Here is a 72089-nt window from a genome sequence, read left to right as displayed (position 1 = left end):
CTAAATTGTAGCCTATTTAGTACTTGTGGTTTAGGAGGGTAATGTGGCTCAATTGTTGTAAAATATTCTTGTTTTGTGTATAAATTGCATATTAAGGACATGACATATCATATGTTATTTAGATTTGAATTCTATGACATGAATTGTGTGGATTCAACCTTACTTGTGCATGGAATGTGGAAATTTGCATTTGATTTTGTATAAGTTTTGAACTTATTGTTTTTGGAAAGCTTGTGAGGGCATAATTTATATGATGGCTAGGGTTTGACTCTAGTACAGAGGTAAGAGTCTTCTAAGTCATAAGTGCATACTAGGTGGTACCGTGTGGGTCGTAATTACCCAAAAATACTTGCTTGGTCTAGCAACCGCATGTCCTAGTCTTTCCACTATTTGATTTCGCATTTAATTTCAAGTTGTTAATCATGGATTACTTGTAACTTGAGAATTAATGATTGCCTTGGATATTTGAATCCTATTTAGTATACTTGGACTTGTATACTTATTCCATAAGTTTCAGTTTCATTTGGTATATTTGTGCCATGTATACTTGTTTTGGGCGTATCTCTTTTAGCTTAATATACTTGTGTTCGTATACTTGATTTACGAGATTTTCATATAAAATGTATACTTGTGTACATATGCTTAGGCATTGCAAGACTTGTCTTAATATGGTTTAGTATACTTAGAAATGTATGCTTGTATGTTGTATAACATGTTTTAACATTGCATAGTATACTTTAGCATGTATACTTGTATGCCGTTGTTCACTTTAAATTACATGAGTAACTTAGGATGATCCCTGAGTCTCACTTTGACATAGACGTTAGGTGGCATGAGTCCCTTTAACATGTTTCACTTTAAGGTGATATAATTATAAAATGTTAGGTTGATGCATGCTCATCTCATACGAGTAGCTTTATCTTACTCACCCACGTAGTGGGGACATTTTTCAGGTACAGGGACCTTGATTTGGGATGCACACTACTCCATGGAAGTTTCATAGACTTGGAGTATCATTCTCATAAAAATGTTAGCATGAAATCCTATTTATAGCTTTGTATGATAAAACTTGTAATTTTGTTCCAAATATGTAATGTGTACATAAGTACACTTTTTGTAACGTGTTTGACGTGTATGACATATGGCCAAGGGCCATAAACTTTAAAGTTCAAGTGTATGTATGTAAATTCTAAGTTTTGCCTTTGAAATGTATTTTTATCATCTATGGAGGTTTGGCATGTCAAATTTTGTAAATGATATGTAATGAGGCCATGGACCATTGTATCACACTTCAATATACAAAGGACACTTGTTAGCATGCTTACATAGTTTTAAAGTTTGTTTTTAAACCATTCCATGATGGGGTTTGAGGCTTGGGTGAAGCCTTATCAATTCAAGTGCATAACAAGTGTTTTTGCACCTCTTCAAGTCATTTCGGTCGTTCGAAACTCTATTTTGGTCAACCGATGGCTTTTGGTATTTGTTTGAACATCAAAAGCACTCATTCCAGTAGCCAAAATTGTCATTCAGGGCATTTCGGTCGACCGATGGCTTATTTCGGTCGACCGATGGTTTGTTTCAGTCTACCGAACCAACCAACCCTCAAAAACATGTTTTCCGAAAAAATTTTGCCTAGTTCGATCTACCGAAACTCTATTTCGGTCGACCGAAATAGCTTGCTTGCACACAGTCTCTCTGGTATGTTTCAGTACTGAAGTTCCAAATTAAACGGTCATATATCCTTCATTTCTAATCCAAATGGGGTGATTATTTAGCCTAAACTCATTGATTTTGAGTCAGCTTTCCAATGGTACCAATTCCATTTTCAGATTCCAATAACAGTGAGAGTTATTCATGTTTTAATGAGAGGATGCCTGTTTCCGCTTAAAACGGGAAAGGGTGTTTTGTGAGATTCTTGTCCAAAGTTCTTAGAATCTCTTGAAATGTCGTGAAATGATTAGTATAGGTTGTGGTTGGAGTCAAATTTCCCTTCTTAGTTGTAAATTGACCATTTTGCCCTTGATTAATGGGTTTTACTCGTTTTTCTTCATCTTATCATTTTTCCTTCGTTCGGACTCCGAATCATGCAATTCTTTAGTCCATCTTGATTAATTTTTTGTTGTCTATTCAGTAGTGTGCACGATGGCACCCATTTCGGGGTAAAATAACCTTTTTACCCTTGGTCCATTTCTTGTAGAGTTTTGAAACCCTTGTTTCATTCTTGCTTCTGTTGAGTCATGGGACTCCTCGAGAAGCCATTTTTTTTGTGTCTTAGGGATGATGTACATCTCTAGAGGCCATGGTTCTTTTTAGCTTTCACATTTTTTTTTGGATCCATCTCGGGTCATCACAGGACACACTAGGTTTGTAAAATTCAGGGTCATTACAGTAACTCCCGCAACGAGGGCGTTGCGAGTTCGGGGTGGGGAATAATGATTGATGGCAATGGTCATCTGATGTATATATTTGCACAAGATTCTGAATATTATTCGTTCCACTGTATAGCTTTTCAATGCATGACCATGTCCTCTCAGATTTTATTATGTTCTTCGGTTCTTCCACAACATTGCCATTCTGATTTACATTGCCATTTGCTCACAAAAAACTGAGTATAAGCTTACATGAACAATAAATAAAACACACGCACATATATATATATATATATATATGATAGGACCTAAATTAATTGAACTGTATATGAGTTTGGGTATGGAGGAACGAAAACTTCAACAGCTTCTTCTAGCACCTATGTGACTTTCTTCATTGAATCAATTTATTATGAATGAACTAACACCTATAAGCACATCATCATAACATTTTCACACTGCAAAAAATAATAATAATAAATAAATAAATAAATAAAAAATAAAACCTGATCACAAGCATATATAAACAAGCATGGCAATGTGATAGGATTTAAATTGATGAACTAATATGTGAGGATGGGTTTGGAGGAACAGAAACTTCAATAGCTCCTTCAAGCATCTGTGTGACTTTCTTCATGGTTGGCCTTAGTGACGGATCTTCCTGAATGCACCAAATCGCGATCATGACAAACTTCTCGAACCTCTTCATGTCATCCTTAGCCTCCTCATCATTTTCCACTAACAATCGAAGTTTCCCTTCTGTGTAGCAATCACTTGCCCAGTCAGACAATATCATTTCATCTTCACACTCCCCGTTTGGTTCAACATTCCTCCGGCAGCAGATGAGCTCTAGCAGCAAGATACCAAAGCTGTAGACATCTACCTTGATTGTAATAGGCATGTTCCTGAACCATTCAGGGGCCACATACCCTTTTGTTCCCCTTATTCCAGTTGTGGTTCGAGACTGATCAATCTTCAGAAGCTTGGATAATCCAAAATCAGATATTTTCGCTGTGAAAGACTCGTCCAGAAGAACATTTTGAGGCTTAATGTCACAGTGTATGATTTGGGTGCTACACTCGTCGTGCATGTAACACAGCCCTCTTGCAGTTCCAAAGGCAATCTGTATTCTTCTGTACCAATTAGGCCTTGAATTTTGGAACAGAAAGCTTGCCAAAGATCCATTGCTCATGAACTCATACACCAATAGCCGGTGTTCCCCATCGTTGCAGTATCCAAGAAGTTGGACTAAATTCTTGTGATTAGTCCGGCTAATTGTGCTCATTTCGGTTTTGAATTCGTCCTCTCCTTCACTCACCATCTTGTCTAACTTCTTGACAGCAACTATCTTCCCATTTTCATTCTTCAGGAACCCTTTGTACACTGTCCCTGAAGCACCACTACCAAGTTCTTCATTGAATTTATTGGTAGCTTCTTCTAGCTCATTGTAAGTGAAACTTCTCAGATTCAGGCCTGGCACTACAGAGTATGGTTGAAGCATCTTTGTTTTTCTTCTATTGAAGCCGAGCAAGACCAAACGGGTTGACACAAGTAAAACAAAGTTCAGCAACACAGAGCTGCCCAATAGCACTGATCCAGAGATGATAAGAGTTGATTGATCTTTCTTCTTTTCTGGCCTTGCACCTGGAGATGTTCCTGTTGAATTCTGTTTCCTGATTTTTATCAACGCTTTTCCACCAACACTGGGATCAATCCTCCCGTTTGAGAGAGGATTCTTCTTCTTCCAACAACTACCACCTCTAAAAATAGCAACAGCACAAAAACAATCTCTCAAGCACTCTTCTCTGCACCAATCTTCAGTCACTGATTGAAAATATTCATAATCAGAATCCGGCCAGTCTGTGTTGGTCATGTCCTCGAAGCCAAAAAGATCTGTTTCTGGTGATACTTCAGCATCACAATTTTGGGGAATGAAGTTTTGCTTGCATCCACTCACTACATCATTTGGATTCATTAGGATGTATTCGGGCGGGCAGTTGCATATTGGTCTCCGATCAGCTCCTAATGTGCAGTAGCTGTTGAACCCGCAAGCCCCACCACCAGTATCTTGCCTGATGCTCATGCATATGTCTTCAGGTAAAGTAGAAGAAGGCGACCATTCCATACGCCTTCCACCAGTTGAGCCAGCAGATTTTGGGTAGACGTAATAGACGAGAACTCCATCAAATTCAAGAACAGCTCGCTGGTAAAATTGGCTTGGTGAAATTGAATTTTCGAATACATATTGTAGTACGCTTCCATTACTTGCGGTGAGGTAGACGTAGCCAGATTGGTTGAAGATCACCTCAAAGCCACTGCCCGCAGTTGTGGTTGACCAATAAGCTTTATTGGTTGTATCCAGAGGAAAATTTAAGGTGGAAAGCACCAGATCTCCACTGGTTTGCAGCTCAAACTTGAATCTTCCACTTGAAAGATTTTTGTTAGAGAAGCTAGAGACGAGCTTTTTGCCTCGACTCAATCTTTGTGTTGGTAACATTGTGTCTGTTGGATTATCAAAACTCTGCCACAAAAAGGCAGAAGTATTGGCAGAATTGTTGCTTTCTAGCACGAAGTTTCCACTGTCAAGCATAGCTCCATAGGCTGCTCCGCTGCCCAAATTTGCAGACCATATATTATTGCCATTTGGGTCTTCGAGAACAAACCTGCCATCTGTAGTGAGTTGAATTTTGGATCCTTCTTGTGCTAGATTGTCGCGTTTGGCTGACCAAACTATGGTTTTTTCAGGTATTTTGTTGAACCAGATGGCCAGATGGAAACCTCCAGTTCCGTTCATCCGCCGGAAACCAAAAGCAAAGTCGCCCGATGGTGATACCCATGAAGAGTTATCGTCAGTGGCAGTGAGTGATTCACCCAAAGTTACATTGCTGGTACGGGCAATTGTTAAGTATGGCAGTGAAAGAAGGATGAAATATATAGATACTGCGAAGGCCATGGTTTATAGAAATTGTTTAAGTATGGCAGCAATTAAATACTTGCATGCTAGAATGAAACTTCAATATCATCTTCATGTATGGATTTATTAAAGGAGTGACTTTTCTTCATCGGAGTATTACGCAGAAGTTTCTTTATTAAAGGAGTGACTTTTCTTCATCGGACTATTACGCAGATGCTTACTTTATGTTAACATGACTACCGTACGTGTTAAATACTATCTGATATATTCAAAGTAAAAGTACGTGTGGAAAGTTTTGATATATCAATGGCGCGCATTTTCCATATAGGCGTCTAGAACTAGAGACACATATTGGTACTACACATTAAAAGCAGAAGTGTCTAACACTTGGAACAAAAAACCTTGTATGGTGATATAAGTTTAAACCATATGGGCAGTATTAATATAAATTCCATTTGTTTTTAACTTAATTGAGTTGTATTCGCTCTTATGCGATTTACAATTTGTTTTTGACACAACGAACTTTTTTTGGTTTGTAACTGAAAATAATTATCAAGAACTCTGAAAATAAAAAATTATTTTTAAAAACTATAAAAGATTTTTATTTAAAAACAAGTTTTTTTATAATTGTGTTTTCAGAATTTATTTTGAACAGAGTTTGGCTAAAAATTTGAGTGCCTCTGGATTTTTTAATTTAGTAAATAATCTAAACAACATCTTGGTAGAAAGGGTAGAATGAAAGTTCAACATCATAAAAGGGTGACTTTTCTTCATGGACTGTATTATTAGCACGCCAGCTATCGCGGAAGTTTCAATTCTCAGTTTTATTCTGATTTGGTAGTATTGTTGATGCTTACTTAATGTTAATTGAATCATCTTTGACTTGTTCACGCACAGCATAAAACTATTTAACTGATCAACGACTACGTCAACAGTAACAGCTAAATGTCTCTGTCTGATATATTCAAAGTAAAAGTATGAGTGGAAACCTTTGATATATCAGAGGCGCGCATTTTTCATGCAGGTGTCTAGAAACACACATATTGGTACTAGGATGTTACCTTCTATAATGTTTCCGATTATTTTTCTAATATTTATTTTTAAAATTTTTGAGAGTATTTTTATTTTTTTTTCGTTTTACGTGCCGAACACCGTGGGGTGTGCCGGATTTCCCGAGAGTTGGTTAGGAGTATTTCCTTGAGTTCAGGACCCTTGAAAATGTACTGGTTTTCATTTTGACATTTTTCTGTTTTTTGGACCGAAAAATCTCGAGTGAGACCCACCATTGGATTTGTTGTGTGCTGGAATTATGTCATGGATCCATTACATAAAATGTATTATTATTTTATGTATAATATTATTTGGTTGTGTGTTTAATTATATAGTTGTTATATATATATATATATATAAAAGTCAAAAAGGCCATATTTATTTTCTGATGGGCCCCACTTGAACTTTAGTTATCTCAATGACCATTTGGTCATTCACAGCCAGACCACTTTCTTCTCTGCAGCTTCGTCTTTTCCTCTCTATTTAGTTTTCTTTTCCTTTTTACAACTACAAGCATTGATCTAAGCTTTGCTCTTTGGGAAATTGAGTACACCCTTAAGCAAAGTCGGAGTGCTTGTCGGGACTATCGTTTTGATAAGAGTCAAGCACCATTTGGCCAAGTTTTGGGATTTCAAAATTAGTGTTTGAATTTGGAGATTTTAGAATTTTTCTACAATTAAGAGGTACGACTTTTTAATTCACATTTTTCTTAGATTTTTGTGAATTATTCTTCATGAATTATTGTATAGTATGCTTAATTCGTGTAGATCCTTACAAAAATAATTTATTTGTTGTATATGTGATATGTGATTATGTGTTGGTTGTCATTTTGTGAAAAAACATGTCTTAAATGATTATATTCCATGCCTTATGTATTTGAGTTGCACGAAAAATAGTAAGAAGCATGATATGTGTATTATATAATTTTTCTCCCAATTGTGTTTATGATTAAGAATTCAAATGTACAAAGAATTATGATGTTTAAGAGGCATAGTCCATTTATGCATTTTCATTGAGCATGGAATGGGGGAAAAGTTGTTTTAAAAGGCAATGGAATTGTTTTGGGAAAACGTTTTTGGAAAGTGTTTGTGAAAACAGGACGTCTAGGAGGCGTCTAATGGTCCGTGGTATTAATATGACTTAGAGGGAAATAGAGAGAGACTCTAGTGTGGTTGAGCTACCTAGGCCCAAACGACTCCATGAAGATGCCATATGGTCGGGGAAAGCTAGCCAACCCTTCCCTCGTGACGCCATAAAGGTGCTATGGGTCGGTTTGCATTAACGGTTTGGAAAGGTGAAAATGAATTGTTTTGAAAAATAGGGAGCGACATTGGCATGATATTACACTTCATTTGCATATTTTGTGTATTTGTGTTACAATGATTGATGAAGATTAGTCGGCAATGATCCAAAACGATAACATTTTTCCTTGACACCGGTGTGGTGCCTGCCAAACAAGCTCCGATGGCTAAGTCAATTTCCAGAATAAAATAAACAATTCATGAATTGGAGTTCAATATTGCCGAATTCTAGGTTGCGGATAGTCGGGATCGTGTTATAAATTCTCATCACTTTCTAATATGTAAATGTTATGAGCAAAAAAGAAAAATTATTTCTTTATGTTAGTTTCTAAAGAAAAATTATTTCTTTATGTTAGTTTCATGACCAAGTTGCTTTACCTTACTAAATAGCTCCCTAATAAATAATGATTAACAAATGAATTTATTCAAAGCAACAACACAAAACTAACTCAGTAGTTGAGTTCATGACAACTAAATTCTTAAAATAGAGACACAGTCACCATTAATGTGGCCAAACATCTGCCTTTCCTAGTGTGAACCCATTTGCAGTAGACCCCTTTTGTTCTCAAAGGAGTTATAACTTATGACCACTGATATCTGGGTGAGAGATGAGTGATGAAGGGGCAGAGCAAATCAAGGTCAAAAATCGAGCCTAGCCCTCGCTGCATCAGTTCGGTTTCGGTGGCGCCCGGATGAAAGAGGAAGGTGAGTTCTAATCCAATTGCAAGTGAATTGGTTATGCTAGAAATAAAAAAAAAAAATTAAAATAAGTGATCTACTGCAAATTGCAAGCAGTGGTCGCCCTCTTTGGTGAGTGGGTGTGTTTCGGCTTCAACCTCTTTCTATAGATATATATATATATATAATTGGAACTATAAAGGGAAAAAAATAAAAAATAAAAAAACTCCTCTAAACAAGAATGTGATTATGTAGAATTTCTGCTCAGTGGTGCCTAATCCAATTCTAGAACAATTAGAACTCCAATGCAACATATATATATATATATATATATATATATATATATATATATATATATAAAATTTATTTTTTCCTTTTTTGAATTCTAAAACAATTAGAATTCTTGTGTAGCAAGAGACTGAATTTCAATCCTACTTTGCAATTCTTTATAAATCGTACCTGAATAAGGTCTCAGAATAATTCTGTCATTACTGTCTGGTGAAGAAACTTTAGTAGACTTGCAAATTTATTTATTTATTTATTTATTTATTTATTTATTTATTTTTTTTAGAAGAACTTCTTCACATATATATATAATTTATATATACATATATATATACTGGATTCTTTGAATCGCCAATCTTTCTTTCTTTTTACTCATCTCCTATATTTTAGTCAAATTTGAAAACACATATAATACATGTACTAAGTCCGCAACAACTACATGACAAATATCGGATCTTCAGTGTGCGATTCGTTACACGCTATAATAATATATTTCAACATTAAAAACATAAACTCGTGAATCTAATACTAGTCCAAAATCATGATTTAAACATATAACCAATGTAAAACACAAGATTAAATCATTAACGCTATAGAAACGGAATTAATTTCTTTGAGTTTCAAATTTCAATCAAATGACCCCCTAATTAACACATGTTAAACAATATTGCATGGTCATTACATACATCCATTCAAAATCTTAATTAGACCAATAGAATAACAAAGTAGAATTTAATTAAATCATGATAATTAAATTTCTAACTTCTAAAGTAACTTCAAATGGTCTCAAATTAATATATGCTAGTATACATGTCCTAGTCATCACCAATATCAAGTTAAAAACTTAATTAAACCAATGGAACCTTTAAATAGATTTTAATTAATCATTTTAATAAAAATCTCTAAATTTTCATACTCATCCAAATGCTCCAAAATTAAAGTATGTTAAAAAGCATGACAAGACTTAATTTAATAGCATATCACAAGTTAATTTCATGCAAGGTACGACCATAATAATTAAACTTTCACAAAAGAAAATTATTAAATAAAAGTTGCAATCTTTATTCAAATAATCTCAATTTAATATATGTTAACAAACATACCAAAACCTAATTTACTAGCATACCACAATTTAATTTTAAGTTGAATACATCATGAGAATTAAATCTTAAATATAGAAAATAATTAAATTAAATTCTAGATTATGAACAAAGCATACATATAAGTTGTATAAGCATCAATAGCATGCAAAACAATAAAAATAATAACCTATAACATTCTCTACCTCAATTTGAGATGAAAATCTCAAAAGCCACCAAAATAAAATCGCTCTGAATCTGACGAAACTTCGGGGTTTTGTCGGGGCAACATAGTGAACGATAAACTCCAAAGAGGACATACTAAAATCCTAACTTAACCTCAAACCCAAACTCAAAAAATGGCCAAAAACGGATTCTAATAAGGGGAAAAGATGCGCATAGTAAAGACAAGCATTAAACACAAAGGCACTACGACTTTTTATACGAAGGAAGAAGGTTTAATTGTGAGAAGAAGGATGACAACCCCCTTTGGGCTACCATGGATGCTGATGGATGTCCATGAAGAGAGGGGAAGTTGACTTTTTCAGTTTATAACACCCTATTTATAGTAAAACCCTAAAAGTGCCTCGAAAGGGTCCCGCCGAGTCCGGAAAAGTAGAATTTGAGCAGATGCACTCAAATGACAAAACTTCGTGAACAAAAAAGAACAAAAATGAGAAAAGATGAACAACAAAATAAACGGTATCAAAAATCGAGTCCCGAGCAGAGAAATATGCTCCGAACAAGTTCGGCGGCAACCGGGGCTAGAAATTCTGAAACTGGAGGAAAACGACCAGAAGGCAATTCTAAGAGTACACAATTTGACGAAAAGTGAAAATGAATCGCATACGAAGATTCAGACTCAAAACGAGACATTTTTGCAATAACTTTCATTAATTGTACAATGACCCCTCCAAAAAGTGAAAACTACACTAATGACCCAAAATTAAAATATTTTCAAAAAATATTTTCTTAAAAATCCCTTGAATAAAATATCTTCAAAAGATAATTACAAAAAACACCCCAAGAAAAGAAATAGATTATGAAGAACTATGCATCCATGACCCTATAGACACTAGGAGCAACCAGAGTACTTTTCTACAAAAGTAAAGATACGTATTTCATAGAAACTACTTAGAATGAAGATACGTAAAGTCAAAAACTAACTCCGAACACAGAAAGAGAGGTTATGCCAACAAAGTAACAAACAGGGAAAAGACAAAATAGGGAAAGAGACGAAAAGTGAATAGTGTCCAAAAAGTAAAAATACAGAAATGACTCGGTTCTTAAAGAAAGTTGTCAATCCAAACGAAAAAGTCTCGGAAACCATTTCCAAGCACTTGAGACGACACCTAATGACGAGAAACAGAATTCGAAAAAGAAAATTAAATGGAAAAAATTTATACGTAAAATTTGAGGAAAAAGGGAAAGGAAAGAAAATGACCGGATCATTACACTTTGGATTGGTTAAAATTGGGGGGGGGGGGGGGGGAATACTATTACTAATTTTTTCTTTTTTAAAACATTAGGCTAAATATACCTATACAAAATTTATTTTATTTATTTATTTTTTTTTGGGCTCTAGCCCACCCAAGCCCCTCTAGGTCCGCCACTGGTGGGGGACTGATGGTTATGGATTTGATGTGTTATTTGGTTACGGATTTGGAATGGGGTGATAGGTGGTGGTGGTTATGGGTTTGCAGAGATGGGTGGCGGTGGTGTTGAGGCAACGGGATTGAGGTGGAGGAAGGGATGGGTGGAAGGGCATTATTGTCCAAAAAATTCAATTTATCTATTGCGTGAGAATCACGTGCTCATTTTTGGACGGCCGGTGGCCGGATGGAGTGATCTATAACAAATTTGGATAGTTCAAGGGTTTTATGCAATTTTGATAGTTTAGGGAGTTAGTTGCAAGTTTTGCAATAGTACATGAGGTTTTTTTTTCACTTTTCTCCAAAATAAATCAAAATTGTTAAGAAATACCCCATACTTTTAGAATACTCTCTCTCTCTATATATATATATATAGAGAGAGAGAGAGAGAGATATATGTGGAGGGAAAAAACTCCCTCCAATAAAAAGCGCACACGTCACCACTACCCATATCTACATTCTAAGGACATATAAGGCCCATCATGCTCAAGCCCAAGATGAGGGTATTTATAGCCCAAGACCATTGTTATTTGTCCTCCAACTTCCATCAAGGCCGAATCAAGAAGTCATCAGCCCAGCTTATGAGTATTTAACATCCGGCCTGTTACTCAAGCCCAGCCGGATCAAAATATATTCGGCCCAAGAATGCACAAGTCCTACCATTTGAAGGATTTACTGTAGAAGGAAAATTTTAATAGGAAGTTCTGTACAAGGCAAGTTCTATGTATAGAAAATTCGACAATGGAAAAAACTCTATTAGAAAAGAATGGTTATATAGAAAGAATTGGAGAGCAAGCAACGCGAGTCCTACCATAATCTTGCAATCTTTTGTATATAAATAGAGGCTAAGACCTCCAATAAAGGATCAAACAATTCTACGCTTCTCTACACACTGTTCTTATTTATTTTTATTGTTTTTGAGTGAGTTGTTTTATTTTTCTCAATCATTATTGGTTGGGCGAAATTTTGCACCTACATTTTGGCGCCGTCTGTGGGAAGCGTATAGAAATATACTCTCACTTGTTCTTCAAATTAAATCCTTTAATCGTGTCTGGAATGTCAAACGGAGAGTCAGCAATGAATCAACAGATAGAATTGATGCAAAAGATGCGAGAAGAGTTCTTGCACCAATTTGAGACACTCCGGCAAGCAAACGATACGAGTGTCGCCCAGATAGTTGCGCTTCAGCAGCAGACTCATACGCTGCACACGGCCATGGCCAGGCTAACGCCACAACCACCACCAGGCGATGCTGCGGCACCACCCCCCACCCGGAATTTACCTCCGGTTCACGAGCCTCCAGCCAACGAGACACGGTACAGCAAGACAGAAAAGGTAATCCTGGCGTTAATTTATGCCAAGAGGAAACTTCGACATTACTTCGAGTCTCACAGCATAGTGGTACTTACAAATCACCCTATACGGGCTATCCTAGCTAAACCAGACCTGTCTGGTCGAATTACAAAATGGGCTATTGAACTTAGCTCTTTTGACATCACCTATGCACCGAAGGTATCTCACAAGGGGCAGTCGGTAGCGGATTTCCTACTAGAGTACGAGGATCAACCTGAGGAACCGACACTTCAAGAGCCATACTGGGAGTTACGAGTTGATGGCTCTTCCAACCGGAAAAGGGCCGGGGTCGGGATTGACATCACAACACCCGAGGGTACCAAGCTGCAGCAGTCAATTTTGCTAGATTTCCCATCTACTAATAACGAGGCCGAGTATGAGGCGATGCTCGCCGGACTTCGGCTAGCTAAACAGCTACAGGTACGATGTTTAAAAGTTTTTAGTGACTCACAGCTTGTGATCAATCAAGTGACAGGGCAATATTCTCCCAAGGAGAAACGTATGAAGTCGTACAAAGATGCTGTAGAGAGTGCTATCCGGGAGTTCGATCAAATCGAGTTCCATCAGGTACCATGAGATGAAAATACCGAAGCAGATCGATTGGCTGCAGCCGCATCATCTTCAGATGAAGAGTTGATTCGGCTTGTTCCAATCGATGTTCTCGAAGAGCCCAGCATTAATCCCCAGCAAGAGGTGATGGTGATCCCGGAAGTACCACGCGAGCCCTGCTGGATTGATCCAATCGAGGCCTACCTCAAGGAAGGGGTTCTCCCGAATCAGAAAGCTGAGGCAAGGAAGCTCAGGCTTACCGCGGCTAAGTACGCAATCATCAATAACCAGTTGTACCGAAGGTCATTCTCCGGTCCCTATCTCAAGTGTTTAACCCCTACTGAGGCTCTCACAATTCTAAAACAAGTTCATGAAGGAGATTGTGGAAACCACTCCGGAGGAAGATCCTTTGCACACAAAATTCTAACCCAGGGGTATTTTTGGCCATACTTGGCTCGGAATGCCGAGGAATACTCAAGAAGATGTGACAAGTGTCAGCGCCATGGTCCAATAAAGCATCAACCTGCCGAAGGTTTGCACGCCATGGCTAATCCATGGCCGTTCGCCCAATGGGGGATTGATATAGTAGGACCGTTACCTAAAACCATGGAAAAAAAAGAGCATGTGCTTCTGGCCACGGATTACTTCACCAAGTGGGTGGAAGCTGAAGCCTTCTCTAGCGTTACCCACGAAGAAGTAAAGCATTTCATTTGGAGCAACATTATTTGCCGGTTTGGGGTACCAAAAGTCATCGTAATGGACAATGGTAAGAACCTCGATAACAGAAGTACAAGAAAGTTCTTTAGTGAACATGGAATCCTGCAAAAATTGGCTGCAGTTAGTCATCCACAAGGCAATGGGCAAGCTGAAATAACTAACCGCATGATATTCGGGTGCTTAAAGAAAAAATTGGAGAAATTGAAGACAAAGTGGTACGAGAATCTCCCTCAAGTGCTTTGGGCCTATCGAACCACTCCAAGACGACCCACGGGAGAAAGCCCATTTGCTATGGCATATGGATCCGAAGCTGTCATTCCTACCGAGTCCATAATCCCAACCCTTCGGACATCCTTGGTACTGGAGGGGAACAATGAGCAACAACTCGAACATAGCTTTGATTTGGTGGACGAAAGGAGAGATGCAGCAGCAATTCGTCTCGCGGCATACCAACAGCAGGTGTGTAACAGTTATAACAAACGCGTCAGATTCAGGAGCTTTGTGGTAGGCGATTGGGTTTTGAAGCAGGAGATAGCTCATGTAAAGAAACTAGAACCTAATTGGACCGGACCCTACAGGGTTACCGAAGTAGTGGGGAAAGGAGCATATCGTTTGGCCGAAGCTGGCGGACGTCCCATTGCGCGTCCTTGGAACGCAATACACCTGAAAAGGTATTTCCATTAGTTAAGTTTGTCCATTTTGCTACAACTTCTTCACAAATAAAGCTGCGTATGTCCACAGTCAGACAAGCTTTTCTTTATTTTGCTATTTTTGTTTCTTTTTATAAAAATGGGGGGCCATACTATGCATGGCATTTCGTCTGATTTTTTTCAGTCTGATTTTTTCACAAAAAAAAAAAAAAAAAAAAAAAACAAAAAGCAAAAAGCAACAAAACATGAGTTATGGCCTGTGCTTAAACCTTTCTATCCCACATCGACAAAAAGGTATGTGCCATATTCTGTTATATATGGAAATATTCAAATAGTTAATCACCGTGTAAGGAGGGCCCACTGGTATTTAAGGCTGTCAAGCTCAATACCAGAGGCATTCCTTACACCGACTTTTTTGACAAAATTTAGTCTATGTCCCACATCGGATAGAAATAGAAAAGAAATGCGGTTCATATATGCGTGGTCCACAACATTTGGCTGCCAAGAAGGGAGTATCAGTGGAGGCAGGTCTCTAAAGTCAACAAATGGAAAACTTCACAGCCACTGTTACTCGCTTTCTTGGCCTCCTATCATTTTTGAGTCCTCGGCCTCATGATAAGTGGAAAAATATAAAACAAACCTCCCCTCAGGCTCAGCGCGGGGGAGTAATTCATTCGCCTCGGACCTTAAGTGTCCGGTTCGGCACAACCTCCCCTCAGGCTCAGCGCCGGGGAGTAGTTCATTCGCTTCGGACCCTAGGTATCTGGCTCGGCAAAAATCTCGCCTCGGACCCTAAGTGTTCGGCTCGGCGAAAATCTCACCTCGGACCCTAAGTGTTCGGCTCGGCGAAACCCCCCTCCGGCTCCACGCCAGGGAATGTATAATTCGCCTCGGATCCTAAGTATCCGAGACAGCTTCAGACCCTAAGTGTCCTATTCAGCATTAGTCCTCCACGACTTAGTACCGAGGGATAATTCGCCTCGAATCCTAAGTATCCGAGACAGAATTAGACCCTAAGTGTCCTATTCAGCAATATCCCTCCACACTCAGTGCCGAGGAGTAATTCGCTTTAGACCTCTGGTACCCGGATCATAACTCTTTCCACCAGACTCCAAGTGTTTAATACCCTGTGGATGCGGATATATCATAAGTTCATCATACTCCACCTCACATCAGGAACACATGAGAAGGAAAGAGTATGTATACGTCTACTACAGGCAAATAAAAGGCAAGGAGGGTTCATTTAACAGTTAAATCATTGTCCATATGAATCATCCTGCGATATCAACTAAACTGTTAAAAGGATCTCCAACTTCCCACAATCCTTGCGTTTTCACGGATAGCATAAATCCGAAGCATAAAGACAATGTTTAGTGTTTAAACACATTACCAGATAGAGAAATATGAACAGTATCAAGAGCATGCAGCAAAAACAAGTCAGGCAAGCCTAAAACGAAAAATTATATTCATTATCCCAAAACAGGCTGTTCATAAAAACAAAATACATGGCTCTACTTCCTCTTCGGATCGAAGGGAGTAAATTCAAAAGCATCCACTACATTAGGACTTGAGGTAGGAGGAGTTGAAGCCGCAGGAGCAGGGGAGCTAGGAGTACCCTTCAGGTGTGCCTTCACCATCTCGGCAAAGCGGATTTCAGCTTCCAAAGCCTCTGGCCCTTCATCGTATGGGAAGTGCACCCCTACTTTCTTGTCAAAGGCGTCCGGATCCATCGTCTTAGGGCCTGAGCCCTGATTATAGCCAAACCGGAACGCTTTAGCACTAGCCAGGTGCGCCAGACAAGAGTAGCGCCCCTGCATTTGCTTCCCCGCCTTGAAGCAAGTAGTAAGAGCCTCGGTCAGGCGTTGAACCTCGGCCTGAAGAGAATCCACCTTAGCCTCAGAGGCTGACAACTGCCTCTTATACGCATCCTTGGCTTCAGAAGCTATCTTCAAATTGGTAGAGGCAGTAGTGGCTCTCTTCTTTGCATTGTCAAGATCCTTTTCCAACTTCTTGATGGAGAGGGATTGAGCTTCAGCAGTGGCGCAGAGGGCCATGGTGTGGTATAGACTCTGTGTAATAGGGAAGCAAATATAAGCATAAATAGAAACATAAGCAAGTAAGAGTAACTTAATTCTGAAGGAGCAATGCGAACCTCTATGGCCTGGACTGGGGCAGAAGGGAGTAGTTGCTCCAACCCCATTTGGCTGATGGCTTCCTCGTCCTTTGGGAGCCACATTCCTCGAGCCACCGCCAGTGTAGCTGAAGGGTCTGTAATCACAGAATCCCCTGAGTGCAGAACCGACCTGTCAGCCCTGGTGAAGGAATGAGTCCAAGGAGCCCCAGTCTCAACTAGAACAAAGGCCCTGACTTCATCTTCAGGTTCGGCCTCTCCAGCCTTTTTCCCTCTGCTTTTAGAAGGGACCTTGCCCTTGCCAGAGGATGAGGGGTTGAGGCGAGATTTCTTCAATGGTGGTTCCTCAATCTCCACTTCATCCTCAGTTGATCCAATGATGACCAAGGGTTGGGCATCTTCGGCTTTCTTTTTTAAAGCCTCAGCCCTCTATATCTCCTCCTCAGTCATGGGGAAACTGTCAAAGGATGGTAGAGACAGATCTATGAGGTCTGCAGCAACGGCACTGGAGGCAATGTCCTTGAGGTTTGAAGAAGTTAGCAGGTCCTCGATAGGCGAGGGGTCACTCCAGACTTGTTCCTCAAGAAAAGAAAGTCTGTTCCTTACTGCGGAGGATGGGAATGTAGCTGAAAAAACACCAAGAAACTCATAAATACGGCGAAATATTAAGACTTGGCAAGGAAAACAGCCAGAACACTTGGTATGAAGGGAGGTTAAATATTCTATACCTAATTTCCCGAATTTGCGCGGGATAGGGAGCGCAATTGATTGGGACACGAACCATTTTCCTTTAACTACAACCATCCTTTCTTTCCATTTCTTTTCGGATGAAGGGAGGTTCGTGCATATCCTCTGATGAAGGGGAGAAGTAAAAAAGAAGCGACCAGGCTCGGTCCCATGCTTAGATATATTGTAAGTAAGCAGAAGGTCGGCAAGGGTCAAATCCAGAGCCTCTAATTTTCGGCGCACCAACAGTGCCGAAAGGATGCGAAAGAAATTAGGATTTACCTGAAGGGGGGCAAGACCTAGCTTATTGAAAACTAAATGATAGAAGGGATGAAGAGGGAATCAGAGGGCGTTAAGGTGCCCTACCGAAAGAAGTAACTCATCCTCCTCAATTCCCTCGCCGGAGGTGAAATCGGCACTCTCAGGATATTCTGCAATTTCTACTCCCTCAGGAATATCAAATTCTTCCATTACCGAAGCAATAGAGAACTTGATGTGGCGAATAGAGATGATTGCTTTCTTCTCTTCATGGGTAAGAACATAATCAGAGCCTGAGGTGGATGTTTCGGTTGGAAGAGGGGAAGTACCTAATGGATTCAACGAAGGGCGATCTGTAGAAACCCTAGGAGGGGGAGCTCTAATGCGAACGGGGGAAGATGAAGGTGTGGATTCAGAATCCCCAAGGTCTACACGTTCGGGAGTAGATGAAGTACTCATAATGAAAGATTAAAGAGAAAGATGCGAAATTAACCTGACAAAGCGAAGGAAGCGATGGAATGAAGGACGCAGAAGTGCAGCAAGGGCAAATGTAACTCTTGCAAAATCTTGTGTGACGGAGTAATAATGAAAGACCACGAACCGTTTCTGAAGCAAAGTAAAAACCGGTTTCAATTCCCTCTTTAATAGGAGCCGTCACTCAATTAAAAATGGAATTTGGGGCAAAGTGTGGAGGGAAAAAACTCCCTCCAATAAAAAGCGCACACGTCACCACTACCCATATCTACATTCCAAGGACATATAAGGCCCATCATGCTCAAGCCCAAGATGAGGGTATTTACAGCCCAAGACCATTGTTATTTGTCCTCCAACTTCCATCAAGGCCGAATCAAGAAGTCATCAGCCCAGCTTATGAGTATTTAACATCCGGCCTGTTACTCAAGCCCAGCCGGATCAAAATATATTCGGCCCAAGAATGCACAAGTCCTACCATTTGAAGGATTTACTGTAGAAGGAAAATTCTGATAGGAAGTTCTGTATAAGGCAAGTTCTATGTATGGAAAATTCGACAATGGAAAAAACTCTATTAGAAAAGAATGGTTATATAGAAAGAATTGGAGGGCAAGCAACGCGAGTCCTACCATAATCTTGCAATCTTTTGTATATAAATAGAGGCTAAGACCTCCAATAAAGGATCAAGCAATTCTACGCTTCTCTACACACTGTTCTTATTTATTTTTATTGTTTTTGAGTGAGTTGTTTTATTTTTCTCAATCATTATTGGTTGGGCGAAATTTTGCACCTACAATAGAGAGAGAGAGAGAGAGAAAGAGAGAGAGAGAGAGAGATATATAAATAGAGATAGACAGGGATATGGATATACAATTCCATTTCCCAAAAAATCATGATACTGTAATTAGCAGCAGAAAATGTAGAGAAAAAAACCTTCCTTTAGCCGTTGGATGCACTGACAATCTGATTTGAACCCACGTGAATGCATCGGACGGCTAGAATTCATTGGATCTATAATTTCCATTGTTCACTTTCCACTATAAAGGAACCACCAAACTTAGCACTGTGCGCTCCTAAAAACTGAAACCAAACAAATCCAAGCAAACTTTATTTCGCAGCTTCTCTCAATTCTGATAGAGAGAGAAAGTGTTCTAGAGAGAGAGAGAGAGATGGAAGCACAAGACAGTGAGTGTGACTGTGTGAATGGCATAAACATGCACGTAGCAGAAATGGGCCAAGGCCCAGTGGTCCTTTTCCTCCATGGCTTCCCTGAACTCTGGTACACATGGAGACACCAGATCCTCTACATGGCGGCCCACGGTTACCAGGCAGTGGCTACGGACCTTCGCGGCTACGGCCACACCACCGGGGCCACCACCACCTCCGCCGCCGCCTACACCACCCTACAAATCGTCGGGATTTCATTGCCCTCCTCGACGCCGTGGCACCGGACCAAAGCCAAGTGTTCGTGGTGGGCCATGACTGGGGTGCAATCATAGCTTGGTGGTTGTGTTTGTACAGACCTGACAGAGTGAAGGCATTGGTGAATATGAGTGTTGTGTTCACGAATCACACCTAGAAGCCCCAAGAGGAAGCCCCTTGAGTCCTTGCGTGCCTACTATGGCAATGACTACTACATCTGCAGATTTCAGGTTCTCTCTCTATCTCATGCATATATGACAATCTTTGTTAGTATATCAAATATATTTGTAGATCTATTTTTGTTATCAATTGATATGGCAATTATTGGCAAAAATCTTATTGAATATTATTTATTAAAATTGCAGAAAAATAAATGGATCGTTACTCTTAATATTAGTGACGTGTGAATATAATTTTCGTTTTTCTCTAAATTTATTTAAGTTTGAATTGTTGGAATTCATGAAACTTTAATTTTGCAGAAGTAAGGATCTTAGTGAAGTAAGATTAAATTATTTCTGCAACTATGGAACTATATATGTATATATATATATTTTAATGTAATTTGTCTGTGTATTGTAGCTATCTTCTACATGGCCATGTACCAAATCAAATGATTCATTAATATATATATATATATATATATATATATATATATATATTTTATGTAATTTGTCTGTGTATTGTAGTTATTTATAAGTGTCACATGGCATGGATTGTCCCGTGCACCAAATTCCCACCTTATTCTGTTGCTTCTTTTATGCATTCAATCAATTATTTTTGGGGATTGTACTATGATCTATTCAATATCTTCACATCACAAGTTGTCTAAGATTGCCAAGTGGAAGATCTAGTATTTACTCTCATAGTCTCATCAGACCAAAAATTCGTTAAAACATGGATTTGATTTAATGTTGACTTCAAATTTCAAAATAGTTTTTTTTTTTTTTTTTGTTACCTAAATTTCAAAATTGTAGTGGTACTCAGACGAATGACTTGCCGTGAATAGACTAACCAAATGATTTTTGATTAATTATTTATACTACATATAAGTAAAATACAAGTAAGTGGAGGACTCACCCACTTATTTCTTGCGTAAATGACCAATTAAAAACGGTAAAAAAATGATTCTTGTACCGAATAGTTGCATTGAATTGTTAAACCTATTATTTTTAATTGGTCATTTATGCAACAAATAAGGAAGTGTGACTTTCCACTTACTTGTATTTAGTATAAATAACTAATCAAAAACCATTAGGTTAGACTATTCACTTGTGAGTATTACTTCTGGAAATGAAAAATGATTCATAGCTGCATTGAATTGCTAGACTTAATGTTTTTAATTGGTCATTTATGCAACAAATAAGAAAGTGAGAGTACTCCAGTTACTTGTATTTAATATAAATAATCAATCAAAAACCATCCGGTTAGACCACTCACACTACAAACAATTTATACATCTAATTCGTATATTTCAGCAAATGCGCTTGAAAAAACGCTTCTAGATAGCAAAAATAAATGCACTCGGAGACATTCTACATGGCTAACTGCATGCATGGTGTGCTCATTATTAATTGAGTAATAATATAAAGAGAATCTCATGACAAAAGCCACGAGCTCTTCTTATTAATAGATCTCAAAAGCTGTCTCGATTCAGTGGTTAGTCAACAAACAACTTTTGCCATGAGAGAGCTCTTTTAATAGCATCACTCTTTCAAATATGTTCTTATGAGACTAGTTTAAAATGGATTTAGAGAATCTTGTGATACTTAAAGAAGGATTTAGAGCTGCAAATTCTTAATTCTGATGCTCAAGTGTGAACTTCGGTTTTTATAGAAATGCTGATCACATATTTGGGTGAATTTGCAACTACCCTGTTGTTTACTTGTTTCAGGACTGAATGGAGTCTTCTCATAACTTGTACCATCTTTACAGATTTATAAAATCAAAGTATAGTTCAACTGTTTTTATGATTTTTATTTATTTTTTTGTAAATATCTGGTGATCAAACTGTGAACGATGTAAAAAGTCCATATGAAACATAGACAGATTGGTTAATTAGCCAATAATGTTTCAGGAACCAGGAGAAATAGAATCACAGTTTGCCCAGATTGGTACAAAAAGAGTTCTGGAGAATTTTCTGACATACCGCAGTACCGGCCCGCTTTATATACCTAAAGGTAAAGGGTTTGGAGATTCATCTAATGCTCCAATTGTATTGCCCTCTTGGTTGTCAAAAGAAGATGTTGATTATTATGCTTGCAAATATGAAAAGAGTGGCTTCACAGGAGGAGTGAATTACTACAGGGCTCTGGACCTGTAAGTTATTAGCTTCCAAACTTTTATTTCATTTGAGTGTAGTGATAGCTGAATCATGATGATATTAATATTAAGAAAAAAAGTTAAAAAAATATTCCATCACCATTCTGTGGCTTTGGCCTGTGTACAGCACCGTGCTGTAGAATTTTTAGACACAATTAAATCTGTTTTCAACACGTTAAATGTACCTATTTCAGCTAGATTTTATTTGTTGAAAAATAGAAATAATTTGTGTTTAAACATAATAAATGTGTTGAAAAGTAGAAGTAAATGTGTTGAAAACCATAATTACTGTGTTGACAAATTACAGCACCACTGCAACAGTAAATGTTCGAAATGAGAATGTGAATTGGCTTTGGCCCGTGTACAACACCGTGCTGTAGGATTTTTAGACACAATTAAAACTGTTTTCAACACGTTAAATGTACCTATTTCAGCCAAATTTTATGTGTTGAAAAACATAAATAATTTGTGTTTAAACACAATAAATGTGTTGAAAAGTAGAAGTAAATGTGTTGAAAACCATAATTACTATGTTGACAAATTACAGCACCACTACAACAGTAAATCTGGGAGCCTGAAATTGAACTTGCTAAGGACAGTTTTTCTGGTTCTTGTCCAGTCCCATGTTGTTGATTTCTCAGTACTTGAAACATTCAAAAAAGTACCTTAATGAGAACCACTAACTTTATTTTTTTTCTTTGTTGTAGAAACTGGGAACTAAATGCACCATGGACTGGGGCTCAAGTAAAAGTACAAGTCATGTTTGTTGTGGGTGACCTTGACATGACCTATAATTCCCCAGGCACAAAGGACTATATACACAAAGGTCAGTTCAAGAAAGACGTTCTCTTTTTGCAGGATGTAGTTGTAATGGAAGGGGTGGGACATTTTATCCCAGAAGAAATGCCTGAAGAGATCAACAAACACATCTATGATTTCGTCCGCAAATTTTCCTAGACACTACGTACTGTGTGTTAGTTTATGCATAGCTATTACGTGTGAGGGACGTGTGCGATTCTTGGACAAGTTTTTTTAAGTGACAGTAATATTAATAAAAGTATTCTATCATTTTCTCTGATTGCATTCATATACTTGTATGATGGGGTCATGAGTAGAAATATCGAATTTGTTTTTGTATTGACTCATTTTTGTCATTGATAACTTTCTTCGCCTTCTTGTGTATCATGGAATTTGCATTGGACTAGCTGAAGGAGATGCAAGCTAGATGTGGACTTGATGATTAAAATGTAAGTCAGCATCCTGTCAAAGGTCTTGATGATTAAAATGTATGACAGAACAGAACTGTATGAGGAGTGTCTATAAATCTGTCTTTTGATAAATGTCACCCTGATCATTTCATTTTATTTTCATTTTCCTTCATCTCTTTCCTTGGAAACAATCAGGTATTATTTGTGCGCCATAAAAACAGAAATTGACAAGTCTAAGCAACCAAATTCTTGGTTCACACCCCACGTACTATTTGCTTGAGAGAGAGAGAGAGAGAGAGAGGTGTATGAGATAGAGCACCAGATGGTAACTGTGTAGGGAAACGTGCTAGTTTAAAAACTTTTCGAGGAAGTTTAATTCATAAATCTTGATTCATCACATAGAGACAAGTTTTATGTAAAAATAAAACATGATGTATCATTCAATTAAAAGATTGAATACTTACATCAAGGTTTGAGTAAACCTTAGATCTCTCCTCTAAAGTGAATGTTCTCACTTATTGTAAATCCCTTTTACTAGACACCTTTTCCATGGATCTCCATCTTCTTTGTAATGGTCTTACCTTTAGGAATCACTCATAAGCCTCCATGAATGACCTTGGAAAATTAGGCTTGTGGGAGCCTCTATTAGATGAGAACACTAACTCTAATTTTCTAGAGAGAGAAAATTTATTCCTTTTTCCTTCTTTCCAAAAATCACCCCCAAAATATACATAGACTATGTATATTTATAGGCAACATAAAAATAAAGAAAAGGAAACAACAAATCCTTCTCAATCTCTAATTCATATGTCTCAAATCTAATATGATTCCAATATCAAGTTAGGCTATGAGTGAGAATCCATTGGGCCTATTATTTTATTGGCTACAATGAATTAATAATTGGCCCAGTCTATGGACCCAATTCAATTAATTCATAAATTAATTTCTACTCCACTAAAAGAAATTAATTGAACTCCAATTAAATAATAAATATCCTCTAAGTCAATATTGCACTTTGACCCCTCTATTCTTAATTAGTTATCAGATAAATAAAGCCATCAATCCGACTACTTAATTAATATATTTATTTTGGTACCATTGATTATTTCTGGCTCGATCACAATAAAACATTTGTTTGACAAAAATAATAATTTAAATAAATAAATATATAATAAATCATTTTGTCTAAAAACACACGAAGGCTTTCGAATTTACTTTGTGATCAACCATAATCAATACAAAATAAATACAAGTAGCAATGATGCAAATATTGAAAATATAACCCTCTAACTATTAATTACATAACTACCCAAAGTGTCGGTCTAATGATCCCGAAGAATCCGCCGAACAAATCAAAGTAATTATTAATTAATAAAAGAGTTTATACTTTTCTCATGCTTAAGAGTCAAATGCCATGACGGTGATAAGGAGTAATTGCATACGACGGCTCTCGCAATATATCTCAACCTAACGCGAATCCAGTTCAAGTCTTAATTAATTATGAGTCCATCCATAATTACTGATTATGAACAATTTGTGATTACTATTTATATATCATGCATTGATTGCCATCACATACATATATATAAATATCTCTTGTAATCAAATGGACACTATCAATTCTATAATGAATCGAAATATAATACATTGAATTCACCAATTGTATAAAACATAAATATTTCAGAAACGTCAGGAACATATGTCACTTTAATCCAAATAAGAATTTGTTATGCTAGGACATATAAATCCCAACAGCTCCCACTTGCCCTCATAGCTAATTCAAATTGCACCTAACTCCAATGTTATCCAGATGATAATCAATAATTATTGATCAATGACACCTTTGATAATGGATCAACAAAGTTGTGTTCTAATGCAATGTTCTAGCTACAAGTACATTTTCTTGCCGGACAATATCATGTAGAACATGATACTTCCTCTCAGTGTATCTTGTTCCTCTATAGAACCTTGGGACATTGGTTTGGACTACTTCTACACTATTGTCGCAATATAGCTTGATAGGCAGGCTAGCATGCTCCACAACCTCTAAATCAGTGAGATCAAACCAAAAGGCTTCCTTTGCCGCCTTTAAGGCTACAATATATTCCACCTGCAGGTTTGAGTCAGCAGTTGAAATCTGCTTAACAATCTACCAACTGATTTCCCTTTCATTAAGTGAACATACACTAAGTCATGAACCTCATAGTATCTACTTCTGATTAAAAATCAGAATTAGCATACCTGACTAGGACCATATCAACACATCCATAAATGAGTATGATATCATTGGTTCTCCTTAGGTACTTAATGATATTTTTCACAACAGACCAGTTATCAAGTCCAGAATTGGACTGATATCTACTGACTATCCCTACTATGTAGTGGATGTCCTGTTTAGTATAGACCATGACATATATGAGACTCCCATATGCCAAAGCATATAGTTCCAGTCTCATTTGCTCAATCTCCTCTGCTAGTCTTGGAAAACTACTTACTAGAGAGAGCAATCCGTATTAATAAAGCAAAAACTCATTCTTTGAGTTATACATACCAAACCTGGTCAAAACTTTATCAATGTAGGATTATTAAGATAAGCCTATTTTCCTTTTAACCCGATCTTGCAAAAGCTTGATCCTAGGAATATAGCTTATATCTTGAAAAATCCTTCATTTAAAAGTAATTGAACAACTACCTCTTTATTGATGACAAACCTTCCACATCATTCTATATGAGTAGGATGTCATCAATATATATAGAATCAGAAAAATAATAACATTCCCTTGTACACTCATAATTTATTCATTAAGAAATCTTCTGGTATCTTTTTGTAGATTAACTTGCATTCCATAGGAATCACCCTACTAGAAAGTTTTACAAAATCCCAGAATTTATTAGAATACATAGATTCTAACTCTGATTTCATAGTAACTCGCCAAAACGATCTGTATCCATATCGGTTCACGCTTCCGTGTAGCTTACTGGGTCCAACTCATATTTAACAGGGATGTCCATAACGGTCTCACCTAAAAACATGATTATGTCAGATTAGATAATTATCCTCCCACTACATCAATGTACCGATGAAGGAATCTGTGTACTAGACGATGCTGACGCATCAATAGGGAATTCATCTATAATTCTAAATCTCTATACAAAGTGTGTTCATATGTGGTACATCTGGTAGTCATACCATATTCTCTAACACTATGCTACTAGGTATGTGATTCATAATATGATTCTCCTATAGATAAACAGTGAGTGTAAACAATTAACTTTTATCATTGAGATCATAAAATAATCCGTCCTAGTGACTTTTAGAGTAGTTATCAAATCTATCATGCGTATAATCTGTTTCCAACTTACTTATCCATATCAAGCGCACATGTGCAAGACTACCCCATATGCGCATGTGATTCAAACTAAGATTTAGTCAAAAACACAGCTCAACGGTATCCTTGAGACAGACTAAGATGGAATGCAGTTCATAATGCGCATCGATGTCATTAACGCTAAACTCTTAAATGAAAGAGATAATGTGGCATAACTGATCATAGATCTAACCATGTTAAGTGGAATTCTGTTATTCCTATTTGACACCTAAATGCATTTAGCGTCAATTGCGGAAAACTGGTACACAACACTCTCATTGACCATATAGTCTTTGCACTATCCCAAGAAATACTCATATCCTCGATCAGATCGAAATGTCTTGATAAATTTACCTAATCTGTACTCCACATCAGTCTTGACCCTCTCGGAATATACCAAAAGTATAAGACTTGTGTTGCAACACGTAAATTTATCCAAAACGTGAGTAATCTTGCTTGGATGTTCACAAGACCACACGTGTCTGTGTGTACTGACTCCAATTGTTCTTTATGTCTATTTCATTTGGCTGATTAAGCCCTTAGAGTTATCTATCCTTCAAAACAGGATTCACAAGTTTGGTTTAGGCTCCTCTGCCTCACTAGGTAATAAACCTTCTTTGACCAATCTTTGACTCTCATTTTGATTGATTAGAACCCAAAAATTGACACCAAAAAATACAATGAGTCAGGAATAACAAATTTTCTCTTAACATTCAATCTAGAGATGCAACATTAGTTTCTACATCCTGCAAATCTTAAGAGTTTGTGATTATAGTATATTAACCATCTTTCAATGCACCAGAAGCAATCGCATATCTATTCAATTTTATAAAACCAATTTTACAAAATAACAACACAGTTTTTATAAACCACAAGTGAAACAAGAATAAGATATCGTCTAACTTCTGTGCATAAAGATAGTTCTCTAATACTAATATCCTCATACTCTCTAATTTCAGATGTAAAACTCCCACTGACTTAGCTACAACCTTGACATCAGGTCAGGTACAAATATATTCCATATCATCGAGGCTTCTGGATTCCTGAAATCCTTGCAACAAATTGCAAAAATGTTTAGTGGCTCTAGAATCTATCCATCAAGAATTAATAGATACAACCACATAACATGGCTCAATGATTAAATATATATTTTCCTATGCCACGTCATTGCTTAGACAGTTCGTCCTTTAGTGTCTTCGTTAGTAGCAAAAGAAACAATTTAATTTGCCCTCAACATACACTACCTTATTCCCTTTAACCTTTTGGATACCCATGTTTTGTGCTAGCCTAGTCCTATTATCATCCTTCTTCTTTACTTTGCCCTTCCATTTGGGCCTAGAAGAAGATGGTATAGACTAGGTTAGATTAATAGGATTGCCTATACTTTTGATTATTCCTATATATGTTACCAATTCTATAAGAATATAGCGAGTGAGAACTCAAACTGATTCCTTATTTAGTTCACTCTGGAAAAATCGAACCACTTTGGTAACAAAGCAATAATCATATCAACTTGAAACTTACCACCCAAGTCAGCCCTATTAATCTCCAGCTAATTTTTAAATAATAAACAATCATTTTTCAAAATTCCATTTCATACTGGAGTTCCTTAGGCTATCTTGATGCTATTCAAGTCTGACATAGTACTTTGGCATACTCTCTATCTAATCTCACCAAAACATCTTATTGATATTTAACATGATGCTTCAAGAAAATAAAATAATGTAAATGTTAGCTTTGGAGCGTATTCGAGGTAAACTCTAGAATGTTACACCAAGTCATCTCATTTGCCCTATTTCACTTATTCAAAGCATTAATGTTCTCTTGGGTATCTTAAAGTAAAAGGATTAGGTTTAGGAGTAATAAATATATTTGTACCCTTACGTTGTGAATAAAATATCTAAGTTCCTTTCCCGGTCAATATTAATAAGGTCCAGTTACATTGAATATGTAAGCAAGCAGATAAACTGAATTAGACATAATTAATCTGAATATAAATGCATTCATACAATATGCAAGGTGAATTATTAATATTGTCATGCATATTTAAATCTCAATCGAACAAGAGATCATTATCATTATTGGTGAACAATCCCTTTTAATTAATGCGGGTCCCTAAACTCTGTAACATAATAAATCAACCAATCAATATGTCAATAACTTATCCTGTTGGAGGAGTTCATTATTACTATTGTAGAGATTCATTTGCTATTAGGTGAGCACTTCCATTAAAATAATAATATGTGGGTCCCTTAACCACTGCATGAAAAATCGGATAACCAATACGCCAATAACTTATTCGGTTGGCGAAGTTCATTATTGCTATTGGCAGACAAATCCCATCATTTCCATATCTCTTAAGACAATGCCTTGCCTATCTATATGGAATGATTCCTGATTTAGTTTAGCCTTTTCTAAAATCACCTAGTGTAGACCACTCCGTTGGGGAGCTAACACTATTGATTTTAGATTGAGTGTATAACGTTATTAAAGTTCTAATGAAAAATAAAACATTAAATATCTTATCATTATAATCTAGACTCTTTAAATCATGCGTAGGACCTTATTTTTAAAGATCTAATTACAATGAACATTTAATATTTTTATTTTCATGAGACAACCATTCTTGTAATATTAAGACTCTTCAAATCATGTGTGGGGCCTTATTTTTGAAGATATAATTACAATGGTTTTAATAACGAAGGCCATGGGGTAATGTATAAAAATCCCTGCTCCCACTCAATTTTTAATCATTCATAATTAGGGTTTTCATTTTATTCAAATACATGATATGATGCATGCTAAACGTCTTGATTTTAATCCAATTAAATTTAGAAAATATTTGGACTTTAAATGATTCACTAATATTTAATTTGAAGCACACTTTAAAAATAATTTACAAAAATAAATTTTCGTTTCCCAATAAGTGCCCTCAAATTTATTAGTAATCAAATTCAATTAATTTTCATAATTTTATTAATATAAATCAAGTCATTTAATTAAATATCATGGATCCAATGCATGAATAATAATTAATCAACAATTATCTATCCCATGCATCACATAAATAATCAAACTACAGACAGAAGCAATTTAAATGGCCAATGAATTCAACTTTTAACATTTAATTACTCTAAGTATTGTACAGGCGTCCTCCAACAACTTGTAAACACCTGTAGGGAGTTGGTATGCGCTTACGGAGGCAAAACAGTACTTGGAATGCGCCCGGAGGGCCCCACACGCGCTCACACACGCCTGGGGCATGCACCAGGTAATGGCACGCGCTCCCACGCGCCCCCACTCACTGGGACGCGCCTGTGGTGCGTGGGACGCGCCCCCACGCGCCTCCACGCGCATGGGAACAATTTCCCTTGGCTGGCGCGTGATATCCACGCACCAGCCCATGTCCACCTCCTGGCGCGTGTTCCACACGCGCCAGGTGCACTTCCTTGCGCCGCATGGGATAACTTCCCATCATCCAAAAGCTCAGATTCTAGTTACACCATATAATTGTGTTCCGCGAAGCATGTGATCATCAGTCCTTCTATCTCCGGCCAATACCTCGCCATTGGCAATTTTCTGGTTGCCAGAAAAATGCCGAAAATTAAATTAAGCCTAAAAAAATTCCAGAAAAATTCAGAAAAATTCCAAAAAATTACTGGAGCATAATTTAACCCTTTCGGACCCTCTTGAAGCTTCATAACATCCTTTGATGAATATTATATGGCTTTAAAAATATTTACAATTTGAAATACAATGGAAAAAATTAAATTATATCATTGAACTTTCAAACGGCTAAATCAAAGCCTTAATTACATTCATCCAAAAATAAAATTACATTCAATTAACCTATAAGTTTCATCCATGGCCCAAACACGTATCATCATCCATTCACAATTATACATACATCATCATGTATCAATATATTAAATCATACATCAATATATATATATATATATAATTTGGATCCATGATGATGATTTTCGTAAAAAAACATGATCTCTAGTAATGAATCAAACCATGCTCTGATACCACTGTAGGGAAACGTGCTAGTTTAAAAACTTTTCGAGGGATTTTAATTCATAAATCTTGATTCATCACATAGAGACAAGTTTTATGTAAAAATAAAACATGATGTATCATTCAATTAAAAGATTGAATACTTACATCAAGGTTTGAGTAAACCTTATATCTCTCCTCTAAAGTGAATGTTCTCACTTATTGTAGATCCCTTTTGCTAGACACCTTTTCCATGGATCTCCATCTTCTTGGTAATGGTCTTGCCTTTAGGAATCACTCATAAGCCTCCATGAATGACCTTGGAAAACTAGGCTTGTGGGAGCCTCTATTAGATGAGAACACTAACTCTAATTTTCTAGAGAGAGAAAATTTATTCATTTTTCCTTCTTTCCAAAAATCACCCCCAAAATATACATAGACCATGTATATTTATAGGCAACATAAAAATAAAGAAAAGGAAACAACAAATCCTTCTCAATCTCTAATTCATATGTCTCAAATCTAATAGGATTCCAATATCAAGTTGGGCTATGAGTGAGAATTCATTGGGCCTATTATTTTATTGGCTACAATGAATTAATAATTGGCCCAGTCTATGGACCCAATTCAATTAATTCATAAATTAATTTCTACTCCACTAAAAGAAATTAATTGAACTCCAATTAAATAATAAATAACCTCTAAGTCAATATTGCACTTTGACCCCTCTATTCTTAATTAGTTATCAGATAAATAAAGCCATCAATCCGACTACTTAATTAATATATTTATTTTGGTACCATTGATTATTTCTGGCTCGATCACAATAAAACATTTGTTTGACAAAAATAATAATTTAAATAAATAAATATATAATAAATCATTTTGTCTAAAAACACACGAAGGCCTTCGAATTTACTTTGTGATCAACCATAATCAATACAAAATAAATACAAGTAGCAATGATGCAAATATTGAAAATATAACCCTCTAACTATTAATTACATAACTACCCAAAGTGTCGGTCTAAGGATCCCGAAGAATCCGTCGAACAAATCAAAGTAATTATTAATTAATAAAAGAGTTTATACTTTTCTCATGCTTAAGAGTCAAATGCCATGACGGTGATAGGGAGCAATTGCATACGACGGCTCTCGCAATATATCTCAACCTAACGCGGATCCAGTTCAAGTCTTAATTAATTATGAGTCCATCCATAATTACTGACTATGAACAATTTATGATTACTATTTATATATCATGCATTGATTGCCATCACATACATATATATAAATATCTCTTGTAATCAAATGGACACTATCAATTCTATAATGAATCAAAATATAATACATTGAATTCACCAATTGTATAAAACATAAATATTTCAGAAACGTCAGGAACATATGTCACTTTAATCCAAACAGGAATTTGCTATGCCAGGACATATAAATCCCAACAAACTGTGTGTAGGGGTTCATTTTGTAACACAATAAAATATATAAAATGTGGTGATATTTTAACCACAAATATAAGGGTTACAGAGAATGAGTTGGATGAAGAAGGAGAAGAGACTGATCAACTGAGATCCAGGTGGAGGTAGGCAGAATATGGTTGTAGTTGTGACAAGAGTCTCTGATTGAATGCCTTCTCAAAGAGTGGTATTTATAGGACCTGGACCTTCTTAGTATTACCCAACAATCCATCATATGTCTTGTCCTTTGCCTCATGCGTACTTGGGTAGGTATGATGGCGCTTGGATCCTAAGAGGTCACTCCCCCCCCCCACCCCGTTTTTTTTTTTTAAGAGTAGAGGAATATTTTTTATAAATATAAACAATATGATACAAAAATATCATCCCTATTACAATCATCCCCTAAGGGAAAAAGACAGAAAAACCTTACCTTCATTTAGGTTTTCCTTCTCTGTAAGGTTATGCCTCTCTTATCTTGAACATTAAATGCGTTTTGTTATTATTTGATCGGCGGTAGCCGAACTCATAATGATAATGTCAGAGCATTAAATCTGATGTCATATGTCCACTGTCTCGTATCAAGCCTCTTTGCAAGTGTGAGGCATCCTCTAGCTTCTCATCCACCAATCCAAAATCTTTAAAAGTATCCCAAAGTGAGGTCCCAAGCATCCGAGAAGGCCCTACCTTCATTTTGTATTCTACTTTAGCCAAATTCCAATAGTGCTTGTGGCCTCCTCGGTAAACATTTCCAATATTCTTCCACAACCTCCTCCGAAGAAACTGAGGCCATACCATTACTGGAGGAAAGAAGGGCCGGCTAAGTAAGGTGGGGGAGGTAGCGGCGGAGGATCTATTGGTAGTAGGTCCGTGGTGCTGGCAGAAATATGGACAGAAGCCCATCAAATGCTCACTTCATCCTCGAAGCTACTATAAATGCGGCAGTGACACCAATAAGTGTCCGTCGAGGAAACATGAGTGAGATGTAAAATTTGTAATTGGCATATTTTGGAGATCAAAACAAGTCTATATCGAGTTATAATTTTTCATCTATTATTGAGTCTCGATTTTGGAAGCGGAAAATGGATATCTCGGTTCAATAATGAACAACATTTAGTCAAGGTAAGTGTGTGAGGATCGTTTAAAATAGGTTTGAAATTGGAAGAGAGCAATTTAGGTTTTCACATATTGAACCGGTTGCATATAAAATAGAACTAGTTGCACTTTTTTTTTAACCAAGATAAGCACTCGGGATATTTTCAACTGGTTGCATTTAGAATTGAACCGGCTGCATTTTTGCAGCAAAAATGGCACTCGGGAAAAATAGAACTGGTTGCATTATAAATAGAAACGGTTGCATTTCTCCAGAACCAAAAAGGAAAGTTTTGTTTTTACCAACTTGAATTACATTTTTTATCTGAATTAAAGGACATCAGAGCACGAAATTCAAGGTGTTTTCTAACCCTAATAGGATTATCTAATTCTCTATATAGACTTAAATTCACACATAATTATTCAAGGCTTTTTCTTTGCAAAATTCAAAACCCTAGAAAGCAATTTTGTGTGACATTTTTTAGAGTTTATTATTTTTTCTATTTTTGAGAGCACAAACCTATCACTGAGTGATTTAGGTCGTTGTTCATTATTCGATCGGGATTTGTATGATTGAAGATTCTAACTACCAACGGGCCAGTGGCCTAGAGGTATCAACCTCTTACCTCCCAAAGGGAGGTCAGGGATTCAAGTCTCAAAAAAGACATGTGTGTGTGAGTACCAACTAGGGGGAAAAAAAAAAAAAAAGGTTCTATTGCTACTAATTGTCAAACAGATTTGTCATCTACTTTAGACATTCAATTTTTGAAGAAAATGAGGAGAAGATAACATTTTGAAGGGATCAAAACATTCATGCAATGTTGGTTCATCTACCAACAATCCTTGTATAAAGATCAAGAGTAAGCCTGAGGTCAAGAGTTGTTGGACGGAAGAGTCGTAAAGTCAGGGATTATCAGTAATTCATTTTTGGTAGAATGATAGGGTGTGAGCCTAAGTTAGAGTCCATTGTACTTTGCTTCAAACATTGTGGATCTTTTTGCTCAGGACACTATAAGTCCTCGAGGTTTTTTTCCAGAACGATTGGTCTCTTCTGCCAATCAAGGTTTCCTCGTTAAAAATCCGATGTCATCTCTCAAAATTTATTTACTTTACTTGCATTTATTGCTTTATGGGTTTGATTTTAGTTTTATTTTAGTAAAAATTAAAATAAACAAAAATTGAAAAAGGAGCAAGTAAGACCTATTCACCCCCTCTAGGTTATTTTTAATACAAACTTTCACATCCATTCTGCATTGTGAAACTCAAATTTGGTATTAGAGACATCCTCTACACATTGAGTTGTTCCTTGTGGAATAATTTTTTTAAAAAAAAAAAAAAAAAAAAAATTTATTTTTGTTTTCAGAAAATTAATATGGATAGCATTATTAGGGAAGGTGGATCTTTTCAACAAACTCCATTATTTGAAATAGGAAAGATGGTTGTTTCTAAAGGTCAGAGTATTTGCGTGGTAGTTAAGCAATAATATAATAGTGTTAATATGTCCAAAGATAAAGATGATACACTCAATAGACCTTCAGATGACTACAAGATTTTTGAGAAAGAAAAGTTTGTTAAAACCCATTAACTAACTTATGGTTCAGGATATTAGAATGGAAGAAGATGAAACTTTTTCTGAGTTTTATCTTAAACTAATGGACATTGTTACTTGTTCTCAAAACCTAGGTAGAGAAATAAGTGAACAAAAAATTGTCAGGAAAATTTTGAGATCCTTCCCAACAAGGATTCTTGCAGTCATAGAAGCAATAGAACAAACCAGATGTAATGAGCCTGTCATTTTCATTCCTTTCTTTTTCCCTGCTTTTAAGGATTTTTTTTTTTCGTTTATGTTTTCCTTTCTGAGTCCGAGTTTTGACCCTTCAGATCATCGTGAGTGCTCGTGAATAGTTTCTGACACTTATTCTTTTGGGAGATTGGTATCATTCTTGTGAAGATCATGTCATCTCCTTTCTTTTTTTTCGGACATTTTTCTTTTTTGTCTTTTTCGTCTTTTTCCCGTTTGTTACTTCTTTCACATAACCTCACTTTTTGAGCTCAGATTTGATTTCTGACTTCATGTACTTTCATTCCATTTGGTTTCCATGAAATGTGTATATTTGTTTTTGTAGAAAAGTACGCTGGTCGTTCACTGTGTCCGTAGGGGTATGGATGTAAAGTTTCTTCGAAAACATTCTTCTTTCTTGGGGTATTTTTCGTAAATATCTTTTGAAGATATTTTGCTTTAGGGGTTTTAAGAAAGTATCTTTTGGAAGATATTTTCATTTTGGGTCGTTTGTGTAATTTCCCTTTTTTATTGGGGCCTTTGTGCAATTAACGAAAGTTAATGCCAAGAGTCTAGTTTTGGGCTTGGATCCTTGTACGGGCTTCATTTTCACTTTTTGTCGAGTCGCGTACTCTTAGAATTGTCTTCCAGTCATTTTTCCCAGTTTTTGACCCCGGTTGCCACCGAACTTGTCGGGGCATATCTTTCTGTTCAGGACTCGGTTTTCGACTCCGTTTATTCCTTTGTTCATGTCTTTTCATGTCGGTTCATTTTTGTTCATGGACTTTTCCCATTTGAGCGCGTCTGCGCAGTTTTCACTTTTCAGGGCTGTGAGGAGCCCGTTCGGGGGTTATTTTTTGAAATATTATAAATAGGGGGAGGAGAAGGAAATTTTTAGATCATTTCTCTCTACCCACGGTTGAGGGCTGCACCCCTCCTTCTCTTCTTTTTCCTTTTTCCTTCTCTCCTCCATTTCATCTCCTTAACCTTTGATTCTTCCCTCGCTAATAATGTAATGACCCGGTCATTTTCTTCCTTTCCCTTTCTCGGATTTTCACGGATTTTTTTTTTTTTCGTTGATCTTTCCCTTTCTGAGTTTGGTTTCTCGTCACTTAGTGTCATCTCTAGTGCTCAAAAATAGTTTCTGAGACTCTTTTCTTTGGATTGACAACTTCCTTTAAGGATTGAGTCATTTCCATATTTTCACTTTTTGAACACTATTCATTTTTTGTCTTTTTCCCTATTTTGTCTTTTTCCCGTTTATCACTTTGTTGGCATAACCTCACTTTTTGTGCTCGGAGTTGATTTTCGATTTCACGTATCTTCATTCTAAGTGGTTTTCACGAAATACGTACCTTTACTTTTGCAGAAAAGTACTCTGGTTGTTCCCGGTGTCCATAGGGCATGGATGCATAGTTCTTCAGAAACATTTCCATTTCTTGGGGTATTTTTCGTAAATATCTTTCAAAGATATTTTATTTCAGGGTTTTTTAAGAAAATATTTTTGGAAGATATTTTCAGTCTGGGCCATTAGTGCAGTTTTCACTTTTTAGAGGGGCCATGTGCAATTAATGAAAGTTATTGCAGAAAGTCTTATTTTGAGCCTAGATCCTCGTATGGGATTCATTTTCACTTTTCATCGAGTCGTGTACTCTTAGATTTTCTTTCTGGTCGTTTTTTCCCAGTTTCAGGGTTTTTGGACCTAGTTGCCGTCGGACTTGTTCGGGGCATATATCTCTGCTCGGGACTCGATTTTCAATGTTGTTTCTTCCATTATTTATCTTTTCTCATTTTGGTTCTTTTTCGTTCACAGAGTTTTGCCGTTTGAGCGTGTATGCTCAAATTTCACTTTTACGGACCCGGCGGGGCCCGTTCAGGGCACTTTTTGAGATTTTCTATAAATAAGGGACCTTTAATTGAAAAATCAGATTTTTCTCTCTCTCTCTCCCCTCTTTTGACAGGATTCCATGGCAACCATTGGTTGCCACGGGCTACCACCTTCTCTCTCCTCTTTTAAGCTTCTTCTCTTTAGTGAAACGCCGTAGTGCCTTTGTGTTATATGTTGGCCTTGGCAAGGCCTTCGATTCCACCGATTGGAATCTTGTTTTGGCCATTTTGAGTTTGGATTTGAAGTTAAGTTGTGATTTTGATGGGGCTTCCTTGGGGTTCTTGTTCACGACGTTGTCCCCGATAAAACCTCGAAGTATTGTCGGATTCGGAGCCGTTTCATTTTGGTGGCTTTTGAGATTTTCATTTCAAATTGAGGTAGGGGATGTTTTAGGATTATGTATGTGTTGTATTGAGTGTTTCCCATGATTATACAACTTGTATGAATGTTTTTGTTCATAATGTAGAATTTAATTTAATTATTTTCTATGATTAAGATTTAATTCTCATGATGATATGCAACTTAGAATTAAATTGTGGCATACTAGAAAATTAAGCTTTAGTATGTTTGTTAATATATATTAAATTTGGATTATTTGGAAAAGAATTGTAACTTTTATTTAATATTTTTCTTTTGTGAAAGTTTAATTATCATGGACGTACCTCGCATAAAATTAAGTTGTGATATGCTTTTAAATTAAGTCTTGGCATGTTCATTAATATACTTTAATTTGAGAGTATTTGGATGAGTATAAAAATCTAGAGATTTTAATTAAAAGGCGTAATTAAAATCTATTTAAAGGTTCCATTAGTTTAAATTAAGTTTTTGATATGGTATATGTAATGACCATGCTATGTTGTTTAACATGTATTAATTAGAGATTATTTAGTTGAGATTTAAAACCTAAAGAAATTAATTAGTTGATTTAATTAATTTTCGTTTCTATTGCATTAATGATTAATCATGTATTTGACATTGGTAGTATGTTTAAAGCATGATTTGAGACTTGTAATGAATTTATGAGTTTATGTTTTCAATATTGGATTATACTGTTATAGCGTGTAACGAGTCGCACACTGAAGATTCGACATGTGATATTATTATAGCGTGTAATGAATCACACTCTGAAGATTCGACATTGTCATCCTATAGTAGTTGTAGATTTAGAGCATGTATTGTGTGGTTTCAACCTACTTGTGCATGAAGGTAGTTTTGTGTACTTTTTAATACGTATATAAGTTATTAACTTATTTATTTTTGAGTCACTTGGGACATTGTTACTGTGATATGGCTAGAGTTTGGCTCTAGTGCGGGAGGTATGAGTTCTCCACAATTGAGATAGTGCACACTAGGGTGGTCTTCCCAGCGGGTTAATGCCCGGAATAACCATTTTGATCTTGGTTTACCCCGAGACGTGATGTCCAAGTCTTCCACTATTTGATTTCGCATTCAATTACAAGTTGACAACCAATGTTTAATTGTGACTTGTGGTTTTGGTTATTGGCGATTTAATATTGTTAAGTACATTTATGCATTATGATTTTGAATGAATCATAGCATGTTTTTAATGTTGTTAAGTACATTTATGCATTATGATTTCAAATGAATCATTGCAGGTTTTGATATTGTTAAGTACATCTATGCTATATTGTTCAAATGCAACTTAGGAATGATCCTATAGATTCATCTGGAATATAGACGTTAGGTGGCATTACCCACTTTTATCGTTTTTGTATTTTGGATTTCAAGTTGATGACCTTGAGAATATATATCATGTCATAGAGGATATGATTTATGTTAGAAATGGTCTAAGGTAGCTTAGGATGCTCCCTGAGTCTCACCTTTGACATAGACGCTATGTGGAATGAACCACAATGATTAAATCATGCAAACTTGTAAAACGTTAGGTCGATGCATGCTCATTTCCTACGAGTAGCTTTATGTTGCTCACCCCAAAGTTACTGGGGCATATTTCAGGTACAGGTTTCAAGATCTGGAGATTTGCACTTGCCTTGGGTGATTTGTAGATTGAGGTTTCTTTTAATGCATTCTCGTTTACGTGCAAGTGTTAGCATGTTTAAGTTTTATTTATGAAATGTAATTTTTCTAACTTGGAGGTTTAACATGTCAAGTGTTGTAAATGAATTATAATATGGCCATAGGCCATTGTAGCATGTTTAAAATACCATTTTACACTTGCGTGTATGTTCACATCATCATATAATAGCATATAACGTAATTTGATCATGTTATGGGGGATCCATTTAAGACTTATGAATTTCTCTTCATTTTTTGTGCACAACGGGTTCATTCTTCACATTTTTGACCTGCTTCGGTTGACCGGTGGCTTGTTTTGGTCGACCGATGGCCTTTTAAATTGTAATTGAACAGTAAAAATCCAATTCTAGTAGCCATTTTTCATCTCGAGCCACAAATCGATCGACCGGTTTATCATTTCGGTCAACCGAAATGAAGGCTCATTTTTCTTTTTTTTTCCTGACTCATTTCGACCGACCAAAGCTCCATTTTGGTCGACCGAAATGAAGCTGCCTTGTGGGTTTTGTTTGGTTTGTTGCCCAGACAGGTTAAGTGCATTTGTTTGACCCCACAGGACCTTGTTGACTTTGATTAAGCCATCTAATGGCGTACATGGTCTAGTTTGAACTAGATCTTGTTCCCTTGGGTGTCATTGGTGCCATAGGGTACCATTTGACCTTTGAATCAACAGTTTGTTTCGGTCGTTCGAAATAACCTGAGACTGTCTTGCATTTTTTACTTTAGTTGGCCGAAATGAATTAGGCTTTTATTTCGGTCATCTAAAATAGCCTGAGGCCTTGTTGCAGCTATACTTTGGTCATCCGAAATGGTATTTCAGTCGACCGGTTGTGACTTCAGTTTTAGCTTAGCTACTGCCCAAATCGGTCGTCCGATTCAAATTGTCTTTCCATTTCAGTCGGCTGAAATGGAACTTCACTTTCAAGAAACCTATTCTAATTTACACATGATGTTTATGTTTCTTGATTATCATGCAAGTGATTTAATGTATAACCCTAGATATGTAAGCTTCAAAATGTTCATACATACTTTGACAAAGGTTCCTATTCCCTCACCACCTTAGCTACCCCTTGATCATTAGTATTTGCATGATCATTTGATTGCTTGGATGATCTTAATAGCTTCCGATTCAGACTTGATGTCTTTAGTATTTCCTTTATGATCCGTCTGTGTTGTGATGCAACTTTTCATCTGTGGTTTTCTTGATATGCCTTGATGGATACTAAGAGCTGTGATTTGACTCAAGATAGATATTAGTACGCATAGAATCTCATTAATGAATTGTAATCATCAAAAGTCATTCAAGGTCAACAGAATGAAATATTATAAACAACACAATATCTAATATCATTTGATTTATTAATTTATAGAGGTGAAAACAAATACACATTTTTTTTTTTAATAAAAAAATCATATTTTAAAATAAATTTCAATTTGTTAGGGGAAAAAAATATTTTTGTTTGGTTAGCCAATATAGATGTTAAGGCACTGTTTGGGTCAGCCAAACAGTACCAAAAATGGCTATAATGTCATTAGGAACATTGAAATTTTTGAAAAGGAAAAAAAAAAAAATTCATGTTTTTCCAAATTTTTAAAACTTTTTTTGGCCCAAAAAAGTATTTAAGGCACTGTTTGTGTCAGTCAAACAATGCCTTAACGGCATGTAGGTGCAAAATTTCGCCCAACCAATAATGATTGAGAAAAATAAAACAACTCACTCAAAAACAATAAAAATAAATAAGAACAGTGTGTAGAGAAGCGTAGAATTGCTTGATTCTTTATTGGAGGTCTTAGCATCTATTTATATACAAAAGATTGCAAGATTATGGTAGGACTCGCGTTGCTTGCCCTCCAATTCTTTCTATATAACCATTCTTTTCTAATAGAGTTTTTTCCATTGTCGAATTTTCCATACATAGAACTTGCCTTGTACAGAACTTCCTATCAGAATTTTCCTTCTACAGTAAATCCTTCAAATGGTAGGACTTGTGCATTCTTGGGCCGAATATATTTTGATCCGGCTGGGCTTGAGTAACAGGCCGGATGTTAAATACTCATAAGCTGGGCTGATGACTTCTTGATTCGGCCGTGATGAAAGTTGGAGGACAAATAACAATGGTCTTGGGCTGTAAATACCCTCATCTTGGGCTTGAGCATGATGGGCCTTATATGTCCTTGGAATGTAGATATGGGTAGTGGTGACGTGTGCGCTTTTTATTGGAGGGAGTTTTTTCCTTCCACACTTTGCCCCAAATTCCATTTTTAATTGAGTGACGGCTCCTATTAAAGAGGGAATTGAAACCGGTTTTTACTTTGCTTCAGAAACGGTTCGTGGTCTTTCATTATTACTCCGTCACACAAAATTTTGCAAGAGTTACATTTGCCCTTGCTGCACTTCTGCGTCCTTCATTCCATCGCTTCCTTCGCTTTGTTAGGTTAGTTTCGCATCTTTCTCTTCAATCTTTCATTATAAGTACTTCATCTACTCCCGAACGTGTAGACCTTGGGGATTCTAAATCCACACCTTCATCTTCCCCCGTTCGCATTAGGGCTCCCCCTCCTAGGGTTTCTACAGATCGCCCTTCGTTGAATCCATTAGGTACTTCCCCTCTTCCAACCGAAACATCCACCTCAGGCTCTGATTATGTTCTTACCCATGAAGAGAAGAAAGCAATCATCTCTATTCGCCGCATCAAGTTCTCTATTGCTTCGGTAATGGAAGAATTTGATATTCCTGAGGGAGTAGAAATTACAGAATATCTCGATGGTGCCGATTTCACCTCCGGCGAGGGAATTGAGGAGGATGAGTTACTTCTTTCGGTAGGGCACCTTAACGCCCTCCGATTCCCTCTTTATCCCTTCTATCATTTAGTTTTCAATAAGCTAGGTCTTGCCCCCTTCAGGTAAATCCTAATTTCTTTCGCATCCTTTCGGCACTGTTGGTGCGCCGGAAATTAGAGGCTCTGGATTTGACCTTTGCCGACCTTCTGCTTACTTACAATATATCTAAGCATGGGACCGAGCCTGGTCGCTTCTTTTTTACTTCTCCCCTTCATCAGAGGATATGCACAAACCTCCTTCATCCGAAAAGAAATGGAAAGAAAGGATGGTTGTAGTTAAAGGAAAATGGTTCGTGTCCCAATCAATTGTGCTCCCTATCCGGCGCAAATTCGGGAAATTAGGTATAGAATATTTAACCTCCCTTCATACCAAGTGTTCTGGCTGTTTTCCTTGCCAAGTCTTAATATTTCGCCGTATTTATGAGTTTCTTGGTGTTTTTTCAGCTACATTCCCATCCTCCGCAGCAAGGAACAAACTTTCTTTTCTTGAGGAACGAGTCTGGAGTGACCCCTCGCCTATCGAGGACCTGCTAACTTCTTCAAACCTCAAGGACATTGCCTCCAGTGCCGTTGCTGCAGACCTCATGGATCTGTCTCTACCATCCTTTGACAGTTTCCCCATGACTGAGGAGGAGATACAGAGGGCTGAGGCTTTAAAAAAGAAAGCCGAAGATGCCCAACCCTTAGTCGTCATTGGATCAACTGAGGATGAAGTGGAGGTTGAGGAACCACCATTGAAGAAATCTCGCCTCAACCCCTCATCCTCTGGTAAGGGCAAGGTCCCTTCTAAAAGCAGAGGGAAAAAGGCTGGAGAGGTCGAACCTGAAGATGAAGTCAGGGCCTTTGTTCTAGCTGAGACTGAGGCTCCTTGGACTCCTTCCTTCACCAGGGCTGACAGGTCAGTCCTGCACTCAGGGGATTCTGTGATTACAGACCCTTCAACTGCACTGGCAGTGGCTCGAGGAATGTGGCTCCCAAAGGACGAGGAAGCCATCAGCCAAATGGGGTTGGAGCAACTACTCCCTTCTGCCCCAGTCCGGGCCACAGAGGTTCGCATTGCTCCTTCAGAATTAAGTTACTCTTGCTTGCTTATGTTTCTATTTATGCTTATATTTGCTTCCCTGTTACACAGAGTCTATACCACACCATGGCCCTCTGCGCCACTGCTGAAGCTCAATCCCTCTCCATCAAGAAGTTGGAAAAGGATCTTGACAATGCAGAGAAGAAAGCCACTACTGCCTCTACCAATCTGAAGATAGCTTCTGAAGCCAAGGATGCGTATAAGAGGCAGTTGTCAGCCTCTGAGGCTAAGGTGGATTCTCTTCAGGCCGAGGTTCAACGCCTGACCGAGGCTCTTACTACTTGCTTCAAGGCGGGGAAGCAAATGCAGGGGCGCTACTCTTGTCTGGCGCACCTGGCTAGTGCTAAAGCGTTCCGGTCTGGCTATAATCAGGGCTCAGGCCCTAAGACGATGGATCTGGACGCCTTTGACAAGAAAGTGGGGGTGCACTTCCCATACGATGAAGGGCCAGAGGCTTTGGAAGCTGAAATCCGCTTTGCCGAGATGGTGAAGGCACACCTGAAGGGTACTCCTAGCTCCCCTGCTCCTGCGGCTTCAGCTCCTCCTACCTCAAGTCCTAATGTAGTGGATGCTTTTGAATCTACTCCCTTCGATCCGAAAAGGAAGTAGAGCCATGTATTTTGTTTTTATGAACAGCCTGTTTTGGGATAATGAATATAATTTTTCATTTTAGGCTTGCCTGACTTGTTTTTGCTGTATGCTCTTGATACTGTTCATATTTCTCTGTCTGGTAATGTGTTTAAACACTAAACATTGTCTTTATGCTTCGGATTTATGCTATCCGTGAAAACGCAAGGATTGTGGGAAGATGGAGATCCTTTTAACAGTTTAGTTGATATCGCAGGATGATTCATATGGACAATGATTTAACTGTTAAATGAACCCTCCTTGCCTTTTATTTGCCTGTAGTAGACGTATACATACTCTTTCCTTCTCATGTGTTCCTGATGTGAGGTGGAGTATGATGAACTTATGATATATCCGCATCCACAGGGTATTAAACACTTGGAGTCTGGTGGAAAGAGTTATGATCCGGGTACCAGAGGTCTAAAGCAAATTACTCCTCGGCACTGAGTGTGGAGGGATATTGCTGAATAGGACACTTAGGGTCCAATTCTGTCTCGGATACTTAGGATTCGAGGCGAATTATCCCTCGGTACTGAGTCGTGGAGGACTAATGCTGAATAGGACACTTAGGGTCTGAAGCTGTCTCGGATACTTAGGATCCGAGCCGAATTATACATTCCCTGGCGTGGAGCCGGAGGGGGGTTTCGCCGAGCCGAACACTTAGGGTCCGAGGTGAGATTTTCGCCGAGCCGAACACTTAGGGTCCGAGGCGAGATTTTTGCCGAGCCAGATACCTAGGGTCCGAAGCGAATGAACTACTCCCCGGCGTTGAGCCTGAGGGGAGGTTGTGCCGAACCGGACACTTAAGGTCCGAGGTGAATGGATTATTCCTCGGCGCTGAGCCTGAGGGGAGGTTTAAATGAATCACTCCCCAGCGCTGAGCCAGAGGGGAGGTTTTGCCGAGCCGGACACTTAGGGTCCGAGGCGAGAGAACTACTCCCCGGCACTGAGCCTGAGGGGAGGTTGTGCCGAACCGGACACTTAAGGTCCGAGGCGAATGAATTACTCCCCGGCGCTGAGCCTGAGGGGAGGTTTAAATGAATCACTCCCCGGCGCTGAGCCAAAGGGGAGGTTTTACCGAGCCGGACACTTAGGGTCCGAGGCGAGAGAACTACTCCCCGGCGCTGAGCCTGAAGGGAGGTTGTGCCGAACCGGACACTTAAGGTCCGAGGCGAATGAATTACTCCCCGGCGCTGAGCCTGAGGGGAGGTTTGTTTTATATTTTTCCACTTATCATGAGGCCGAGGACTCAAAAATGATAGGAGGCCAAGAAAGCGAGTAACAGTGGCTGTGAAGTTTTCCATTTGTTGACTTTAGAGACCTGCCTCTACTGATACTCCCTTCTTGGCAGCCAAATGTTGTGGACCACGCATATATGAACCGCATTTCTTTTCTATTTCTATCCGATGTGGGACATAGACTAAATTTCGTCAAAAAAGTCAGTGTAAGGAATGCCTCTGGTATTGAGCTTGACAGCCTTAAATACCAGTGGGCCCTCCTTACACCGTGATTAACTATTTGAATATTTCCATATATAACAGAATGTGGCACATACTTTTTTGTCGATGTAGGATAGAAAGGTTTAAGCACAGGCCATAACTCATGTTTTGTTGCTTTTTGCTTTTTGTTTTTTTTTTTTTTTTGTTTTTGTGAAAAAATCAGACTGAAAAAAATCAGACGAAATGCCATGCATAGTATGGCCCCCCATTTTTATAAAAAGAAACAAAAATAGCAAAATAAAGAAAAGCTTGTCTGACTGTGGACATACGCAGCTTTATTTGTAAAGAAGTTGTAGCAAAATGGACAAACTTAACTAATGGAAATACCTTTTCAGGTGTATTGCGTTCCAAGGACGCGCAATGGGACGTCCGCCAGCTTCGGCCAAACGATATGCTCCTTTCCCCACTACTTCGGTAACCCTGTAGGGTCCGGTCTAATTAGGTTCCAGTTTCTTTACATGAGCTGTATCCTGCTTCAAAACCCAATCGCCTACCACAAAGCTCCTGAATCTGACGCGTTTGTTATAACTGTTACACACCTGCTGTTGGTATGCCGCGAGACGAATTGCTGCTGCATCTCTTCTTTGGTCCACCAAATTAAGACTATGTTCGAGTTGTTGCTCATTGTTCCCCTCCAGTACCAAGGATGTCCGAAGGGTTGGGATTATGGACTCGGTATGAATGACAGCTTCGGATCCATATGCCATAGCAAATGGGCTTTCTCCCGTGGGTCATCTTGGAGTGGTTCGATAGGCCCAAAGCACTTGAGGGAGATTCTCGTACCACTTAGTCTTCAATTTCTCCAATTTTTTCTTTAAGCACCCGAATATCGTGCGGTTAGTTATTTCAGCTTGCCTATTGCCTTGTGGATGACTAACTGTAGCCAATTTTTGCAGGATTCCATGTTCACTAAAGAACTTTCTTGTACTTCTGTTATCGAGGTTCTTACCATTGTCCATTACGATGACTTTTGGTACCCCAAACCGGCAAATAATGTTGCTCCAAATGAAATGCTTTACTTCTTCGTGGGTGACGCTAGAGAAGGCTTCAGCTTCCACCCACTTGGTGAAGTAATCCGTGGCCAGAAGCACATGCTCTTTTTTTTCCATGGTTTTGGGTAATGGTCTTACTATATCAATCCCCCATTGGGCGAACGGCCATGGATTAGCCATGGCGTGCAAACCTTCGGCAGGTTGATGCTTTATTGGACCATGGCGCTGACACTTGTCACATCTTCTTGAGTATTCCTCGGCATTCCGAGCCAAGTATGGCCAAAAATACCCCTGGGTTAGAATTTTGTGTGCAAGGGATCTTCCTCCGGAGTGGTTTCCACAATCTCCTTCATGAACTTGTTTTAGAATTGTGAGAGCCTCAGTAGGGGTTAAACACTTGAGATAGGGACCGGAGAATGACCTTCGGTACAACTGGTTATTGATGATTGCGTACTTAGCCGCGGTAAGCCTGAGCTTCCTTGCCTCAGCTTTCTGATTCCGGAGAACCCCTTCCTTGAGGTAGGCCTCGATTGGATCAATCCAGCAGGGCTCGCGTGGTACTTCCGGGATCACCATCACCTCTTGCTGGGGATTAATGCTGGGCTCTTCGAGAACATCGATTGGAACAAGCCGAATCAACTCTTCATCTGAAGATGATGCGGCTGCAGCCAATCGATCTGCTTCGGCATTTTCATCTCGTGGTACCTGATGGAACTTGATTTGATCAAACTCCCGCATAGCACTCTCTACAGCATCTTTGTACGACTTCATACGTTCCTCCTTGGGAGAATATTGCCCTGTCACTTGATTGATCACAAGCTGTGAGTCACTAAAAACTTTTAAACATCGTACCTGTAGCTGTTTAGCTAGCCGAAGTCCGGCGAGCATCGCCTCATACTCGGCCTCGTTATTAGTAGATGGGAAATCTAGCAAAATTGACTGCTGCAGCTTGGTACCCTCGGGTGTTGTGATGTCAATCCTGGCCCCGGCCCTTTTCCGGTTGGAAGAGCCATCAACTCGTAACTCCCAGTATGGCTCTTGAAGTGTCGGTTCCTCAGGTTGATCTTCGTACTCTAGTAGGAAATCCGCTACCGACTGCCCCTTGTGAGATACCTTCGGTGCATAGGTGATGTCAAAAGAGCTAAGTTCAATAGCGCATTTTGTAATTCAACCAGACAGGTCTGGTTTAGCTAGGATAGCCCGTATAGGGTGATTTGTAAGTACCACTATGCTGTGAGACTCGAAGTAATGTCGAAGTTTCCTCTTGGCATAAATTAACGCCAGGATTACCTTTTCTGTCTTGCTGTACCGTGTCTCGTTGGCTGGAGGCTCGTGAATCGGAGGTAAATTCTGGTTGGGGGGCGGTGCCGCAGCATCGCCTGGTGGTGGTTGTGGCGTTAGCCTGGCCATGGCCGTGTGCAGCGTATGAGTCTGCTGCTGAAGCGCAGCTATCTGGGCGACACTCGTATCGTTTGCTTGCCGGAGTGTCTCAAATTGGTGCAAGAACTCTTCTCGCATCTTTTGCATCAATTCTATCTGTTGATTCATTGCTGACTCTCCGTTTGACATTCCAGACACGATTAAAGGATTTAATTTGAAGAACAAGTGGGAGTATATTTCTATACGCTTCCCACAGACGGCGCCAAAGTGTAGGTGCAAAATTTCGCCCAACCAATAATGATTGAGAAAAATAAAACAACTCACTCAAAAACAATAAAAATAAATAAGAACAGTGTGTAGAGAAGCGTAGAATTGCTTGATTCTTTATTGGAGGTCTTAGCCTCTATTTATATACAAAAGATTGCAAGATTATGGTAGGACTCGCGTTGCTTGCCCTCCAATTCTTTCTATATAACCATTCTTTTCTAATAGAGTTTTTTCCATTGTCGAATTTTCCATACATAGAACTTGCCTTGTACAGAACTTCCTATCAGAATTTTCCTTCTACAGTAAATCCTTCAAATGGTAGGACTTGTGCATTCTTGGGCCGAATATATTTTGATCCGGCTGGGCTTGAGTAACAGGCCGGATGTTAAATACTCATAAGCTGGGCTGATGACTTCTTGATTCGGCCTTGATAGAAGTTGGAGGACAAATAACAATGGTCTTGGGCTGTAAATACCCTCATCTTGGGCTTGAGCATGATGGGCCTTATATGTCCTTGGAATGTAGATATGGGTAGTGGTGACGTGTGCGCTTTTTATTGGAGGGAGTTTTTTCCCTCCACACGGTACTTTAGTTTAATTATGTTGAGGAAAAAAAAAAAAGGCCAAAAAAACGAAGGCAATGCTCATTTTCCGTTCGAATATATTGGGCACTTTCTGCTCTATTTACCAAAGCATCGAAAATTGTATAATTTTCTTATTTTTCAAAATGAGGGGAGTGTTGGTGTAGGCAAAACCGTGCGTGATATACTCATTAAATACATTAAAAATTTTGTTCTATTTGCTCACATAATAAACCAATGGTTAATTTAATTATTTTCTTTTCATTATCTTAACTTTACTGTTTTACTCCTCGATAACATATTAATTGTCCTTTTTTTGGTAGTATAACTCCACATGCCATTAATGTATTACGTACTTTTAAAATTATTTTTTAAAAATAAAAAATTTCAAAAAAATAAAATTATAAGTTTTGATTTAAGTTTAAATATGTATATTATGAAGTTGAGAATTATTTAAAAATTTGAAGATAATTATAGAAAGATAGCATTTATATTGAGTGAGGTGACTAATTTGGGATGTCACAGAAAGGAAAGAGAGACCACTCATCTTTAACTAAAAAAAAAAAAAAGAGACCACTCATGTGGGACAAATTACATGGGATAGAGGGACTCTACTTTTCTAGCAACTAAAATGCTAAGCTTGATTTAGTTTTCTTCAGAAATTCATAAATTTATACAAAAATTTGTTTTGTTAATAATTTTTGGGAATTATTTTTTAAAAAAATCAGTCAAAAAATAAATAAAAATTGGGCCTACTTTGTTTCTAATTCGGAAAACAGTTCTCAAAAATATATAATTGATTTAAGATAAATATAAAAGAAAATTATTTAAAAACAAGCCTTTTATAACTAAATTTTCATTAAAAAATTTAGAAAATTAAATCAAACAGAGTTTTGTAAAGTTTTTTTATTCTTAGTACTCTGAAAACATAAAACTATTTTCTGAGTGACAAATCAAACAGGCCTTTTTATTTTCGGAGAACTGTCTTTGTAATTTTCTAAGAATAAATTTTTGTTTTGTGAATTTTTGAAAACTATATTTTGGATGGTAAATGTATTTTTATTTTTTATTTTTCTTCTCTTTATGCTTCGTTCGGTAGAAAAGAATAAAAATTGGATGGAAGGGAAAAAAGTAGGAATCACAGGACATATGACACATCCTAAAGATATTTTTGATTGGTTTGATGGAAAAGAAGAGAATATACTTACAATTTATCATTCATTAGGTGATGAGAAAAGAAAGTTTTTAATTTAGGATAATTTATTATATTTATATAATTCAGAATAGTAGTATTTAAAAACTTTTATAATAGTCTCACTTATCTTCCCTACTCTCTTCGTGACTATGAAACTGTTCACATGGAATAAGGGTTATTTTGAATCCACAGGGTAGCGTAACTTTGTATCTACAAAGTTCAAAAAAATTCAACTGTAGTACATATATTTATAAATAAGTAGTCTAACAGCATAAGAAATCGTAAAAATATAAGGAAACTAGCAGCAGAAACTGCTCAAAATCAAACTTTCTCCAAAAATTCTGCAAAAATAAATAAGAAAACTAATTGCTAAAAACTACTAATACCAGAAAAACAAGTAATTCAAAATCCGTGTAAACTTCTAACAAAAATTCCAAAATATTTAAAATTAGAAACCTAATTGATTGAATTCGGACAAAAGGCACCCTACTTGAGCCGCTAAGTTGCTGATTTTTGCGACTTAAATGTTGTTTGATAACTCAATTTAGCACTTAATTTGCACGGATTAATCGCTTATTAAATTAAGTGCATTTGATTATGCAATTTGAATGTCACTAAAAATGGCATGAATAACGCTGAAAATTAAAAAAGTTATCAAAAAATATTTATTTTTTAATTGCTATTTAAAAACTTCAGCACTTAAAATTTAGTCCCTTGGGCTGTTTCCGATCAAACTATGATCTTTTCAAGTCAAAACGATTGGTTGAAATTATTCGTAAGAAATTGAGTCAGCCTATCCGTTTAACCTTTTGATGAACTCCAAAATAACAAAAGAAATAAATTTTGTTATTATTCTTTTTCTCCTTGTCTACTTTCTATTGAACAAAACAAATTTATTTCTTACTTTCCTATCTTCCATCCACACCTCTTTCTTTCTTCCATTTTCTCAAAGCTTTAACAAATTTAAAACCAAATCACATAAAATTGGCCCGATAATATAGGTTGTATAATCTGCAAGCTCTTCGCTATCTTTATCCTTGATTTCCATAAAATTAATTTGTAGGGTACATGCCCATCTTTTAGAAGTAGTAATCAATTCTCATTCTTCTCTCCTTTTCAGTTTTCACCACTTGACCTTCTCATCTTTCTCTTTCCTTTTCCATAGAACCAACCAGACCCCTATAACTTCCCAGTTCACATTTCACAGTTCTTACTCATTTCTGGTAGAGAGAGAGTTTATAAAGAGAGAGAGAGAGAGAGAGAGAGAGATGGAGGGAATACAGCACAAGACAGTGAATGTGAATGGCATAAACATGCACGTAGCAGAAAGGGGCCAAGGCCCAGCGGTCCTGTTCCTCCATGGCTTCCCTGAACTCTGGTACACATGGAGACACCAGATCCTCTACATGGCGGCCCACGGTTACCGGGCAGTGGCTCCGGACCTCCACGGCTACGGTGACGTACACCACCGGGGTCACCACCACCTCCGCCACAGGCTACACCACCTTACAAATCGTCGGGGATCTCATTGCCCTCCTCGACGCCGAGGCACCCGACCAAAGCCAGGTGTTCGTGGTGGGCCATGACTGGGGAGCAATCATAGCTTGGTGGCTGTGTTTGTACAGACCTGACAGAGTGAAGGCATTGGTGAATATGAGTGTTGTGTTCACACCTAGAAGCCCCAAGAGGAAGCCCCCGAGTCCTTGCGTGCCTTCTATGGCAATGATTACTACATCTGCAGATTTCAGGTTCGCTTTCTATCTCATGCATATACTAGTAATATATATATAAAAAATAAATTTGTAGATCAGTTTATGTTATCAATTGACTTGACAATCATTAATATAAATACCTGTTTTTTAATATTCTACTGGCAAAAATTTTGTTGGACATTATATATTAAAAATATTGATACATGTGCATATATTTTACGTTTTTTTTAAAAAAAATTATTTAAGTTTGAATTGTTGAAAATCATGAAACTTGTAGTCATTTGGTAATTTTGCAGAAATAAGGATCTTAGTGAAGTTTGAATAAATTATTTCTGCAACTATGGAACTGTTTTTTTTTTTTATATAATTTGTTCGTGTATTGTCGCTATCTTCTACATTATCATGTACTAAATCAAATAATTCAATTTTAGTCACATGGCATGGATTGTCGTACGCACCTAATTCTCATCCTATTTAGTTGCTGCTTTTTTGCATTCAATCAATTATTTTTCGGGATTCTAAAATGATCTATTCAACGAGTTGTCTAAGATTGCCAAGTGGAAAATTTAGTATTTAATCGATCTCATCAGACCAAAATTCTTTAAAAAGGGATTTTGATTTAATGTTTTGACTTTAAATTTCAAAATAATTTATTTTTTTTTTTTTTTTGGTTAACCTAAATTTCAAAATATGTCAAGTATGGATAGAAAGATCCATCATGGATTCAAATTGAATCCGAATATGAGTCAACATGATATGTATTGGAGTTTTTCTCTTGAGATCAAACTCAAATCAAACATTTTATTATTATTATTTTTTTTATCATGATCTTGTAATGCTAATAGTTGAATATGGATCTGGGCTCGGGTTTACTTGAATCCGTTCCATTTTATTCCCTAATGCTTTGTTTGGTTGATAGAAAAATAAATGGAAGGGAGAGTAGACAGATGGATGTGACATTCATAAGGAAGGGAAGGTGCCTCCCTCACTTTTTCTTTTTCTTTTTCTTTTTCTTTTAATTTGAAAGAAGGGAATGAGAGTTGTTATGTTCCTTTTACCAATAAACCCTCATTTATAAAATTATAACACGCCTGGGTTTAATAACAAATTTTTGTGAAAGTTAAAAATGAAAATTACATATTTGTTAGTAGTTAGTCTACATTCTCTTTACTCAATTTTGGACAAATAGAAAAACATAAAGGAATGAGGAATGAAGCATCTCTCTTCACTTCCTTCCAACCAAATATGACATTTTTTTTTATTTTTTATTTTTTATTTTTACAATATTACCCCTTCTCATCCATCCCTCCTCAAACATTCCCTCCGTTTAACCAAACATACCATAAGTGAAACCCAATTAAATAGCCACACATTTTCCCATACTCTTCCAAGGAACCATCTGCTCAAGGTTATTTTCGACCTTCAAAAACACCATATTAGTATTCCATTGGTACAAAATAAACAAACTTTACAATGGAAAAAGATGATCGAGCACTTTGAAAAGGTGACCACAGTGAGGGGTGTTTATCTCCTTGTCATCCGCTCTTGCAATGTTCTGCTCATAGATCAGTTCCGTAAGTGCTCCATATTAATTGATACATATCTAATTTAGATCTTTATGTGTGTACATATATTTATATATTATGTATATATAAATACTTCTGACGTAACACGTTTTCTTTTGGTAAAATTATTATTTTCTCAGTGAAAACATAAAAAAATTATAGAAAAAGGCCAACTCAGTGTATGAGACCCATCAATGAGAGGGCATTCATCACTACGTGGTCTGAGAAGGTAACACGACACATCACTACGTGGTCCGAGAGGGTAACATGACGCATCACTACATGGCCCGGGAGGGTAAGGCACGACTTGTATGTACCCGGGAGGGTAAGGCATGACTTGTACGTACACTGAAGAGATAAACCAAAGAAATAAAACTAGAAACAACGTTTACATCTAATTCGTAGAAATAAAACTACAAATGCACTTGAAAAAATGCTTATAGATAGCAAAAATAAACGAACTCGAAGACATTTTACATGCCTAATTGTTGGGATATGTGTGCCCTAGCATAGCAAATTTTTATTTTGGATTGTAAAAGTCATGGTTCCTTATCTGAATATTATTATTAAAGCATTATACAATTGGTGAATGGAATGTATTATTTTTCGATTCATTATGGAATTGATTGTGTCCACTTAATTACAAGATAAATTTATATATGTATGTAATGACAATTAATACTAAGTTATAAATTAGTGATCATAAATGGTTCAAAGTCGGTAATTATGGATGGACATTTAATTAGTTAAGACTTGAACCGAGTCCACGATAGATTGAGATATATTGCGAGAGCTGTCGTATGCAATTGCTCTCTATCACAGTCATGACTTTTGACTCTCAAGCATGAGAGAAGTATAGACTCTTTTATTAATTAATAATTACTTTGATTTGTTCGGCAGATACTTCGGGATCCTTAGATCGGCACTTTGGATAGTTATATAATTAATAGTTAGAAATCTATATCCTCAATATTTGCATCAGTGCTTTTTGTATTTATTTTGTTTTAATTATGGTTGATCATAAATTAAATTCAAAGGCATTCGTATGTTTTAGACAAATGTTATATATATATATTTATTTAGTAAATTATTATTTTTGTCAAATAAATATTTTGTTGTGATCGAGCCGGAAATAATCAAAGATAACAAAATAATTATATTAATTATGTTGTCAGATTAATGGCTTTAATTATCCGATAAATAATTATGCATAGAGGGGTTAAAGTGCAACATTGACTTAGAGGTTATTTAATTAATATTTAATTGGAGTGCAATTAATTTCTTTTAGTGGAGTAGAAATTAATTTATGAATTAATTGAATTGGGTCCATGGTTTAATGGACCGAACCAATTATTAATTTATAGGAGCTAAGAAAATAGTAAGCCCAAAGGATTCTCACCAATAGCCCAAGTTGATATTGGAGTCCTATTAGAATTGGGAAATTTGATTTAGAGATGGAGAATGATTTCTTGTTTCCTTTTTTCTTATTTTTATTTTGCCTATATATACATGGGTTCATGTGTATTTTAAGGGTGACTTTTAGAATAAGAAAAAAGAATACACTTCTCTCTCTAGATTTTAGGGTTTGTTTTCTCTTCTAAAGAAGGCTACCACAAGGCTTGATTATAAGGTCATTCATCAAGGCATATTGGTGATTCCTAAAGGGAAGATCATAATCAAGAAGAAGGAGAAAGGATCTTGCTAAAGGGATCTACAATAAGTAAGAACATTTACTTTAGAGGAAAGATTAAAAGGTTTACTCAAATCTTTTATGTAAGTATTAAATCTATTTATTGAATGATAGATCATCTTTTATTTGTTTTTGCATAAAACTTGTCTCTATGTGATCAATCAAGATCTATGATTGCAAATCCCTCAAAAGTTTTTTAAAAACTTGCACGTTTCCTAACACTAACTGCATGTATGATGTACTTATTACCAATTGAGTAATGCACTACTAGCTCTTCTTATTGACCATTAGATTAAGAAATTTAATAAAATATCCATTTGATTTTTATAGACGACAAAAACTGTTTGAATCCCATGGTCAACAAACAAGAGGGTTCACAACATTTGTGATGAGAGGGCTCTTTTCATAGCATCACTCACAAATATGTTATTCCAAGACAGTTTGAAATGGATTTAGAGAATCCTTGTGATACTTAAAGAAGGATTTAGAGCTACAAATTCTAAATTCTGATGCTCAAGTTTGAACATTGACTTTATAAATTTATGAAATCAAAGTATAATTCAACTGCTCTTATGTGTTGACTTGCATGATATTTCTATACATATCTATTAACCAAACTGTGAATGACATAACCTTCCCAAAAAAGAAAGAACAAAAAAACTGTAAAGGACATAAATCAATGGACATTAGCGAGATGGTATGATTATGATCTCTCCTCTTCAAAGGCAAGGTTGAGTATTCGAGTCCTGTTACGGACAGTACCATGATTGGGGTGTGTCATTTGATGTGAATGACCTAACAACCCATCTAAAAGATAGATTGTTTCATTACTTAATAATGTTTCAAGAACCAGGGGAAATAGAAGCAGAATTTGCCCAGATTGGTACAAAAAGAGTTCTGGAGAATTTTCTAACATACCACAATCCCAGCCCGATTTATATACCTAAAGTTTAAGGGTTTCGAGGTTCATCTGTGTTGGGGATAATTAATTCCCTCCAACCTACTCAACGGTCGGCCGTTGTTGAAAGTTAAATCCATTCTTCATCACGCACAACGAAAGCATTATTACATCACATCAACATAAGTATATATGAAGATAACAATCAAACACATCAACGCATAACACAATATTTTACATGGTTCACCCAACTCTAAGGTTATGTCCATGGGAGAGAGAGATTTCACTATTATGAATCAAGGAAGAGAATATACAACCACATGTCAAAACCCCACTCACTCATCTTCTTTTTTTAGGCTACATGTATATACTCGAGAATTACATATACTTTCACCTCTCCTCACAACACTCACCCTTAAACCCCTTACATCTTTTCTCTCTTCTCTCTCTAAACCTCTCAAACTCATCTCTATTTATAGAATCTTCAAACCCAATTCCTTGTTGGATAAGTATTCCTCAAATCCAATTCCATGTTGGACAAGGATCAACTTACTTACAAGAAATTACCATATCAATATCAACTCTAAAATAAAAACTTAATGGAACACAATTTCCTTCAATAATTTCAACCTTCTAAAACGAAAAAGGAAATCTAATTTTTTGCATATGAATTTTGAGCCACAAACCCAACAATCTCCATCTTGGCTCAAAATTCTATCTCACATTCTTCTCTCCATAACTCCACCTCAAACAATGATCTCTTCATACTTCCAGCTTAAACTCTTCGTAGCTCCACCTTAACTGAAGATTTCTCCACCTCAAATAAAGCACTATAATGAACTTGAGAAACACTTTTATAATCTCTACCTTTTCTCAAATTCATTATTCTTCATATATATATATATATATATATATATATTTTCTCTATCCATCCCATTGGTGTTCAATTGCTCACACATGGTAATCCACCAATTTTTAACTCATCTTCATCAATTGCTTTTCTGGCTTAAGGCAACAAACATCTCCTCTTCACTCTTCATATTCCTCTTTGCTATTTATCGGGCTTAGAGCAAACCCCTTCATTCTTCACACCCCTTGCCCTATCTTGAGAACTAGCACTCACTCTTAGCTTGTCCCCAAGACTTGTTCATCATGGGCTTCACACCATCACCTTCTTCATACCTTCTTGTTATCATCAACTCTAATTGAATCTCCATAGCACCTCACGATCATCCCCTGCTCTGACAAACTTTACACCAATTTTCTACACTGATCTTCAGGAACTATTCACAGGCTCTGACCCACCATCGGCTCTGATACCATTTGTTGGGGATAATTAATTCCCTCAAACACATTCAACGGTCGGCTGTAGTTGAAAGTTAAATCCTTCATTCATTACGCACAGTGAAAGCATTATCACATCACATCAACACGCGTATATATGAAGATAACAATCATACACATTAACGCACAACACAATATTTTACATGGTTCACCTAACTCTAAGGTTACGTCTATAGGAGAGAGAGATTTCATTATTATGAATCAAAGAAGAGAATATACAACCACATGTCAAAACCCCACTCACTCATCATTTCTTTTGAGGCTACATGTATACACTCGGGAATTACATATACTTTCACCTCTCCTCACAACACTCACCCTTAAACCCTTTACATCTTTTCTCTCTAAACCTCTCAAACCCATCTCTATTTATAAAGTCTTCAAATCCAATTCCTTGTTGGATAAGTTTTCCTCAAATCCAATTCCATGTTGGAAAATGATCAACTTACCTACAAGGAGTTACCATATCAATATCAACTCTAAAATAGAAACTTAATGGATCACAATTTCCTTCAATAATTTTAACCTTCTAAAACGAAAAAGGAAACTAATTTTCTGCACATGAATTTTGAGCCACAAACCCAACAATTTGTTGCTGCAATTGTCTTGCCCTCTTGGTTGTCAGAAGAAGATGTTGATTATTATGCTACCAAATATGAAAAGAGTGGCTTCATTGGAGGAGTGAATAACTACAGAGCTTTGGACCTGTAAGTTATTAGCTTCCAAACTTTTATTTCATGAGTGTAGTGATAGCTGAACCATGATGATTTTAATATTAGGAATATATATATTCCATCACCATTCTTTGCTTGAAAAAATTGCAAAATTCAGTATTGTTTTCTGGCTGATTTTGTTGTATTCTTATTATTTTTATTACTTGCCTAAAGAAAAGGGAAAAAAAAAAGTCCATCAAAATAGTATTTTTTTTTATTATTAGATTTCTTTTTATGTAGTTTGTCAAACCTACCTTCAGTTATGTTATGCAGTCTTTGTGTGTGTGAGAGAGGGGGGAGGGAGTTAAGAATACTCTCAACTTACTAAGCAGAACAATGGTGGCTGATTACTTGAAATGAGAATGTGGATAGGCTTTTGTGACGACCCTGGTTTTTAGGCCAGCGTGTCCTGTGATGAACCGTAAGGATGATCCGATAACGGATCCGAATGCGGAAGCGAAAACAGAAAAGAAGACTCTAAGAAGTCAAAGTGACCTTCTATGAGGTCGTGAAACTCAACAAGAATTGATGCAGAAGCAAAAGATCGAAAATATGACAAATAAGCCCCTAGGGGCAAAATAGTCATTTATGAAAACTGTAGATTCGAGTGCCACTGAGTACATCGCTAGAAGGACAACGAAAAACTAATCAAGATGGACTCAAGAATCGCATGATTCGGAGTCCAGACGAAGGAGAAACGACATGATGAAGAAAAACGAGCACTTAAGGAAAAAAGGGTAAACAGGTAATTATTCAGGAAGAACCGAGTGCAACCGAGCACACCGTTGGAAAGACAGCGAAAAATTAGTCAAGTTCAAAAAAAAATTCACTTGAATCAGAGTCCGGACGAAGGAGAAAAGCCCAAAAAAAGAGTTGACGTCGCGGCGACCCGACGAGGGGCCATGGCGCACACGGCGCCTATGCGCGAGCCCACCGGCGTGCATGCCGGTGCCCAAAAACATGGCTGGTGGCAGCCCTTGGCTGCTGCTACATTTTTTTTTTTGATCTGCGCAGAACTGAGGCATGAAACGGAGGTCAAGACGAGTATTTCTGGAAAAATACGAAGAAGAAACCCCCCCCTAAAATTGAGTTTTCTACCTGACATCGCGGACGGAATCGAAAAAAACTCACTGTGAAATCCCGAAAATGCCCCTAGATCAGAACTGAACAAGAGGGTCATAAAGCTGCTAAATGAAAATTGGAAGCTGAAACTTCACAAGGGATTTCCGGTACCAAGACGACATTTTCTGGAAAAACACGAAGAAGAAACCCCCCCCTAAAATCATGTTTTCCATTCAACCATGTCAAAAGAAGAAAATAAAACTGATGTGAAAGGTCCATAATGCCCCTAGATCAGAATATACAAAAAAAATGCAAAATTAATTCACAAGAGGCTCAAAACACAAACGATAAGGTTTTGCCCGGAAACGACCATACACGCAAACGTAAATTACCTATTTAGACGCGCTACAATGGTCCATGGCTTAAAAGTATAGCCGATACAAAATTCGACCCCCCAACGGGTAAAAAGGCAAAAATGGACTTGGAATGGAAAACATGGAATCCAAAAATGTAAAATAGAGTCAAATGACCATTTGGCCCTTGGTCACACTTCATACAAGATTAATAAGACCCTATGAAAGAATGAAAATGGAATTCCCACACTCGATGCAACCATGGTGAAGCAATGACTTGCGATTTTTCAAGGTTTTCATAATATTTCATGAAGTTAAAAAGTTGTATAGAATACAATACACATGTCATTGGCCTCCGGCCTCATCTCATACATGTCAAATACATTGAAAGGAGTGCACTTATGTGCACATTACATACATGGAATCAAATATACATATTTTGACATATAAGTCTACAAAATGACATTTCATGCTAACATTTGCATGAAATGGAAACTTGAAAGCTGCACGACATCCAAGGAATGCTAGGCTTCACGAACCAAGTCTTCGTACCTGAAATATGCCCCAGTATTGTAGGGGTGAGTAACATAAAGCTACTCGTAGGAGATGAGCATGCATCGACCTAGCATTTTACAAATTTATCACCTTAAGGTGAAACATGTTAAAGGGGCTCATGCCACCTAACGTCTATGTCCAAGTGAGACTCGGGGAGCATCCTAAGCTACCTTAGAGTCTAAGCAACAAGAATCATGATATACATACGTGTATGAAACGAATCATAGTTGGGATAATCCAAAGAACACGACAAGAAGAATGCTTGAGCATAGATTAACATGAATTGCATTTTCAATACAATTGAACTAGGTCTAGAGTAATCCATACAACATGACAAAAGCATATTTGAATACAAGTTAACAAGAATCACATTATCCATGCAATTCAACAACAAAAGAGCATGTTATACAATGCAACAAGGTTTAAGTTCTCAAAGCCATCAACTTAGAATCTAAAGCACAAAATAACAGTAGTGGTTCATGCCACCTAACGTCTATGTTATAAATGAATCAATAGGATCAATCCTAAGCTTTATTAGAACGTCAAAACACGATTTTTAATATCGATGCAATTTAATCAACATTGAAAATTCCAATACAACGCATAAAGCACAATTTCGCAAAGTTAACATCCTGTAACTTAAAATGGAACGACAAATGAGAAACAACAAGTTACAACATCATCTAGTTATCAACTTGAAAATGAAATGCGAAATCAAACAAAGTGGATACTCGGACGTCACGCCGGATCAGACCGACAACATAGTTACTTTAGGGTTACTAGCCCATGGGTAACCTCCCTATGTGCACACTAGACCATATAGAGGGACTATCCCCGTACTAGAACCACGTCCTAGCCATAGTCAAACAACGACATCCCCAAGTTTCCAAAATCAACAAGTTGTGCAACAACGCATATATCAATAGGAATATGCAAGATAATCAACTATCTACTAAGCACAACCAAATTTGGAAACCTATACAATACATGCACTAAATCCACAACTAATATGATATGATGAATGTCGAATCTTCAGTGTGCGATTCGTTACATGCTATGCATGAAAGATGTTAAACACGAAGTGTGCAAATCATTACACAAGACAACAATATATTCAACAAGGAAAACATATTCTCATGAATACAAACATAGTAACTATGTTATCCAATGTTCAAAACATAACCAAATGAATATATAACAAGTCTAAGTCCATGATTTGAATATAGAAACCACTTCTAAAACACAACTAGATCATGGAGCAAATTGAAAGAATTTAAATAGATAAACACAATTAAATTCTATAGATTCCGATTCAATTCCAAATAACCTCAATTTAATACATGTTAAAGGATATGGTATGGTCATCACCTATATCCATTCCAAAACTCAATTAGGTTGTTAGAACAACAAAGTAGAACTTTAATTAAATCATGCTAATTTAAATCCCAAGATTCTAAAACAACTTCAAATGGTCCCAAATTAATATATACTAGTAAACAAGTCATGGCCAATACAAACATCAAGTTAAAACCTTAATTAAGCTAATGGGACCACAAAATAGATTTTAACTAATTCTTTTAATTAAAATCTCTAAATTTTCAAACTTAACCAAATGCTCTAAATTTAACATATCTTAGAGAACATGCCAAGGACTAATGTAATATCACATTACAAGCTTATTTCATGCAAGTTACACCTATGTAAATTAAACTTTCACTAAAGTTAAATATAAAATAAAGGTTGCAATTCTCATGCATTTAATCCCAATTTAATATATGTGAACAACCACACCAAGGCTTAATTTTCTAATATGCCACAATTCAATTCCAAGTTGTATATCACCATGAGGATTAAATCTTAAACAAGGAAATTAATTAAATGAAAGGTTTCAAAACCTCACTGAATATTCTAAATCAAATATATGTGAAGCTATATGGCATGTAGATCAAGAATATCAAGTTAGAATTCAAATGGAGTGAATAGTGCGCTTGGGGCAAATTAATTAATCAAATTAATTAATAATTACTAATTTTCAAAACACCTCCAATTACTTTCAAATTCAACTATGTTGAAGAGCATGCTAAGGCCTAATATAATATGCTAACACATATTAATTTCAAGCTAGTTAAGGTCATGTGAATTAATCTTTCACCTAAGATCAATATTAAATAAGATCTTTAATACTTATTCAAATGTTCCAATTTTAATACACGACAATGAGCATATCAAGGGGTAATATAAAATCATGCTACATATTTAAACCAAGTCATGAGCAACCAGGAAAATTAGATCCCGTACAAGAAAAATAAATAATAAAATTTCTAGATTTTATATTTAATTATGCAAACAAGTAGTATAAGCATCACAAGCATGCTATATAACAAGAATTTAAACCTAGAACATCCCCTACTTCAATTTGAGATGAAAATCCCAAAGGCCCACCAAAATAAAAGTGCTCCGAATTCGACGATACCGAGAGGTTTTGTCAGGGACAACACCGTGAACATAACCCCCATCAAAGCCCCATCAAAATCATAACTTGACCTCAAAACCAAACTTAAGAAATGGTCAAAACTGAATTCTAATAAGGGGGAAAGGTAGAGCACGGCAAGGGGAACAACAAACGTTAAGGCCGAAGACTTTCCATCAAGGAAAAGTGAACCAAAAGAGGAGAGAGAAGATGGCAGCACCCCTTGGGCTGCCATGGGAGCTCCAGGTAGTGCATGAAGAGGGGAGAAGATGAAAAATGAAATATCTCACCCCCCTTTTATAGAAATCTCAAAAAGTGCCTCGAACAGGCCCCACTGGGTCCGAAAAAGTAAAATTTGAGCAAACGCGTTCAAATGGCAAAACTTTATGAACGAAAAAGATTCAAAATGATAAAATATGAACAACGGAAGAAACGGCGTAAAAAACCGAGTCCCGACCAAAAAGTTATGCCCAAAACAAATTTGGCGAAAACTAGGGCTAAAAACCCTAAAACTGGAAAACATCGACCAGGAGGAAATTCCAAGAGTATACAACTCAACAAAATGTGAAAATGAATTCCGTACGAGAATCCAGGCTCAAAACAAGACATTTTGCAATAACTTTCATTAATTGCACAATGGCCCCTCCAAAAAGTGAAAACTGCACTTATGGCCCAGAATGAAAATATCTTCCTAAAATATTTTCTTAAAAACCCCTGAAATAAAATATCTTCAAAAGATATTTATGAAAAATACCCTAAGAAAAGAAAATAATTTCAAAGAACTTTGCATCCATGCCCCTATGGACACCGGGAGCAACCAGAGTACTTTCTTGCAAAAGTAAAGATACGTATTTCGAGGAAACCATTCAAGATGAAGGCATGTGAAGTCAAAAACCAACTCTGAGCATGAGAAGTGAGGTTGTGCCAACAATGTGACATATGGGGAAAAGACAGAATAGGGAAAAAGACGAAATAGGGAAAATGACGAAAGACGCATAGTGTCCAAAAAGTGAAAATGTAGAAATGGCTCGATCCTCAAAGGAAGTTGTCAATTCACATGAAAGAGTCTCAGAAACCAATTCTGAGCACTCGAGATGACACTAAGCGACATGAAACAGAGCTCAGAAAAGAAAATTAAACGAAAAAAATTCATTCGTAAAATTTCAAGAAAAAGGAAAGAGAAGCAAATGACCGGGTCATTACAGCTTTGGCCTAGATAAGGCATTATCCCTAATATCCTTAATTGGAGTTCAGTTCCTCTGTTGTGTAAAGCACCATGCTGTAGGGTTTTTTAACACAATTAAACGTGTTCCCAACACGTTAAATCTACCTATTTCAGCCATATTTAATATGTTAAAAAATAGAATTAATGTGTTGACATGGAATAAATGTGTCAAAAAGTAAAAGTAAATTTGTTGAAAAACATAATTATGTGTTTAACAAATTACAGCACCACTATAGCAGATGATCTGAACGTATTGAAAAACAAAATAAATGTGTTTGAAAAATTACATCACCACTACAGCAGATGATCCAAACACCCCAAATTGATAGTGATAAGGACAATTTTTTGGTTCTTAGTCCATTCCCATGTAATATTCCATAAAATCAAAAAGTATAATAATGAGAACCACTATTTGAGTTTAAGCATAATACATTATTATTTTTCTTTGTTGCAGATGGTGTTGTGCCATCCCAAACCCAAAGTTTGTGCACCAATAGATAATGGTGTAGAGCTATGATGAATGTGGCCAAGTTTTACATTTTGAAATTGCCACTACTACCTTTCACTAAAAATATAGTTAGGGCAAGTATGGATCGTCCAAAGGGATTGGTGGGTCGTACTAGGTTGTGGAATCGAGATTAGGGTTAGTAAGTCGAGTGATCAAAAGATTGGTTGGTGGATGAATTACACTAAGATACAATTTAAACTAAAGTAGGCAATTAAATATAATGGAAAGAAAATAAGAGAGAGATCTTGGGGTTTAGAGATCACCACTAAGCATAGCTTTTCTACACCCTTAATGAATGATGAATGAGGGGGAAAACATGTATTACAACATAGTGTGTGTGTGTGGTTGTTTCAACAAGCATAGATGACAAATTAAACATATACTATCTAAGCAACATGGTATATAGCACAATATATCAAACTAAGCCATTAATCATTTCTTTAAGCTCACAATCCAAACACATCACAAGGTTAGAGATATGTGCTACTTGCTTTCATAAGTATGGAACATTAAACAACAAGCATAGATTGTCCTCCCATTTAACACCTAAACTACAACTACACTACAATTAAGCTAATGACATAAAATTAAACTAAGTAAACTAAGGGAGAGGCACAATCTATCAAGAAATGAGTATGAACCATCAAATAAACCATAAGAGCATTCCATTAAGTACTATGTCTTAACAATCTCTAGATCTATAGCATTAATACACATAGACATACATCAATAACACAAGAAATAGAGACAAACACATGAATATCTATTCTAACATACATAAACATATGGATAGAATGAAATGATCAATTGGAAGCATTAAATCACACAAACCATTGAATAAACATGATCTATATATATAAAAGTGTCAAAACATGTATCATAACACAAATCTCCTCAAAAATACATAAATCAAGATGTAAAAAGCATGCTTAGGGCTAACTCTAGCCCCAAGAGGATGTCTAGCCACTTATGGATGGTGTCCTCCAACCCTCAAGGGCTAACTCCATGGTAGAGATTGCTCCTCTTCTTGGTCGGTGGAAGAACTCCAAGCTTGTGTCTCTAGCCTCCTTCTTTCTTTTCTTCCTCCCTAAGAATATAGAAATTGTGTCGCTATTTACTCTCAAGTATATATGCTCAAAAAGTGGCTCATATTCCTTATATAGGTAGGTTAAATATCACCACAAATGAGCTGGGCTCGTACACCAATATTCCTTCCAATGATTGGATATGAGACAACTTTTAATGAGCTGAAAATTAGATTTTCTCGAGCTTTGGGAAGTTCGATCGATCGAACTTGTGATGAGATTAATCGAACATGGCTGAGATTTATCGAATTTAAGCTGGATCGATCCTCTATGGCGGCACCTTTTTGGATAAAAATAAATCTGAGATATTTTGAAGATATTTTTGGAAAAGAGACAAATGTGGTAGGTAGGATGGTACAAGTGGATAAGATGGAATCTTTCCGATCGATCGGAATAAAGTTGGATCGATCGAACTTTGTGGGATCTTTGGATAGGGACAAGAGAGATTGGATCCATCTTGGAATGCTGAGATCGATGAACTTTCGATTGATCGAATATTTTCTGAGATCGATCGAACTTGCTGATTTCCACCATTTGCTTCCTTCTTTGATTCATCTCAAGATTGCTTCAATTATGCTCTTATTTAGCTGAGTTAGCTTATTTTGGGGATAATTACCTGAAAATGAAAATAATACAAAATCAATCTAAAGCGGGAAAATAAAATAGATAAAGGTTCCAGAACACCTAAGCTTAAGGGGTTTAAATGCGCACTTTTCAGCGCTCATCACACCTCCAAACTTAAATATTGCTAGTCCCTAGCAATGAACTAGAAAGTAAAGGAATGAAATGAACAACTATACAACTATGAACTAGAAAGTAATAAATGGATAATACCACTTTCGTAGGGAACACGATTACATTTAGCATATGCAACAAGCCTTTTAAACCCCTAGGTTATCCTTAGTGGACGAGTGAAGTCTCGTGAGGGTTTCCAAAAATGATAACCACAAACATTAAGCTCATTCCTTCAAAAGAGGCACCAATATTGCAAACAAGCATTGGGAGTAAACTACCTCAAGTATGCAATTTTTCAACCCTTTCCAAGCAATCTCCCAAAATTTTAACATCAAGCAAGAAAGTATGGTCCTCCACACATCAAGAAAATGATCATGCAAATCAAAACAACTCTAGAATCCTTTTTGAGTAGACCGGCATCAAGTATGTTGCTATCTTAGCCAACTAAAGAAATGATCACATCCTTACCCTCAAACTAGCACACAAATCTAGTCTCGATCACCAAGATAAAAAGTGGAACTTTTATTAAAACTTTATTATTCTAGGTACGCTTATTCTTTTCACTCGATTTTTTTTTTTTCATTTTTTTTATTTTAATTTTTTTTTTTAGGATTAAAAATGGAAGCATGGTGCAATGTGTTGATCTATTAAGCTTTCTAGTAATTCATGAGGTCGAGCGTTAGGTCAATGACTCCCAAACCAGACGGTTTAGGACATTAGGTGTTCAAACACCCCTAAGGACTTACAAGCTCAAATCAACTAGACTACAAATCAAAACAACCTCCATCTAATCATTTCCCACTTCTCACCTTTTTGGAGAAGTCCTCACTTTTTATTGCCTTTGCATTTTTTTTTTTTTTTTTATAAGTTCATTTATAAACCTAGAGTTTGGGCCCTCCACCTTTCGACGTGAGAAGTTCAGTACTTGATGAGGCTAGAATCCTGGTTACTTAGTAAAAAGGGGTTGTTATCTACCTTTATCAAGAATGAAAGTTTTCAATGCACTACTAGCCCAATTGGGATATAACCAATTCAATAATCAACAAAGCATGTACCCAACAAATGAATGCTAGTATGCACTTGTGCTACTGTAGAATACTAGAGTGAATCTCAAAACAATCATAAAATCAGGATGGTGTGGACCATAAGTGCAAGCATGATATCAACTTTTCAAAAATTTACTCCTAAATGGCATCAACAAGGCATACAAGGAGTATTAGACTCTCAAGTCAAGCAATTTTTAAATTTTAAGCACTATTGTCCTCAAAAGATCAAAATCATAGCTAGTTATGGACCAATCATAGAAAATTCCTCAAATACACAAGTCATGCTAAATTTTTTGAATTGAGAGCAAATACTGCAATTAACACCATTACCCCCCCCCCCAAACTTAAATAGCACAATGTCCTCAATGTGCAAAGAGAACAAAGGTAAGAGTATACCAGTGCAGCTATAGTAAAGAATAGCTGGGACAGAAGTATCCAAAGTAGGTGGCATAGCCCCCCAAACTTGGGATTAACTATGGTCCTCAAAATTTGGCACTTGGATAAAACTCATCAGATAACAAAAAGGGATAATAACAATACACAGTGGACATGCAAGTGTAAATGGGATAGCAACTAAAAATAGAGAGAGGTATAAGGTGGTCCTAAAAATTTTGGGCAGTACTCTCTCTCACTGAAGTCACTGGGATGCAACAAATGGAATCAGTCACAGACAGATATATCAATAGAAGAATATGACATCCAAAAGATCATGGATAAAATAGAAAAATAGAATAAAATATAGTACATCCAGTGAGATATCAAGGCCAATAGACTGGCCGTAAAAATAATATAACAATATCAAAAATATGCAGATATCCCAGATATATAAGAGGAATAAGAAGATATGGAAATCATGAAGAGGAGGTAAGACGGGCAGGGCGTGCTCCGCAGATGTCTCTGGATAGATCATGTAATGCAACTATAATATCCATACGGAGTGAAGTAATGTCAGCTCGGATAGAGACAGTGTCTGCTCGGATAGAGACTACGACATCCTCCAAAGCCTGGATGCACTCTCCAAAGTGGGTGTCTGTGCTGGAGCCTCAGGTACCGCTGGAGCTGGAGACTGATGATCCTGAGCTTGCTCCTCATCCTGAATGGGCGGCCCAGCCGAAGAGTGATGCTCCTGGTCCTCTGCGGGCTACTCTAAGTCAATATCTATGTGCATGACAGCCGGATCGACTGGTATATCGTCCGCCGCCTGCTCTGCTGCTGCTGCCGTTGCCTGCTCCATCTCCTCTCTTTCTATCTCCTCAGCTTCCTCTACAACGTCATCCTGTAGGCTCTTGATAAGAGCCTGGTAGCTCTTATCCCAATCCTTCTTCTTGAATGAGCAAGCTCCAGACTCAGTATGCTCCCGTGGCTGGAAGGAATAATGCTGGTCTCTCAGAATCTGTGTGATGAGATGGCCGAATGGGAGATACTTAGCCCTTTTGGGCTTGGCCTTGTTGATATGATCAACATACAGCTTCATCATAACGCTCTAAGTGAGCGCAAGAATGGATATCCAGTGCCCTGTATAGAAGGCATATAAAGTTGTCAGAAAGTCGTCGCGCCTCTGTATCATATGGTCGGCTATGAAAACATTTCGGTATAGCACCAAATCGAAGAACCACAGGTCGTCTGGTAGATAAGTCCGGGTGGCGAAAGTCTCGCCACCGGTATAATGACCTGTGAGTGCAACGGCTATGACTGCATAGGAGGGCCTCCATAGAGTAGGATAGGTATCCTAGAGATCGGGAGGGCAGACGTGTGGACAACGGCAAGATCTGGAAAGAGTGTCCACCGTGATACTAATAGGGTGGTCGTCAATGGTAGTTCGCAGCTCCGCCAGGTTACTCGGGGCAGGTTGGAGGTTCTGGAAGAACATCTGGACCAACCTCGGGTATACTGGGTATGTAATAGGGGCTAATATAGTTGAGATACCCCTCCGGTCTATATCATCATATGCTGCTCTAATAAGAACAGACCAAGATAAGTAGTCTATGTCAAAGACCGACTCGTGCGCCACCCGAAGGCGTGAGTATCTCGGCAATGGCCGGTCTAAGTGCTGGGCTGGCTGAGCTGGTGGTGGTGATGGAGATGGTATATGCTTAGCCTCAACGTCAGGCTGTGAAGAGGATTCCTCGGTTGAAGACTATAGTCGACTGTCAGATGGAGATTGAGGTGGAGTGGGCGGCTCCTCCTGAATAAGAGAGGGCTCTGGCTCGGACTCCTGAATGGGGTCCTAGGCGTGAAATAGACCTGCCTAGTCGTCCAATCTCTGCCTGGCCCTACTGTGATAGTGTCCATGAGCAACAGTCTTTACCCTAGCCATGGCCTGCAAAATAAAAGGAAAACTTGCAAAAAGGAAGTCAGTGCCGGTATAAATAATTAAAGCACATGATGGTGTGATGCTATGGCCGTTTCTCACACGCCAAAATTGATGTAGTAAATGTGCGGTTCAAGAAAAGCCTTTTGGGTCAAGTTTAAATTTATAAAAACCACTACCAACACTACTACTAACGTAGTAAGGGTGAGTAGGGATCGTCCCAAAGGATTATGGGGATTGAGCAATGTCGGAGTTGATTGTGGAATCGCAATTAGGGCTAGTAGGTCGAGTAATCAAACAATTGGTTGGTTGGTTGATTAAAAAGCAACTAAATTAAACTAAGAAATAGCAAAAGAGTGTAATTAAGAGTAAGTAGGAGAGAGAAGAGTCTTGGGGTTTAGAGATCACCACCAAGCAATGCATTTCTATATTATTGACAAGTGATTAATGAAGGCAATTAGGGTGTTGCAATATTGGTGTGTGTGTATTTGGTTGATTTAACAAGCAATGATGACTAGTTAAGCATGTATTGTCTAAAAATCATGTGAAAAGCACAATATATCTAAGCAATGAAGTATATATTGTCTAAACAACATGTGAAAGGCACAATAAATCAAAACAAGTCATTAATCCTTTCATTAGGCTCAAAATCCAAATACAATACAAGATTAGAGACATATGCTAATTGCATTCAAAAGCTTGGATCATCAAACAACAAGCATAGATTGTCCTCCCATTTAACACTACACTACAACTACACTATATCTACACTACTAGCATGAAAATAAACTAGGGGAGAGGAATAATCCATCAAGAGATAAGCATGAACCATCAAGAGAATCACAAAAGCATTCTTTTAAGCACAATGTTTTGACAATCTCTTAAATCTATGGCATCAATGCACATGGATATGCATCAATAACACAAAATCTAGAGACATGAACATGAACATCAATTCTAGCATACATAGACATATGAATAGAATGAAATGATCAATTGGAAGTATTAAACCACACAAATCATTGATTAAACAAGATCTATATATATTAAGGTGTCAAAACATTAATTACAACACTAATCCCTCAATAATACACATGATTAGGATATAGAAAGCGTGCTTGGGGCTAACTCTAGCCCCAAGAGGATGTCTAGCCACTCATGGTAAGGATGCTCCAATCCTCAAGGGCTAACTCCATGGAAGAGGTTTGCTCCTTGTTGATGGAGATCTCCAATGGTGTCTCTAGCTTCCTCCTCCTCTAAACTTCCTCTCCAAGAGATGATATGAAAAAAATAATGTTGGCTCCCCTTGAAAAAGTAATCCTTATCCTTATATAGGTAGGTCAAAATGACACTCAAAATGAGCTAGGGTCGTGCACACAATATTCCTTAATGATTGGATAAAGGACAACTTTCAATGAGATGGAATTTTAACTTTTTCGTACTGGAGGAAGTGAGATCGATCGAAATTAAGTGAGATCGATCGAACTTAGACTGGATCGATCCAACTGGCTGAGCTTTTTGGAAAAAGACAAATCCGAGATATTTATGGGAGATATTTATGGGAAAAGAACAAAAGTGGTTGGTGGGTGGTACAGCCGTGGATAGGATCAATCATTTGGATAAGGAAAAAGGTGTTCGATCGATCAAAGAATGATGTTGGATCGATCGAACTTTTGAACTTAAGTGCTTTGGGTCAAGGCTTGGATCTATCTTAAAGTGCTGAGATCGATCAATCTTCGATCAATCAAACCTTGGACTTGGATCGATCAAACTTGCTGCTTTGCTTCATTTTGCTTCTTTTTTTCTCCACTTTGCTCCTTTCTTTGTTTAATCTCAGAATTGCTTCAATTAAGCTCTTATTTGGCTGAGTTAGCTTATTTTCGGGATAAGTGCCTGAAAATGGAAATAATACGAAATCAATCTAAAACGGTAAAGTAAGATAGATAAAGGTACTAGAATGCCTAAGCTTAAGGGGTTTAAATACGCACTTTTCAGTGCTCATCACACCCCCAAACTTAAATATTGTTAGTCCCTAGCAATGAACTAGAAAGTAAAGGAATGAAATGAACAACTATACAACTATAAACTAGAAAACAATAAGTGGATAACACTACTTTCGTAGGGAGCACGATTGCATTTAGCATATGCAACAAGCCTTTTAAACCCCTAGGTTACCCCTAGTGGACGAGTGAAGTCTCGTGAGGGTTTCCAGAAATGGTACCCACAAACATTAAGCTCATTTTTTCAAAAAAGGTATCAATATTGCAAACAAGCATTGGGAGAAAACTACCTCAAGTATGCAATTTTTCAACCCTTTCCAAGCAATCTCTCAAAATTTTAACATCAAGCAAGCAAGTATGGTCCTCCACACATCAAGAAAATGATCATGCAAATCAAAACAACTTTAGAATTCTTTTGAGTGGACCGGCATCAATGTGTTGCTATCTTAGCCAACTAAAGAATTAATCACATCTTTACCCTCAAACTAGCACACAAATCTAATACCGATCATCAAGACAAAAAGTGGATCTTTTATTAAAACTTTATTGTTCTAGGTGCGCTTATTCTTTTCACTCATTTTTTTTTTTTAGAGGATCAAAGATGGAAGTATAGTGCAATGTGTTGATCTCTTAAGCTTTCTCGCGATTCATGAGGTCGAGCGTTAGGTCAATGACTCCCAAACCAGACGGCTTTAGGGCACTAGGTGTTCAAACACCCCTACGGACTTACAAGCTCAAATCAACTAGGTTACAAATCAAGACAACCTCCATTTAATCATTTCCCACTTCTCACCTTTATTGCTTTTGCAACTTCTTTTTTTTTTTTTTTTTTTTATTTTTTAAACAAGTTCAATTATTAACCTAGAGTTTGGGCCCTCCACCTTTCGGCGCGAGAAGTTCAGTGCTTGATGAGGCTAGAATCCCGGCTACTTAGTGAAAAGGGGTTGTTATCCACCTTTATCAAGAATGAAAGCTTTCAATGCACTACTAGCTCAATTGAGATATAACCAATTCAATAATTAATAAAGCATGTACCCCACAAATGAATGCTAGTGTGTGCCGGTGCTAGTGTAGAAGACTAGAGTGAATCTCAAAACAATCACAAAATCAGGATGATGTGAACCACAAGTGCAAACAAGATATCAATCTTTCGAAAAATTTACTCCTAAATGGCATTTATAAGGCATATAAGGAGTATTGGACTCTCAAGTCAAGTAATTTTTAAATTTTAAGCAATATAGTCCTCAGAAGATCAAAATCATAGCTAGAAATGGACCAGTCATAGAAATATCCCTCAAATACATGAGTCATGCTAAAAGTTTGAATTTAAAACTATCACTGTAAAGCACCATTCCCCCCAAACTTAAATTGCACAATGTCCTCAATGTGCAAAGAGAACAAAGGAAATGCATACGAAAATGAAGGCTCAAACGAAAAACTGAATAGAGGAAAGGTACCTCGGTCAGTCAAAATCCCTACGGAAGCATCCGCCTGTGGGAGAGAAACAACCTTACATGCCTTGGCCTGCAGCTTTGGACACCCCCTCTTGAAGTGGCCCTACTGTTTACAGTAGTTGC

General features: G+C 37.2%; 1 protein-coding gene and 1 pseudogene across 1 annotated transcript; one reads left to right on the top strand and one right to left on the bottom strand.

The window, feature by feature from the left end:
- Positions 1-2734: 2734 nt before the first annotated feature.
- Positions 2735-5379, bottom strand: LOC132286597 (G-type lectin S-receptor-like serine/threonine-protein kinase LECRK3). Its single transcript, XM_059788955.1, has one exon. The coding sequence runs from the start codon at positions 5317-5319 to the stop codon at positions 2917-2919; it is 2403 nt and encodes an 800-aa protein (XP_059644938.1). The 5' UTR covers positions 5320-5379; the 3' UTR covers positions 2735-2916.
- A 13970-nt stretch (positions 5380-19349) lies between these two features.
- On the top strand, positions 19350-67371 carry LOC132281405 (uncharacterized; annotated as a pseudogene).
- The last annotated feature ends 4718 nt before the right edge of the window (positions 67372-72089 follow it).

Source organism: Cornus florida, unplaced genomic scaffold (assembly GCF_030987335.1).
Source record: "Cornus florida cultivar Cherokee Brave unplaced genomic scaffold, ASM3098733v1 CherokeeBrave_3.0.0_Hap2_Chr11, whole genome shotgun sequence".
Lineage (NCBI taxonomy): Eukaryota > Viridiplantae > Streptophyta > Magnoliopsida > Cornales > Cornaceae > Cornus > Cornus florida.
Note: the sequence above shows the minus strand (reverse complement) of the source record. Positions and strands in the feature narration are given on the sequence as shown.

Excerpts from the sequence above, each read along its gene's own strand:
- LOC132286597 (XM_059788955.1), bottom strand. The coding sequence starts at position 5,319 with ATGGCCTTCGCAGTATCTATATATTTCATCCTTCTTTCACTGCCATAC.